The sequence below is a fragment of the Hyalella azteca genome, unplaced genomic scaffold (assembly GCF_000764305.2).
Source record: "Hyalella azteca isolate HAZT.00-mixed unplaced genomic scaffold, Hazt_2.0.2 contig14278, whole genome shotgun sequence".
NCBI lineage: Eukaryota > Metazoa > Arthropoda > Malacostraca > Amphipoda > Hyalellidae > Hyalella > Hyalella azteca.
In genome coordinates, this window is record NW_025944169.1 from 35,836 (window position 1) to 107,924 (window position 72,089).

At 36.9% G+C, this 72,089-nt stretch overlaps 3 protein-coding genes across 6 annotated transcripts; all 3 read right to left on the reverse strand.

Moving 5' to 3' along the window:
• Positions 1 to 6,538: 6,538 nt before the first annotated feature.
• Positions 6,539 to 28,187, reverse strand: LOC108680196 (protein SpAN). Of its 2 annotated transcripts, none has more exons than XM_018168968.2 (11): positions 28,097 to 28,187; positions 27,241 to 27,321; positions 12,483 to 12,648; positions 10,563 to 10,765; positions 9,692 to 9,886; positions 9,439 to 9,565; positions 8,760 to 8,894; positions 8,362 to 8,454; positions 7,943 to 8,099; positions 7,354 to 7,500; positions 6,539 to 7,004 (listed from the first exon to the last, which is right to left on the reverse strand). In XM_018168968.2, exons 1-11 carry the CDS (start codon positions 28,166 to 28,168, stop codon positions 6,635 to 6,637), a joined length of 1,746 nt encoding a protein of 581 aa, XP_018024457.1. In that variant the 5' UTR covers positions 28,169 to 28,187; the 3' UTR covers positions 6,539 to 6,634. The 2 variants fall into 2 exon arrangements, with proteins under 2 accessions (XP_018024457.1, XP_018024456.1); XM_018168967.2 differs by lacking the exons at positions 27,241 to 27,321; positions 28,097 to 28,187 and adding exons at positions 13,830 to 13,910; positions 14,556 to 14,643.
• Positions 28,188 to 36,799: 8,612 nt separating this feature from the next.
• LOC108680189 (protein SpAN-like) lies at positions 36,800 to 45,743 on the reverse strand. The gene is made up of 12 exons (XM_018168963.2): positions 45,738 to 45,743; positions 44,774 to 44,939; positions 42,819 to 43,021; positions 40,192 to 40,386; positions 39,949 to 40,075; positions 39,233 to 39,367; positions 38,906 to 38,998; positions 38,470 to 38,623; positions 38,031 to 38,177; positions 37,440 to 37,693; positions 37,161 to 37,267; positions 36,800 to 36,865 (listed from the first exon to the last, which is right to left on the reverse strand). The coding sequence occupies exons 1-12, from the start codon at positions 45,741 to 45,743 to the stop codon at positions 36,800 to 36,802; spliced, it is 1,653 nt and encodes a 550-aa protein (XP_018024452.2).
• Positions 45,744 to 56,460: 10,717 nt separating this feature from the next.
• LOC108680199 (prohormone-3-like) lies at positions 56,461 to 69,446 on the reverse strand. 3 transcript variants are annotated; one of them, XM_018168971.2, is made up of 8 exons: positions 69,100 to 69,446; positions 65,734 to 65,821; positions 63,269 to 63,335; positions 61,163 to 61,298; positions 60,198 to 60,323; positions 59,729 to 59,817; positions 59,315 to 59,371; positions 56,461 to 58,329 (listed from the first exon to the last, which is right to left on the reverse strand). In XM_018168971.2, the coding sequence occupies exons 2-8, from the start codon at positions 65,814 to 65,816 to the stop codon at positions 58,255 to 58,257; spliced, it is 633 nt and encodes a 210-aa protein (XP_018024460.1). In that variant the 5' UTR covers positions 65,817 to 65,821; positions 69,100 to 69,446; the 3' UTR covers positions 56,461 to 58,254. The 3 variants fall into 3 exon arrangements, with proteins under 3 accessions (XP_018024460.1, XP_018024461.1, XP_018024462.1); XM_018168972.2 differs by having other exon boundaries at positions 58,265 to 58,329; positions 59,249 to 59,371; XM_018168973.2 differs by having other exon boundaries at positions 58,271 to 58,329; positions 59,253 to 59,371.
• Between the last annotated feature and the right edge of the window lie 2,643 nt (positions 69,447 to 72,089).

A 72,089-nucleotide genomic window follows, 5' to 3' on the forward strand; every position in this document is an offset into this window, starting at 1 on the left:
ATGGCGAATTAGGAACGAGTAGTATGAAAGTGGGCTTCAGCACGGCAACAAGGGGCTAGTGAAACTAGATATTGCCGATTTACAGATATCTCGATAAGTCCACGAGAGTGAGTTGTTCCTTGTGCAATGTTTTACTGTAATTTGTGCAATAAAGTGTTTTTAATATAACGGTGCTTCATTAAGTACCAAACCTTTGGGCTTCCACTATACCCACGACAATGTCGTGGCAGCATTTTAATTTGTTGTTTGCTGCAAATTAGAATAGTCTCCACTTTTCCGTCCCATTATTGTTGTAAGTCGAGATGCATGTTTTATCGATCAATTACACTTTTTGAAAACTCTATCCGATAATCATTACGAAGTAAAGTTGGTTCTCAATTAAAAAAGGTAAACTCTTTCCTCGTTGAGGTTTTGTGAATGGAACTGAGGTCCACATAAGATGATTTAAAATTTTAAATGCTTCAAACTTAGATTAATCACGAGCACTATCCCACCTTGAACAATCCTGTTGATAATTTTGCCGTAGTGACTTCTGTGCGTTGAATGGACTTGGACGGCTCTTCGTTGGCGGGACAACTCCCATTGAGCCTTCGTCAGCGCGCCATCAAGTGGATCCCGCTTGCTTCCCACATCCTGATTGGCCTGTTGAAGAAATAACGAGCTTTGTTTTGCGTACGAAGTGAATGAGAATACGTATGGGAAATAAATTACTATTAAATCTATCTCTTCTTGACATTTTTGGTGCGACGAAGTTTAAGTTAGAATATACTTTCAAGTTCAAACGCGACAAATACGATGTGCCATAAATACTTTGAGGTATTTTCAGACCAGTCAACATTTATTTGTTGATAATTCTAGCAATTCAAAATTACCGTAATAAAGGTGACTGATATCACCAAAAGAGGTAAGATTTTCAGTCTGCTTACAACCAGCATCTTGCCCATAAACCTTGTCGCTCCCGACTGAACATATGTTCCGATAGGAGTCCCTATATGCATGATGTAAAAAGGTCTGACTATGTCAGGTGTGTGCCACTAACCTTCTTCGTAAAGAACTGAATAATGTTTCAATGAATCACCGTGCTCGTTGAATAAAATATTCTAGAATGTAACCCTAGAATACTCGTATGATTAGGTCTGTAGTAATTGGATGTCAATGAAAATCTGGTTCGATATATGAATATAATATATTCTGCTCGCACAATCGCTGCTGAGAAGGTGGCTGAGAAATGCGCATGTTCTCAACAGCAGCCAATAGTACAATCATTTTACATGAATTTACGACATCGTTCTCATGCATACAAAATAACGCGTATTTGCATGCTCTTTCATGCGCAGTGACAACAAGAAATATGATCGGAAGGTGCATAAGAATGTATTCTCGTCTTCGCATTAACAAGATATAGAAGGTATTATTTTATCAACCATTCCACAAACACATTAAAAACTGTATTGAAGTTCGTGATTACACCGTATCAAATGTTTTGTCGATTCGAACGTCTACTATCAGGCTCATCTTGCAGAATCGGTTTAAATTGTTTGAAAAATAGTAGAACAGATTTATTCATAGGAATATTTGATCTGAACGCCCAACATATATATAAACAAACATGAATAATATATATATCTCTGATGTTAGGGTTTTAATAAGTGACATTTAATTCTGAAATTTTTAGGTTTAGATACAACCTCATTGTCCACGTCCGCACTCTAGGAACGCTGGGTTAGTTATTGTCTGGTGCGGAGCCGTGGAGGAGTTGCGATGAATTAAGTGTGAATATCATGTGTAAATATTCTGAGAGGAATAGATTAAATTAGAATACTGCTTTATTATGATTTTCTGTATATATTTTATAATTGTTAGCAACCTGATGATTATCTTTAGCTTTCTATTGATTTTTTTTATAGATGGAGGTTTAAGAGAACTTTCGAGTTGATTTTCAAAAGTTATGAATACTAATTCTGTTTTATAAATGGCTGTACTGATGCTCATGAAAACGTTATAGACTTCTTGCCGCTTTTGAGTGAATAAATTTCAAGGCTTGGTATAACTTTCGAGGTGAATGAAAAAAGTTATAAATAGCAATTCTATTTTAAAAACGGCCGAACTGAAACTCGTGAAATTAAAACACGTACACTTTTTGCCGCTTTAAAGAGAATAAATTTCTAGGTTTGTGTATTTTTCGAGTTGAATATAAAAAGTTATGAAATATATTTCTAAGTTTGGGAGAACCTTCGAGTTGAACATAAGTAATTATGAATATTAATTTTATTTTTGTTTGACTCAACTTTTTGCGAAAATTCTGTTAAGCGTTTTTTTACAACGCTAGAAATAATGGCCACCAAATCGTAGGAATAACCTAGAATATTTTTCAGTGACGAATCCATGCTAACTCCATTAAACTCTTACGAAGCAGGCCTGACTGGTGAATAATCGTGCTCCTAAAAATATTTCTCACTTTCAATGTTTTCTTGATTATTAATTTTTATTATAACGATTAACTGAATCACTTCAAATTAGTTTGATTAACAGCTGTACTTTTAAAATTAATTACGACCATGACACGTAGTATCCTGCATTACATGGATGAATGGCGTTTCTTTCCAAATACTTTCCTTATATTACTTCTGAATCTCATCAAGAATATGACAATATACAAATTGAAATAGCCGCGCAGTCACTCTGATAAACTGGGCTCGTTTTGAGCTGCATTGAAGCAAGATCGTTTGAAAGTTTCTAAACCGTAAACACGAAACAATGAATACGATATAAAAATTTGCTTACTTACTATCTCCCAAAACATCTACTGATACAAGTTAGAGATCTCTCGGGAGCTTTAATATAATGAACTTGTATAAAATCTTTGCGTGAATAAGCATATCGCATTCGAGTAATCAGATTGCTCGAATTTTTATCGACTAGCCAAATCAATCTGCGAGGACATCGTGCTACTAGTCTTTCATGCCATCAAGTTTCAATTTCTCGCGATCAAGACAGCATCTAGAATACATGTCAAGATGACTCCATCAACCTCTCATCTGCAACCTTCGAACTTTAGACTTCTTCTAAATCGGTATAGGATCGAATGCACACTCGCGAAATTACATAAACTCCGAGATCTTTTTCCACACTAGACTTTTCAATCATTACTCTCTCGTTGCAACCATGTCTTCTCATAATGTAATCTTGCTGTTCATTATTCTTCCCGAGGTGAAGTTCTTTACACTTGTCAGCATTAAACCGCAGCTGCCACGTATCAGCCCAGTTTACTAAGCTGTCAAGATCATCTTCTAATTGCGCTTTATTTGACGCATCCTTCACTGTATTATAAACTTTTATCATATGACTAACATTCAAGGGCAGCCATCCCTTTAATATATTTGGGCTGGGAGTTAAGGAACGTAGACATAGATTATTAGATATGCTTCTATTTAAAGATATTTAATTGAATGCGATATGCAAGACAATCGGAGACATTCCCCAACCTGAGTCAAACTAGAGAGAGATTCTAAGTCGGCATCGTAAATTTTTAATGGAACCTGTTCCTAACTGGACCTAACCTGCGAGGTTTTTGTTGATTGGCTAGGTTTTTCCGGCTGCCGGACGGACTCTAAACATAGAAAAAAACCTATTGGCTAGGTTTTTCCGGCCGCCGGACGGACTCCAAACATAGAAAAAACCTATTGGCTAGGTTTTTCTGGCTGCCGGATGGACTCCAAAAATAGAAAAAACCTAGCCGATCAACGAAAACCTCGCAGGTTAGGTCCAGTTAGGAACAGGTTCCATTAAAAATTTCCGATGCCGACCGCCAAAAACGGATTTCCGATTCTTAATCTACACCCCAAAAAACATATAATTAAAAAAAAACACCCTTTTTTTGGATGCACTTAATCTAAAGTAATACCTTTCATTCTATTAGGCTATTCTATATTCAAGGTAATTCAACTTACTAACCTAAGTTAATGCCGCTGGCTGGTTGTAGAAGTGGCTTGACAGCCTTTCAGGGTGAAATTGTTAATAGGTGCAAGTACAAAGAAATGAAATACTGGCCGGCCCAACTTAAGGGTAGCAAAATAAGTTCAAAGTGTTAAAACGTAAAGATTGGCACAAAGGCCGGCAATGATGTCAAGAATAATAAATGTGTCAACGACACATAGTATGTCGGGCCAGACCAAAGAGGTGACACCGCATGCATATAAAGTAATAAATTAGGGCCCTTGGCATGCATTAATTCAAATGGATTAATTGGAAATGATATAGGTTGCACCAAGTTTACAGTAGAATATACTGCATTAAATTACAAATTTTAGAGTCACTTCCAGAGTAATTCCTCTTTTTCTGAACAAAACCTTCTCCTCTGAAGTCGACTCGCTACAAACTTAATCTTCCTTGTCTCCGTTACATTAAAACGGAACATAATTTCCAATAAACAAACCAAACTAAACAAAATTTCTAATATAATATGATTTTTTGTATATATTTTACCATTGTTAGCAACTCAACGATTATCTTTAGCTTTCTATTGATTTTTTTTTATAGATGGAGGTTTGGCAGAACTTTAAAGTTGAATTTAAAAAGTTGAATAAATAAATACTAATTCTATTTTAGAAACGGCTGAACTGGTGAGTTGAATAGATGAAGTCATGAATACTATTTCTTTTTAGAAATGGCTGAACTGATACTAGTAAAATTATAACAGACTTTTTACCGCTGTAAATGAATAATTTTCTAGGTTTGGGAGAACTTTTGAGTTGAATATAAAAGTTATGAATGCTAATTCTATTTTAGAAACGGCTGAACTGGTGAGATGAATACAAGAAGTCATGAATAATAATTCTATTTTAGAAATGGGGGAACTGATACTCGTGAAATTACAACATTCTTTTTGCCGCTTTAAAGTGAAGAAATTTCTAAGTTTAGGAGAACTTTCGAGTTGAATGAAAAAAGTTATCAATACTAATTCTATTCTAGAAACGGCTGAACTGATACTCGTGCTCTGGAAATTATAACGGACTTTTGAGCTCTTTAGAATGAATAAATTTCAAGGTTTTGGAGAACTTATAGGGGTTGAATTTTAAAAGTTATGAATACTAGTTCTATTTTGAAAACGGCCGAACTGATACTCGTAAAATTATAACAGACTTTTTGCCGCTTTAAAATTAATAAACTTTGAGGTTTGGTAGAACTTTGGAGTTGAATCTAAAAAGTTATTAATGCTAATTCTATTTTATAAATGGCTGAACTGATACTCGTGAAATTATAAGACTTTTTGTCTCCGTAGAGTAGATAAACTTATAGGTTTGGGAGAACTTTCGAGTTTAATTTAAAAATTTTTGAATACTAATTCTATTTTAGAAACTGCTGAACTGATATTCGTGAAACTATAACAGACTTTTTTCATCGCTAGAGTGAATAAATTTTTAGTTTTTAGAGAACTTTCGAATTGTATTTAAAATGTTATAAATAATCTTTCTATTTCAGAAACGGCTGAACTCATGGTTGAACTAGTAGATTTTATAGTTCAACCATGGGCTCGTATATTGCCCTGGACCATTATTGGGACAGCTTCAAATTAATATATATTTCAAATTGTTTCTGCTCGAGTGAACCAGTAACCATTGAAAATTTGAAATTAAGTTCCTTTAAATTGATTGCAGATTCAGTATAGGATTTATCATTAAGTTCGAATAGCTTTGAGTAGCAGGTGAGACATAAATTAGATAACATTCAGTGATGATTTGTTTTGTTGTATCAACTTATTATGTAAATTATGTTAAGCCGTTTTTATACAGCGCTGAAATTGCCATCAAATTGTAGAAATAACCAGAAACATCCTTCAATGACGAATCCATGCAACTCAATTAAACTCTTAAGAAGCTAGCCTAACCGGTAAATAAACGTGCCCCTAAAAAAGATCATCACCTTCAATGTTTTTTTTATTACTAAACTTTTTCTTATTATAACGATTTAACTGAATCACATCAAACTAGTAGGATTAATAGCAGCACATTTCAAATTAATTATGACCATGATGACTACTACACGCAGTATCCTACATTACTTAGATAAATAATGTTTCCTTCCGAATACTCTCCTTCTATTACTTCCCAAAACATTTCTTGATACAATTTAGAGATCTTCCAGGAGCATTAAAATAATGAACTTGTATAAAACCTTTGCGTGAATAAGCATGTCGCATCAAGTAATCAGATTCCTCGAATTTTTATCGACTAACCAGATTATTCTGCGAGGACATCGTGGTACTAGTCTTACACACCATCAAGTTTTGTTTCTTACGTTCAAGACAACATCTAATGTGCATTTCAATATGACTCCATCAACTTTTCACCAACACCCTTCGAACTTTAGACTTCTTCTCAATCGGTCGGATCGAATGCACGCTCGCGAAATCTTCGCTCACTACCTGTTGCCGTAAAATTTTTGGCGGTCAGCGGCAACTGCATCCTCATTGTGGTATAGTATAGCTGACGAGTAAAATAATCAGGAACTGTGATGTTAGTAAAACGAATACTTGCTTGAACAGTTTACTGCATTACAGAGCATACAGAGCCCCGTACGCGCCGAGGTGGCTTAGCATCAGCACGTCGAGAAGCGGAGTATTGACGGACGTTATTCACTTCCGACCGTTATTCACTTTGATAGGCTTGGTGGTTGTCGGCTTTATAGTGGTGGTTGTGGGTTTTGTGGTGGTGGTAGTGGTTCTAATGGTGATTGTGGTGGTGGGTTTGGTCGTTGTGGTGGTGGGTTTGGTCGTTGTGGTGGTGGGTTTGGTAGTTGTAGTGGTGGGTTTGGTAGTTGTTCTCTCGGTGGATTTGGTCGTTGTGGTGGTAGGTTTGCTTGTGGTAGTGGTGGTAGGAGTGGTGGTGGTAGGCTTGGTGGTCGTTGGAGTGGCGGTGGTTGGCTTGGTGGTGGTAGAAGTAGTAGTGGTACGAGTGGTGGTGGTAGAAGTGGTGGTGGATGTAGACGCGGAAGTAGTACTTGTGCTGAGAAAAATTGTATTGTTACGACATTTAATATTATTATGCTTTTAATTTCCTTACAAGATGAATCGTGATATTAATTCCTTTTTATTGAGTTGTATTTGATCCCTTGATGGGCTATCTTTTGATTATTCTAATCATGCTAAACGCGGACATCTTAATTTGTCAGTGCAGCTAATCATAATGAGTCTCAATTCTGGAGTCTACTACAAACCTCTACCAAGATGTTTATGAATTCATAAAACGTACCAACATTAATCAATATTTTCTTGATTACAATATCATAAGATATTATGGCTAAGCAGGCATGAAATAGCAATAATTATTCAGTATTTTGTCACAAAGCGGTTACCAGTTAGGCGAAGTCTGGTCCTGCACGAAGGTGATGGTGGCCGAGTAGCCCGGACGCACCCAATTGAGCCGAGAGATGAAGTGCAAAACCATCCTGTTGCCCACGCTCTCGAACACTTGGCCACTGAGGATTTCAGTGCCACAGTACCTGAAAAAAATATTACCATTCCTTAAAAAATTGTCTTCTGTTCAGGTGTGAACGTGAAAAACTCACTGATTCAATTTTCCGATAATCCATCATAAACAATGTTAAATCCGAAGACACTCAATTTGAGCAATGTTTTGCATCTTTAGGTATTTGTAAAAGCGTATTTGTTGCAAATTTCTTCTTTGTATTGTTCAATAGACTCTAGAATTGGCCTCACGAAGATGAATATTTACTTTCGCTAGGCCGCCATTCGAGTTGAATCTAACTATGAACCCAGCAAAATAATGGGGGAGCAGCCAATAAACTTTCAATCTTTTTCATCTCTTCATCTATTTGATTTTTTAATTTATATTGATATTGAATAACTTGACCGCCGTCCAAACAACAGAAGGACTGGCAGTGCCACTGATGAAAATAACTGTGTGGCGTGCTAATGTCTTACGGTTGTGAGGCGAGGATGTCACTCCTACGGACAATCAACTGCTGGAAGTAGCAGGAGTTATCGGAGGCGGAGGCTCGAGAGATCAATCCAAAAGCAGTAAACGTCAGGCGAACTTTCTTGCACGCCGGTGCGGTGATGATTTGAATGTACTCGTCCACTGATGGAGAAATATATTGAATCACAATCATTTATTTAGAAATTGCATGCGCTTATATCTTGAAATAATTTAATTGTGAATTAAATTAATAACTGCAATTGATAGATTAATTTGATTCACTAATTACTCAACATATATCGAATTGTTATCTATACTAGGTTCATAATTTATAGAAATTATTTTAAATATTTAAACATATTTTATTAAATAAGTTTTAAAAAGATAATTTTGAGCCGTTACGGTTCTGAAATTTTAAATTTACCGCTTGCGATGGGCGCCGGATAGCCAGGCGATGTGACCACTCCCTCAGTTGTGATTGTTCGACTGTTATTACTTTTGGTCGAGACCAGGGCATCTGTTTTAAGGCTTAGTATAATTAATGCTTTACGATCAAGTGTTCTTATTTAATGTAACGATCATAAATATTATATCACGTCAATGTTCACGATACGCAGATAAATGCCTGGCATAAGTAACAACCGCGCATGTGAAGGTTATATAGATTTCATTTAATGTTTTACTACATGCATCGATTGTTAACGAAATTTTGATATTGCTCTATATTTTTGACCTATAAATATTGCTCAATACAATATGCCTTATATATTGCTCTATATTTTTTTGACCTTGTAAGGCTTCTTCCTAAGGAAATAAACTCACCGAGGTATGGTTTAATCAATATTTCACAATTAGTCCCTGAGGTACCGGGCGGGCATTCACATTTGCAATTGGGTCCATAGTATCCGTAGTTTTGGCAGGGATCCGTTGTGGCGCCACAGTTTCTCAGGTACACGGCTAATTATAGACGTGAAAATTTCCAAAAAAATTGACAGCATCCTATTTGTGTTTACAATTTGAAACGTGGTTGCGAACACTGCTGGTAAAGGAATTTTTTGTGATTCATTATCAGAAAGTGTTATCTCTATGGAATTTCAGGGAAATTATAATTTTATTGCTCAGAGATGGAAAATTCAAATATATAATTAAATTTGTTTACAGTATTTCAATCAACTTTGAGGACAATAATGTTAGAGAAATGCGATTCAGTGTGATGCTTTCTAATCGTCTGCCAGGCGGCAAAAGTAACTTATAACGAAGAATTATATATATTTCAAACACCTGTCTGACTATGTGAATACAAAGGAACGAATTTTTATGTCATATTTTTGAAATTAAACTCATTCGCTCAAATCCACTCCTAATAAGATTAGTTACAAAAATTATATTATTAGTAGTAGTTAAATGAAAAATTTCCTAAATGATCAGCACTGATTATTTCGCTGGTCGTGTCAGTCTGGATATTTTCAAATTAAAATTGCCATTAATCCATTTTCCTAACCTGTGCAATTGTACTGAAGGTTGGCAATCCTCTTGTCCATGAATGAAAAGCCGTCGCGCTGACCCATAAAAAGTTGTCCGTACGGATTTTTGGCAATCAGGGTTTCATTTCCATTGCTAGTAAACGCCTGTTTGAACACCATACGTGAAGAAAAAATTTCGTTTAGAAACAAAACATGACAATAATGGTTCAGTTTGCCATTTTAGGTAAATTTAATTTTTGGACTATAAAGCATAGGCTGCCAAAAACTCACGTATGAATCATAATGCATGACGGAGGAGTAGTCATATGGGACGCCGAAGTTGATCGTTCCTCTCTTGTCGAAATTCGAAGCCATGCTAGTCAGGATGTTACCAAACATCACGATAACGTAGTCGTCTCGGTCGGAGCGGCTCTGTTCATGATTGAACCCCATGGCGTGGCCGATTTCATGGACAGGAATCCCTAGCTAGAAATAGGCTAAAAGTAAAAAAAGGCTTCGTTTCTTAATAAGAAACGAATAAAAAAGGCACTTAATAAAAGGCTTCGTTTCTGCAGTGAGGCCAGGAATATTTTCAGCCAGGCATTTCTTTCCTCTCGATCAGTTGGTAACCTAGCTAGAGTTAATTTTTCAATTGAATATTTCCAGTGATCTCGAGAGGTCATGCGAAAAGTGTTGGAGATTGGGTGCAGATGAAGGAAGGTTACAGGATGATAACGATGGAACACGTTATCGTGCGGAAAGGTAGGACACTCTACTCTTTAGGGATAAGCCTGTTAGGTTGGAAGCGCGAGCGCCCTCTGTAGCAGGAAAGGAAATAAGGATAGAGGGAAGGGAGGGAGCGAAATCACAAGAAAATAATGATTGTGCAGTTGTACATACAACTGAATCGTAGAAACAGGCACTAAAAAAATAACAGAAAATTGTCTTATGACATTCACCTGTGGTAAGGAGGCTGCTATTCCAAAATTTTTCGAGTATGCAAGACTCTAAACAAATGAAGCCCGAAAATAGCGAAGAAGGCCTTCAAACATCTTTAACGACGTAAGTTCTTTTCGACCATCGGATTCAAACGTCCTTACTGTAACGACGTAGACTCTCAAATATTACTACACTCGAGTGTAACATCGAGGCAAGGTCTCACCAAAGTCAAACATCCGGGTGCAAGGTTCACAGGCTGCCCGTTCCAAAAATAAATTCTGCCGATATTACTGTTGCAGCCCGAGTTGTTGTCTTGGAAGATGAGATGCGGTTTGCCATCCGCACTTGTAATTTCATGGAACCTGATGCACGTATTCGTCTCCCACGAGCTAATTGCTCGCCGCACCATCGTCTGGTTAATGGAGGCTGTCGAGGTAAAAAATGTTTAATTAATATAAGCTATTAATAATATGCATCTCTTGTTGTTCGAGGAGCAAGGTGCAGGGTAACGGATCAAAATTTATCCACATTTTAAATTGCACAAATCGTGTGAAATATTGAACAGCAAGCGTTTCAAGCGGACAATATTTCGATCTCACTAAATTAAACGCTTAAATTTTAGCTAAGTGGTTATGAGACTCAATGAACCAGCTTTAACTGTAGCATATAAAATTAAAATATGTATTTAGAAAATCTCCGTTTGTTGAAATTCATTTGAGGATATGAATGACAAGTACTTCTACAGTCGGTGCTAGTATTAATATTTCCTTTTTAAAGAGAGTTGTGTCTATTTAATTAACAGCTTTGACATTCTAGTAAATAAAAGTAATAAATGGAACATACATCTAATTATTGAAATTTTCATTAACTGATCATAAAAATTTTGCTTAAGTACTGTATTTTGATGATTTTTGGTATTTCAATAAAAAGGAACGATAGTTTAGTGATATGAAGTCGCTCGACAAAAATCAATTTAAAAATCACGCGGAAAAGTCACCAGGGTTAAATAAATACTACACATGTGTGCAGCAGATATAATAAAATTGATCGAATTATGTTCGATCAATACCGGGTTAATATATTCTAAAGTACCATCTTCGGGATGCTCCGAAGGTAACTAAAATTCAGCCAAACTAGAGCCATATTATATTATTAGATAATTATAGTATCGGTGTTTTTTCTTATAATGACACCAATTGATGTAGTCTTACGACAAGTCGATAAATACGGTTCAAAATCATATATTGTTCCGAGAATATTAATTAAGCGGGAAGTATATAGATTATTAGGTAGGTAAGGAGATGTCTCTCTTGAGCCATCATGTACGTATGCTCTGATTTGCCATTTGAACCGTAGATTTAGCAGGACGCCCGTGGACGCCCGAGTCGATTTGTGCAAAAGTGGCTTAATTAATTCTATTGAAGACAATCGACGAACTTTGATGATAATCAACGCTTGCACCTGTGTTGAGCTATAACTCAATAAAATGGGAAACCGCAACGAGAATTATGAAAGTTTTCAGAAGATGATTAGCAGAGTAAACTAAATAAATACCCGTGTACAATATCAGGTATATATAATCGATACTAGCACGTGAGATAATTCCTCAATTATTTAAGCGAAACTAATAAACCATTTTCCACGCTTCTTTATTCATTTACGTATGCTAAGTGGAAATTTATTTCATTTTTTTTAGCATAATGGAAGAGAATTTGATTCAAACGATGTAAAATTTATTTACCGAAAAACTTATTCATTTGTTATTAATGATCTGTCAGGTGGTATATAGGCCATTCATGGAATAGCTGCGAAAAAATTAAACGAAAAATAATAGCCGTTGAGCTGTGATCAGAGTATGCAACAAGCTTTTGGTGTGAATAAATTTGTGTGTATTTCAAATTATTTACTTCCATGTGCACCAAAATATTGTTGTGAACGACCCATGTTCAGCAGTGGAGTTTACTCTAGCTCGTATACAGAAACGAGTTTCTAACAACTTCATTGATTGTAAAATTCTATTTCGTGAGCTAGTTGCTAAGGGATGCTTGATCAATCATTTATTGAATCTGATTTATGAATAATAAAGTTTACAAATGCTTACTTAGGTCCCCCTTGCGTAGATCTCTAGAATTTCAAGTCTTACGCGCAGCGAAGCGATAATTGACGTTGACGTAGCCATCCGCAGCCTTCGGCCACCAGTAAGAGCTGTCATTCATGACTTTGCGCTCCTCGAGAGCTTTTCTCTGCTCGTCCGTGAGCATAATGTCGCCTTGGTAGAGATCTGGGTTCAGCTCCGGGTTGTTTCGAGCCTGGAAAAAACGGATCGGGATATTTTGTGAAGCAAAAAGTGCGTCTTCGACAATATTCTGGAATTTTGAGCTCTCCTATAAAACACTCGATTCACAGAAATAACTCGTTGAATAACGTTGTGTTTAATTTCAAATTCAAGTTGATAGCTCAGTATTGGGTAAACTACTGATCTCAGCACTCAATATACGAATGTTCGACACGTATGTTTAAATATTTATCTCATGGACACTGTCTGGGTAAAATTTAAGTGTGGAACTCAAACACTTTTTGAATCTAATCATAAAATTCATATACGAGTTTTGAACTTGAATTTGATGTTCAGTCAACAAATCACCTAAAAATTTGTCAACTGTTCTCCCAAACAAAGGGCATGCAATATCATGAATAAAACCGGGAACAATATTGACAACATTAAACTTGTTCAAATAAGTGGAAACCCCTTTCCTTTTATAAAGTTCATTTTCTTTCTCTTGGTTCTTTTTCTTTCCATAATATAGCTATTGGTCTATCCGTGACGGATTCTCCCATTAACGCTAAAAAATGTTTTTTGGGTATGATGGCATATAAAAGATGAATAAAAATAAGTGAGAACTACAATAATAAACATACTTCAAATACAATAATATGGGACATAAACCATGCCCCTTAGTTTGTGTCCAAACTTCGTATTCGAGATTCGGACTCAAGATTCGGTAACTTTCTGGAATAATAAATAACTAATATAAGTAGCATATGAAACAAAATAAGTGAGAACTACAATAATAAACATACTTCAAATACAATAATATGGGACATAAACCATGCCTCTTAGTTTGTGTCCAAACTTCGTATTCGAGATTCGGACTCAAGATTCGGTAACTTTCTGGAATAATAAATAACTAATATAAGTAGCATATGAAACTTAATAATAAACTAACGAAGAATATATAGAATAAATTTCGCAATTATATAGAAACCATTGAAGTTACATGCTCATGATTAATGCTACTCTGAACAGAACTAATAATGACTCAAAAACACATACCTTAAGGTGGTGGTTCACAAATCAATCAATAATTACGGATCATGACTCAACGATATCACGTCAGAGGTGACTCAAAACTAAAATTAGCAATGCCTAACTTTTATTTAAAATATCACACTAAATTCCTTAACAATTCAAACATCTAACCAAACTGACCCGCTTGAGTTGGAGGTCCAGGGCCTCCCTTTCGGCGTCGCTCAGCTGCAGCTCGTCAATTTGGCGCCCAGGCATCGACATCTGTCGGCATCGAATAAAAATTGAAATTCAGTTGCATGTCTGAACGAATTCTAAAATCTTGAAGAATACAATTTTGATATCAGGTATAGATACTTCTTTTGCGAACTGAATAAACAATGAGAGCAATGATACGGAGGGAAAGTGAGTAAGCGGTTAATATATACGTAGTTGTTCACACGATAGCTTTATGATATTTCATCGGCATTGTGATAGAATATCCGTTCATTTCTCTAAATTAAAGCAGATTTTTTCGGGGCCTCTTATCTTTTCCGGATTTCAAATATACTCAAGACAGCGTTAATTTTATTTTTTTCACTGGAAAAGATGCGGACGCAAGCTGTAGGATAATTCGAATTTCGCGTCCAGCGAACACTGCAAAACTCGTTCGCTTATGACGAAGATCCATTGTGCACACTGCAACTCAGACTCTGACGCTATTTGAAATATCGTGACATCCATGTGGGTAACCGAGAACAAATCGGCAGCAAAAGCTTGTTGGGCTCCTCGTTTCTCGAACAGCCTAACACAGTTTGCATGGTGATTGCAAAAATCCATTGACCAACTTTAGGCTGTACCAGCGCTCGATTTCTTATTCAAAACAGAAAAAGTCGCGTTCTAAACTTCTGAAAATAACTTTAAACTCACCTCTTCATCCTCTGCTGATACAACAGCACCTGCTAACACCAGGAAACACAATGCCAGTAAATGCCTCATCATGGAAACAGTGATGATGATCTGCACCATCCACCTGCCCATCTCCTACTTTTATGTGGTACCTTCGTCTATCACAGGTGTGGACGTAATCTTTAGTGGACAAGGCAAGTTTCAAAAGTTCCCATTCATACAAACGCCATTAACCTGTTCAAATGGACTAACGTTTGCAGCCCTAGTGATAACAAATTGTAAAAGCCCTTTGAATCCATCACAGAAATATACTGCTGGCGAACGTCGATTGAAGTGAGGTAGCCAGACAAAGAGAAATAATTTATTTTCAACGCTTTGAATTTTTCCTATACAACTGTTGCTGCAAGTTTAATGGTTTTTAGTACAGCAAAGTTTCTATAGAACGCTCGAAGAGTTATCGTCTTTCCATTCATATCGATTGAGCTTCAAATATGTATCGCTTCAAAAATCTTAATGTTTATCGTACACGCGAGGTTTTTCATCTGGTATGGAGTGATCATAGAAGCAAAGACTACACCCACCACCTCTTGGGTGCAGTACTTATTCTCAAAACATCTAGTTTTAAACAACATCTCGTATCGGGTGATCATATATAGACACAAAGGCTCACACCCCACTATTTCGAGCTTGAGTTCAGTAGTTTCCTTTATTTGTACAAGTTCAATGTTCTCGGCTTGAACTGAGCAGTGCAACAGCGTCTATCAGCGCAGCCAGTGTTTCATGTTACTCGGTTCTGGCAGTGATTTATTAATATTAATCACGTGATTTGTTAGCAAAATGTTCCAAGATATGTTCTGAGCCTTTCGAGTTTGATTTGAAATTTTTTACTTGAAATCTCAAGCATCCTTTGGTCATATTAAGAGCACAGACGTTCTCGTGGTTTGAAGAGTTATAGCTAACTCAACGAATGTAATCAAATCTAGTGTCATTAGTCAAGCTAGCTTCATTTATCCTTCGAGTGTTAATGGCGTTGCAGCGACATGAAAAATAACATTTCGTCTGCCTGAATGAAGTGATTTATGGAAATTGTTGTTGAGAAATTGTTTCTTTTGGGTCGGCTTTCCATGAATTGATTGCAAATGGAATGAAGTGTCAGTTGTTGAGGCCGAATACTTTTTGATGTTCTGAATTTCACGATCGGATCTTTTCGTGCTTTTTCAAGTATTCTCAGTTACTGATCGCCAATCATCATTTTGAAAGTAGTAACCTTCATTTATTGTCAAATTTTTTGTTAGTGGAATAATTTTTTTATTCAACAAACAATAAAAACTTTCAGTATATACAAGGAAAATTGTAAAATACCAGATCTGCTATGAAAATCGTTATCAGACATCATTAAAATCTCATATTACATATAAAAATATTTTATTTTAATTTCACACCTATCCTTAAATGGCTTTAATGATTGGCCGTTACTTTTGAATGCCTTCAAATCGAACGCGATTGGGTCGATCTTCAAATGACTGTTGTCGGATAGCGTCTGGTTCCCTGCTTATAGGTTCCTGAAGAATGTTTTGTCGCCCTAAGTATTTTTCTTACACGTCAGTTCAAGTGGAATGATTAAGGAACAATTTCATTACTTAATAAGATATATGTATTATCGTGACAAAGATGGATGTTTAGATATTATTTGGTTTTGTTCTCTGGTGCCTACCCTGAGAAAATGTTGGTCGTACTCAAACCTTGAAGTGCCTCCATATTATATGAGACTGCTGTTTCGACAGAAACTGCTTTCGAATTTAACCGGGAATAGAGCTGGCCTTCTCCGCCATAAAGCCTACGCAGATATGCGATGAAGGCGCGACACAGCAGAAACGTCCGCGTTGCACAGACAATATCGCCAGCCCAGTGCGTCGCCAGTCCGCAATTACGCACCTGCCCTGGCGGGCTCTGATCTGCGCCGATGCAGGCCTCATTTCCGGCTCAACGGCTGCTCTGGGACGGCTCTGGGGCAGTGAATGTCGCAGTTCAGCTTGATAGTATGTTTACAACGACTTAAATTTTTTTTCTTTTCCAGCGGCGATCACTGATACCGCCTTATCTACAACTTTTCGAGAAAAAAATCAGAGGATTTCGATCAAGCGAAATATCAGTCCTGTTCGTTTCATCGATCACTTTCTCTGGTTGATGAATCATGGAAAGGTATTTTCTTGATTCATTTGACTTCATCTGGTACCCTTAGTTTAATATAATTAAATATTCAAGTTCGTTTTATATCGCTATTTATTTCACATTACTTTCATTCATCGAAATAGCCTCATAGGGAAAATTTATGCGGATTAGTCTCTAAGAGAAGAAACTAAAGCAGCAGTAACATTTCCAATATCAGCTCTATGATGAAGTTTACTCGCAAATCATTTCAAATCAAAAAGGTTTCCGATGTTTGCAGCAGTTCCTGAGCTTTTCATCTTTTAGTCGATTTTTATTATGAGAGTTAGCAAGAGATTTGAATAGTTTGAATTGGTAGTGATGGAAGTTAACTACGTTTTCTAACAACTTTTCAGAACTTATGTCTTTGATTTATCCATTCAGTATAATCCGCAATTCAAATAATTAAAATAGTAACGTGGCGTTATTAAATTCTTAAGTGGCGCTAGAAATTAACTCGTATTATCGCATTTTGTTCAATAAACTTAAAAGTTATCCGGTTATTGTTTCGCGGACACATATCCTGTTATTGTTTCGCGCTAAAAGATAGATAACCGGTTATTGCTTCGCGGCTCTATCCGGCTAGTCGAGCACCGTAGAATTGGTCAAGATCGCTGCCATGCAGTCTTGGTTCAAAATTCTGACGAGGTTCTCCTAAAATTTTCCAATTCACAATATGTGATTAAGTACAAAACTCAGAGAATCTTTGTTTCTCTAGTAAAATAATTGAAGTTGCTCGGCAGTGATCAAACGTTCTGTCCGTTCCTAGCAATTTTCTCTCCACTTTTGTGTAAAGCTGCCATTAAAGCTCACTTTAAAAAATTGTTTAATAGTTTCGTTCATTTTTCATTTCAAGGATTTCATTCATATTTCGGTCAAAGGATTCTTCATAACTCGCTTAAATGTTCATCATCCAAACCTGGCAAGTTCGTTGGCCCTGTGTTGATCATCGTGAACATTGATCATTGTGAACATTGATCATTGTGAACATTGACTCTTGAAAAGGCCTCAAAATAATCCATCTCTCCGCAGCAAAAAAAAACCTGTGCACTTCTAGAACCTAATGCGACATGTAGTTTTAGGAGATGATATTCTTTTCTAAGAAACGCGGGATTGTCATTCAGAGCTACCCAATAAGGCTTATAATTGCAGATCCAGTATAGGATTTATCATAAAGCTCGTATAAATTTGAGTGGCAGTGACACATAGATTGGATAACATACACTCGGAATTCCCGACAGTTTAATTCCCGATAGTTTGATTCCCGACAGTTTAATTCCCGGCAGTTTGATCCCCGACACTTTAGTCCCCGACACTTTGATCCCAACACTTTGATCCCCGACAGTTTAATTCCCGACAGTTTAATTTGTTTGGTTTGTCTTAACTTATTATTTAAATTATGTTTAGCAGTTTTTGTACCACGCCAGAAATAATTGCCTTAAAATTGTAAAAATAATCTGAAAATTCTTCAATGATGAATCCATGCTAACTCAATTATACTCTTACGAAGCTGGCCTGACTGTTGAATGATCGTGCCTTCTTAAAAAAATTTCATCACTACCAAGGTTTTCTTTATTGTTAAATTTGTTTATTGCTACGATCAACTGAATCACATCTGTCATGTGTCAATCTGGCGTCTCATTATTATTATATTATATGATTAGATCATATGTAATTGAGGCGTAATAGTCACTTGCCCTAATAGAGATTGATGGAAAAGTACTAGACATGAGTCAAGATATGTTATCTAGATATGTGTGTCTTACTTATCCTTCACGACTTTGGTCACGTAACCCAATCTTTAGGTATAGCTTAATATATGAGCTCTGATCGACACATCAAACTAGTGAGATTAACAGCAGCCCTACTACACGTATTATCCTTAATTACTCAGGTGAATAATGCTTATTCCCAAATACCCTCCTTGCATCCTTGTATTACTTCCAAATCTCATGATTAATATGGCAATACCAATTAATAAAATAGCCGCGTAGTCACTCTGCTGAACTCGGCTCGTTTTTGAGCTGCATTGAAGAAAGATCGCACGCAAGATTCTGAACCTTAAACACTAAACAAATGAATACGATTTAAAAATTTGTTTACACACTATCTCCCAAAACATCTACTGATACAATTTAGAGATCTCTCGGGAGCATTAATATAATGATATTGTATAAAATCGTTGCGTGATTGAGTATGTCGCATTCAGGTAATCAGATTGTTGTACTAGTCTTACACACCATCAAGTTATCTTTCTTACTTTCAATACAACATCTACTTTATATTTCAAGATGACTCCGTCAATCTCTCACCAACACCCTTCGAACTTTAGACTTCTTCTCAATCGGTCGGATCGAATACACACTCGAGGAATCATCGCTCTACCCGTTGCCGTAAAGTTTTTGGCGGTCAGAGGCTACCGCATCCTCATTATGGTATAGCTAAAATAATCAGAAACGAGTAAAATAATCATGAACTGTGATGTTAGTAAAACAAGTACTTGCTTGAACAGTTTACTGCATTACAGGGCATACATAGCCACCTGCACACCGAAGTTGCTTAGCATCAGCACGTCGAGAAGCGGAATGTTGACGGACGTTATTCACTTCCGACCTATGGCAGTCGCTGTGGCAGGCTTGGTGGTTGTCGTTTTTTTGGTAGTGGTCGTTGTCGGTTTTTTGGTAGTGGTGGTTGTCGGTTTTTTGGTGGTGGTGGTTGTCGGTTTTTTGGTAGTGGAAATAATAATATGCTTCTAGTTTTTCCTTATAAGATGAATCGTGATATTAGTTACTTTTTATTAAAGTTTTAATTGAGTTTCCATACATGCGCAAGGACTATCTTTTAATTTTTCTAATATTGCTTAACGCGGACATCTTAATTTGTCAGTGCAGCTAATCATGAGTCTCAATTATGGAGTCTACTACAAACATTTCCCAAGGTGTGTGTGAATTCATAAAACATACTTCTAGTATTCAATATTTTCTTGATTAAAATTTCATAAGATATTATTGCTATAAGCAGGCATGACAAAACAGTAACTATTCAGGATTTCGTCACAAAGCGGTTACCAGTTAGGCGTAGTCTGGTCGACGAAGGTGATGGTGGCAGAGTAGCCCGGGCTCGCATAAGTGAGACGAGAGATGAAGTGCAAAATCATCGTGTTGCCCACGCTCTCGAACACTTGGCCAGGGAGGATCTCAGTGCCACAGTACCTGAAAAATAGTCATTCTTAGACAATTGTCTTATGTTCAGGTCTGAACGTAAAAAAATTCACTGATTCAATTTTCCGATAAACCATCATAAACAATGTTAAATCCATTGACACCCAATTTGAGCAATGTTTTGTATCATTAGGTGTTTGGAAAAGCGTATTTGTTGCAAAGTTCTTCTTTGTATCGTTTGACTGTAGAATCGGCCTCACGAAGATAAATATTTCCTTTCACTTGGCCGCCATTTGAGTTTAATCTAACTAGGAACCCAGCAAAGTAACGAGGGAGCAGCCAATAAACTTTCAATCTTTTTCATCTCTTCATGTACTTTATTTTTTTATTTTTGTTTTTTTGGTCGCTCACGTGCTAGTATTGACTATTGAAATTGAATAACTTGACCGCCGTCCAAACAACAGAAGGACTGGCAGTGCCATTGATGAAAATAACTGTGAGGCGTGCTAATGTCTTACGGTTGTGAGGCGAGGATGTCACTCCTACGGATGATCAACTGCTGGAAGTAGCAAGAGTTATCGGAGGCGATGGTGCGAGGAAGCAGTGAAAAGGCAGTGAACGTCAGTCGAACTTTCTTGCACGTCGGTGCGGTGATGATTTGAAGGTACTCGTCCACTGATGGAAAAATATATTGAATCACAATCATTTATTTAGAAATTGCATGCGCTTTTATCTTGAAATAATTTAATTATGAATTAAATTAATAATTGCAATTGATAGATTAATTTGATTCACTAAATACTCAACACATATCGAATCGGTATATATACTAGTATGACGGGATACTTATTTCGTGGTATATTTTTTTGTTTACATGAACGTTCTATCAATCCTGTGCTAGGTTAGTGACTAGTCAATTGTAGGTATTTTGTGACTGTAACAAGGAATCTCATTTAACTGTGATATTATTTTGTTAAATCAAGGGTTTAATTTTTTTATGACTAAGTAATGCGTAAATAAATATTATTTCATGACCGTAATATGGAATCTCGTCTAGCTGTGGTGTTTGTAGGATTTAGTGTCTTGGGACGAGACAAGGTGTAGCTCCAACGTGATTGGTTGAGCTGCTCCTAACCTCTTTATAACGCGCGCTAGGTAGTCGTGAACGATGGAGCGTTTAGTCTCTTTGGAATTAGTTTAAGATTGTTAGATTTTTAACTGTGATCAGTTTGCCAAATGATTAAAAATATGTTGACTTTATTGTATTATATTATATTATCTATTTTTGGCATTTAGGAAGTTTTTACAGTCTGTTTTGTACATTGTAAACGGGGTATTGAGGTAAGCTCATTTTGGCTGAGTTACCCTCTTGTTGTGTGCGCTCGGAAGTTGTGTGTGCTCAGTGTTGCTGGGTTGGGGTGACACGGTTTCGACTCGAATGAGGCAGAGCCAAATTTGGGCTTCCAAGAATAAACTCCACCGCANAGATGTGTATAAGAGACTGATCAGGAAGTGATCTCTCCATGGAATTTCAGCGAAAATATAATTTTATTGCTCAGAGATGGAAAATAGAAATTTCAACTTAAATACAATATTTCAATCAATTTAAATAATGTTAGGGAAATGTGATTCAGTGTGATGACTATCTAATCCTCTGCCATGTACCAGGGACCTAAAGCCACTAATAATTATGACGAAGAATTATTTATATTACAAAAGGCAGGCTGACTATGAAAATAAAAAGGAACTCATTTAAGCTCATATTTCCGCAATTTAAAACTCATTCACTCAATTTCTCTCACTTATAAGATAAGTTACAAAAACTGTATTTTTATTAGTATTTAAATGAAAAATTTCCTGAAAGGTCAGCATCGAATGTTTCGCTGGTCGTGTCAGTCTGGATATTTTCAAATTAAAATCGCCATTAATCCACTCTCCTAACCTGTGCAATTGTATTGAAGGTTGGCAATCCTCTTGTCCATGAATGAAAAGCCGTCGCGCTGACCCATAAAAAGTTGCCCGTACGGATTTATGGCAATCAAGGTTTCATTTCCATTGCTGGTAAACGCCTGTTTGAAAACCATCATTGGAGAAAAAATTTCGTTTCGGAACAAAAAATAATTATAGTTTAGTTTTCAATTTCATGTCAATTTAAATTTTATGCTATGAAGCATTGGCTATCAAAAACTCACATATGGATCATAGTGCATGACGGAGGAGTAGTCATATGGGACGCCGAAGTTGTTCGTTACTCTCTTGTCGAAATTAGAAACATAGCTACTTATGATGTTGCCCAACATCACGATAACGTAGTTGTCTCGGTCGGAGCGGCTCTGTTCATGATTGAAGCCCATGGCGTGGCCGATTTCATGGATGGGAATCCCAAGCTACAAATAGAGTAACAGTAAAAAAAACCCATCGTTTCTCAACAATTTTCAAAAGTGTAGTGCTACACAGGCATGCGTTGTTACTGCTAAGACAAATGCAATTGATGCCTCAAATTATCACTGACTAAGTTGAAAAATTTTCTGCTCTCAGACGTCGTAATTATTCTCAGATTATGTCGTAAACTCAGATCGACCGGACGTCGGATTCTAATATTGTGTGCGTGAGTGTCTGGCGCAACAAGATAAGAATAAAGAAAAACCACAGATGGCAAAGAGTGGCAAGGATAAGAAACAGAAATGGACAAGACAGGGAGACGAAAAAAGTATTATATGCAGGATTCTTTTTTTTTGTGGTTGTGTTGGGTTTGAAATGGTAGACTGGGCTTTATGGATGGTTTGCAAGGGGAAGTGTAATCAAATATCTTAATTAAAATGGGTGATATCAGTGATTGAATGGTCGTTGATGAATATTATGCCTGGGTCTGTGAGGTTGTAGATGTTTGCCAAGTGGATTTGTGGTTGTAACAGAGACGGATATGGTGGTGTAGCATCTTTAGTGTGGACTGGGGGGTTACTATCTGTAGAGTATTTACGAATAAAAATTGTTTCGTCTTTTTGTCAGTCATTGTCGAGTAGTAGTTCATTCGTACGAAACTGTCGCAGGCAATTATTTATTAGCGAGTAGAGTATCATCAGTTTGTGACGTCCTAGGTATTCGAAAGCTTTTGAATTATCGAAAAAATCTATATTTTATTACAACAATCTATATCGAATACTTCGAAGGCCCAGGTATTCGAAAGCTGTCTTTAACTGCGTGTGATGGGTCAGCGCCAAGCTCTGTTGTGCAATGTTAGTTTGTTGTATTCCTTGTTTGCTATATCAACTTATTTTTTGGTTGGTTTTGAACATTTTGGACCGTCTCTTGTATTTGTAGTTTGTTTTGTGTTTTATACTGTAGTGTCCGTGGTTAAAATTTTCATGGCGTGCATGCATGTATTGCCAGTGGTAGCACATGCCAGTTGAACGTCCAATATTTGTGTTAAGTGGTGATCTCCTGTTAAGAGTGCATTTCGTCTGCTATGCGGCTAGTAGCATTTTCAGTCTGTCATTTCTTTCGTCTCGAACAGTTGGTTACCTAGATTAATTTTTTTAGTTGAATGTTTCAGGGGTTTCGAGAGGTCATGCGAAAAGGGCGCTCAAAAAACCAATAGGATCATGCGAGATTGCGTGCAGATGAACGAAGGTAACAACGGGATGATAACGATGGGACACGACGTAGTGCGGAAAGGCTGGTCACCCTACTCGACAGGGAAAAGCCTGTTAGGTGTGGGGCGCGAGCGCCCTCTGTAGCAAGGAAGGAAATAAGGATAGAGTGACGGGAATAAGCGAAATCACAAGAAGATAGTTATTATGCAGTTGTATATACAACTGAATCGTTGAAACGGGCACTAAAGTAATGAGTAAAAATTCCTTATAATATGCACCTTCGGTTAGGAGGCTGCTATTTCAAAAGTTTTCGAGAACACAAGGCTCCTAAGAAATGAACCACCAAATTAGCCACGGAGGTCTTCAAACATCTTATATAACGATGTAAACTCATTCTGAATATCGTATTCGAACGTCTTTACTGTTTTATGACGTAAACTCTCAAATGTTACAACACTGGAATGTAAAATCTGAATATCGTATTCGAACGTCTTTACTGTTTTATGACGTAAACTCTCAAATGTTACAACACTGGAATGTAAAATCTGAATATCGTATTCGAACGTCTTTACTGTTTTATGACGTAAACTCTCAAATGTTACTACACTGGAATGTAAAATCCAGGCATCGTCTCACCACAGTAAGACATCCGGATGCAAGGTTCACAGGCTGCCCGTTCAAAGAAGAAATTCTGCCGACATAGCTGTTGCAGCCCGAGTTGTTGTCTTGGAAGATGAGATGCGGGTTGCCATCCGCACTTGCAATTTCATGGAACCTGATGCACGTATTCGTCTCCCACGAGCTAATTGCTTGCCTCACCATCGTCTGGGCAATGGAGGCTGTCGAAGTAAGAAATGTTCAATTAATATACGCTATTAAATTAATACTATGCAGTTCATGTTGTTCGAGGAGCAAGGGGCAGGAAATCGGAACAAAATTGATCCGCATAATAAATTGTACACATCGTGTGAAATATTAAACAGCAAGCGTTTCAAGTGTACAATATTTCATTCTCAATAAATTAAATATAAATTAAGGAGCGTATAAGGAGAGTTTTTTCTACCTAACAGTTTTGACATTCTTTTAAATAAAAAGAATAAATGGAATTATCATATTTCTAATGAATGAAAATTTGTTTATGCTTTTTTATTGACGGATCAATAATTATTTTACATAAGTATTTTGATATTTGTTGGCAATCTATAAAATAAAAAAGAACGATACTTTAATTATATGAAGGCGCTTGTAAAATCAATTTAAAAATCCCTCGCGGATGAATCGCCGGGGTTAATTAAATATTACGCGTGAATGCTGCACATATAATTACTACATTGAATTATATTCGATCTATACCGAGTTAATACATTCTAAAGTACCATATTTGGGATGTTCCGAAGGTAAATAAAATTAACCAGAACTATATAGAGCCTTATTATGTTATCAGATAATTATATTTTCGGTGTTTTCTTATAATGACACCAATGGATGCAGTCTTACAAGTCGATATATACGGTTCAAAGTCATATCTTGTTCCGAGGATATTATGCGGGAAGTACATAAATTATTAGGTAGGTAAGGAGATGTTTCTCTTGAACCATCATGTGTGATTTGATTTGTCATAAGAACCGTAGATTTATGAGGACGCCCGTACGTGGACGCCCGAGTCGATTTGTGCAAAAGTAGCTTAATTAATGATAGCAAAAATAGCTTAATTAATGATTGCGGTCATCAAGATCATCTTAAAAGAGCATACCATGCGTACGCCGATGAAGAGTAGGTACGAGGGAATATTATATAGTGTTAGGATATAATTAAATTGAAGACATTGGACGAACCTTGATGATAATCAGCGCCTTCACCTGTGTTGAGCGAGAGTTCGATTGAATGTGAAACCGCAACGAGAATGATGAAAGTTTTCAGAAGATGATTAGAAGAAAACTAAATACATAAACGTGTGCTATATCAGGTAAATATAATTGATTTTAGGACGTGAGGTAATTACTTCATAATTTATGCTAAACTATATAACAATTTTACACGCTTTTTTGTTCATTTCCTTATGGCTAAGTGGAAATTTTTTTCACTTCTTTTTTTTTAGCATAATTGGAAGAGAACTTAATTCAAACGATGTTAAATTTATTTGCAGAATAACTTATTTATTTGTTATTAATGTTCCGTTTTGGTGGCATGGTGGGTATTCTTGGAGTAGTTTTGAAAAAAAAACGAAAAATAGTAGCCGTTTAGCTGTGATCCAGGTGTGCATCCAGCATTTGGTGTAAAGAAATGAGTGTATTTCAAATGATTTACTTTTATGTGCACCAAAATTTTGTTGTGAACGACCCTTGTCTTGCAGTGGAATCTACTCTCCCGCGCACAGAAACGAGTTTCGAACAACTTCATTGATTATAAAATAATATTTCGTGTGCTAGTTGCCTTGGCTAGATGCCTAGGGATGCTTGATCAATCATTTATTGAATCTTATTTATGAATAATTAAGTTTAAAAGTGCTTATTTTGGTCCCCCTTGCGTAGATCTGCAGAAGTTCAATTCTTACGGGCAGCGAAGCGATAGTTGACGTTGACGTAGCCATCCGCAGCCTTCGGCCACCAGTTAGTGCTGTAGGCGGTGACTTTGCGCTCCTCGAGAGCTCTTTTCTGCTCGTCCGTGAGCAGAATGTCGCCTTGGTACAGATCTGGGTTTAGCTCCGGGTTGTTTCGAGCCTGGAAAAATCGGATCGGGATATTTTGTGATGCAAAAAGTGCGTCTTAATTGGCAATATTCTGGAATGTTGATCTCTCCTATCATGCCCTTAATTCACAGAATTAACTAAATGAAGAACGTCGTGTTGAGTTTTAAATTAAAATTAATAGCTCAGTATTTGGTAAACTATACTAATCTCAGCACTCAATATACGGATGTTCGACACATATGATTAAATATTTATCTCATGGACACGGTCTGAGTAAGATTTAAGTGTGGAACTCAAACACTTTTTGAATCCAATCATAGTATCCTTATACGAGTTCTGAACTTGAATTTGATGTTTAGTCAACAAATCACCTGAAAATTTGTAAACTGTTCTCCAAAACAAAGGGCATGCAATATCATGAATAAAACCGGGAAAATATTGACAAAATTAAACTTGTTCAAATAAGTGGAAACCCCTTTCCTTTTATCGAGTTCATTTTCTTTCTCTTGGTTCTTTTTCTTTCCATAATATAGCTACTGGTCTATCGTGACGGATTCTCCCATTAACGCTAAGAAAATATTTTTTTGGGTATGATGTCATATAAAAGAGGAATAAAAATAAGTGAGAACTACAATAATAAACATACTTCAATTACAAAAATATGGGACATAAACCATGCGTTCCTTAGTTTATGTCCAAACTTCGTATTCGAGATTCGGACTCAAGAATCGGTAACTCTCTGAAATAATAATTAACTAATATAAGTAGCATAGGAAACTTAATCAAATAAAAACGATGAATATATAGAATAAATTTCGCAATTATATAAAATCCATTGAAGTTACAAGCTCATGATTAACACTACTAGAAAGAGAACTAATAATGACACAATAACACATACCTTCGTGGTTTTTCACAAATCAATCAATAATTACGGATCATGACTCAACGATATCACGTCAGAGGTGACTCAAAACTAAAATTAGAAATGCCTAACTTTTATCAAAAATATTACACTAAATTCCTTAACAATTTAAATATCTAACCAAACTGACCCGCATGAGTTGGAGGTCCAGGGCCTCCCTTTCGGCGTCGCTCAGCTGCAGCTCGTCAATTTGGCGCCCAGGCATCGACATCTGTCGGCATCGGATGAAAATTTAAATTCAATTGAATCGCATAAATTAAAATTAAATAAATTAAATTAAAATTTAATTATAAATTTATTCATAAATTTATTTATTTATTTAAAAATTAATGAATTTATTTAAACATATCATTCTTTTTTATATGTTCGTGGACGCCGCCATGAATACATTTGGTAAGAATTTTTTTCGATAAGGCACCGATAAATTTTCGACCGAATGTGTTCGAAGTTCAATTTTAAATTTTAAGTACTTCTAAAGTATTTGAACGAATTCAACAATTTTGAAGCATATAATTTCTTATGTCAGATACAGATACTTCCTTTGTGAACTGAATAAACAATGAAAGCACTGATACGAATGAAAAATGAGCAATCTTTTAATATTCAGTTGTACATACGATGGTCATTTGATATTTCATCGGCCACGTGATAGAATATTCCTTCAATTCTCTAATTTAGAACAGTTTTTTCAGGGCATCTTTAGCCGGACTCGGAATGTACTCAAGCAAGTATTAATTTAGTTTTTTCACATGAAAATACTCGGACGCAAGCTGTAAAGAATTCGAATTTCCCTTCCAGCAAACACCGTAAACCGTGTACAAATCTGTAGCCAGATTTTGTTGGGCTTTCCGTTTCCAAAACAACCTAACACAGTTAGGTGATGGCAAAAATACATTGACTGACATATGTCTGTACCAACGTTTGATTTCTTATTTAGAACTGAAAAACTCGTGTTGTAAACTTACTTAAAATATATTTATACTCACCTCTTCATCCTCTGCTGATACAACAGCAACTGCTAACACCAAGAAACACAATGCCAGTAAAGACCTCATCATGAAAACAGTGAAGATGATCTGCACCTTCCACCTGCCCATCTCCTACTTTTATATGGTACCTCCGCCTAGAACAGGTGTGGACGTGTAACCTTTAGTGGACAATGCAAGTTTCAAAAGTTCCCATTCATGCAAATGCCATTAACCTGTTCAAATGGACTAACTTTTGCAGCCCTAGTGATTACAAATTGTAAAAGCCCTTTGCCTCCATTACAGAAATATACAGATGATGAACGTCGATTGAAGTGAGATTGCCGGACAAAGAGAAATCATTTATTTTCAACGCTCTGAATTTTTCATATGACACTGTTGCTGCAAGTTTAATGGTTTTTAGTTTAGCGAAGTTTCTATAGAACTCTTGAAGATATATCATTTTCCGCTCGTATCGATTAAGCTTCAAATATACATCGTTTCAAAATCTGAAGGTCTATCGTATACACGCGAGGTTTTTCATCTGATATCGAGTGATCATATAGAAACATAAACTACACCCACCATCTCTTGGGTGCAGTACTAACATCTTGCATCGGGCGATCATATATCGACACATAGGCTCAAAACGCACAATTTCGATTTTGAGTGCATTAGACACTGCTAAGAAAACCGCGATCATTCATCATTGAAAATCTCATATTATAAATAAAATAATTTATTTTAATTTCACACCTATCCTTGTATGGCTTTAATGATTGGTCGCTACTTTTGAATGCCTTCAAATCGAACGTGATTGGGTCGATCTTCAAATGACTGTTGTCGGATAGCGTCTGGTTTCCTGCTTAGGTTCCTGAAGAATGTTTTGTCGCCCTAAGTATTTTTCTTACACGTCAGTTCAAGTAGAATGATTAAGAAACAATTTCAGTACTTAATAAGATATATGTATTATCGTGACAAAGATTGATGTTTAGATATTATTATTTGGTTTTGTTCTCTGGTGCCTACCCTGAGAAAATGTTGGTCGTTCTCAAACCTTGAAGTCCCTCCATATTATATGATTTTATTTTTAAGGTTAAGGTTGTCAGTTTACAGAAACTGCTTTCAAATTTAACCGGGAATAGAGCTGGCCTTCTCCGCCATAAAGCCTACGCAGATACGCAATAAAGGCGCGACACAGCAGAAACGTCCGCGTTGCACAGACAATATCGCCAGCCCAGTGCATTGCCAGTCCGCAACTACGCACCTGCCCTGGCGGGCTCTGATCTGCGCCGATGCAGACCTCAACATCTGCTCTGGGGCGGCTCTGGGGCAGTGAATGTCGTAGTTGAGCTTGATAGTATGTTTACAACGACTTAAAATTTTTTATATATCCTTATATCTACAACTTTTCGAAATAAAATCAGAGGATTTCGGTCAAGCGAAATATCAGTCCTGTTCGTTTCATCGATCACTTTCCCTGGGTAATGAATCATGAAAAGGCATTTTCTTAATTCATTTGACTTCATCTGGTACCGTTAGTTTTATATAATTAAATAATTAAGTTCGTTTTATATCGCTATTTATTTCACATTACTTTCATTCATCGAAATAGCCTCATTGGAAAATTTATGCGGATTAGTCTCTAAGAGAAGAAACTAAAGCAGCAGTAACATTTCCAATATCAGCTCTATGATGAAGTTTACTCGCAAATCATTTCAAATCAAAAAGGTTTCCGATGTTTGCAGCAGTCCCTGAACTTTTTTATCTTTTATTCGATTTATATTATGAGAATAAGCAAGAGATTTGAATAATTTGAATAGGTAGTGATGGAAGTTAACTACGTTTTCTAACAACTTTTCAGAATTTATGTCTTTGATTTATCCTTTCAGTATAAGCATCCCCCCTTGAGCGTTTGTTCATTTTTGCAAAAGTTTTCAAACATGACAATGAGATGAAATTAATCCGCAATTCAAATAATTGAAATTGTAACGTGGCGTTATTGAACTCACAAGTGACGCTAGAAATAAACTCGTATTATCGCATTATGTTCAATAAACTTAAAAGTTTTTTAGATAGATATCCGGTTATTGTTTCGCGGCTCTATCCGGCTAGTCGAGCACCGTAGAATTGGTCAAGATCGCTGCCAGTCTTGGTTCAAAATTCTAACAAGGTTATCCTAAAGTTTTCCAATTCACCATATGTGATTAAGTACAATACTCGATCAGTTCTGAAAGCGCTATGGACAGTGGGAAAATTTTGTCCGATTTAAGGTATTCGAGCCATGCAGGAAAGTTAATATTGTTATACATGAAATATAGCGCTATGTAAGGAAACTGATGTCAAGCACTTAAAATCGCTTCGAATGAGGCGTAAAATCAGTTGGATCTTCGAGTTTGTAAGAACTTTAACTTCGTAGTCACAGAACCATATAATTTTATAAAAAAAATTTCTATAGTACTCAAACTCCTTAACATCATCCGAACTCTTTCCAATTTTTATTGTTAATTCAAAGCTTTCTTTTTTCCTCGCACTCCGATGGAATAAAGCAAGTGCTCTAAGCTGGCAGCTAAAGGATTTTTAGACCTGTCGGTATGGGCATTTTGCATTCTTCAGAGACATATTGAAGTCGGTGAATAGTATAAAGGAATTGCCTCTTCGTTGGAGTGATAAAGTTTTGAACTAATTCTTAGCAAACAATATACGTAACAAAGAGGTTGGCGCTAACCATCCTATTGATTCCGCGATAAATGCGTCATCTAATCAGCAAAATTTATGTAAATACTTTAAATAGGCATACAAAACCTTTCAGTAATTTTGCTCGTTATGACGGAATATTGCAGAAATTTAAAACTTGCTTTGCAGGTCCACGGTATTTGACGACGAGCTGAAAAATTTCAAACTCCGAGACGACAAGCAAAGATTGAGAGGGAGGACGATATGCAAGCATAATTAAAGGCCCCTGTGATTAGAGTAACACATATTTTATTATCATCGCGTCCTCGTATAATATGCAATGCAATATTAAAAACCTAATAGCAAAGAAAAGTCCACAAAAATGCATAGTATTTTAAAAGAAAACGTTTCGGAGTCCAGCTCCATCGTCAGTTCGAAAATTCTAGAACACAGATAAATCAGTGATTAGTACAGTCAAGAATACAACGAAAATCCTAAGCTGACAAACCTACCGATTTACAATTTCAAGCGGGTAAGAGCTAAAAGCGGGTTGGTACCTGTTTTAAACTGTCTCACGACTAATAAGTATACTGTAGACAATTCTTATACGTTTGTGGACCGCTTAAAGGATTTTACCAACGTTCAGGCCTCTAGCTACGCTATGGCCTCTTCAGATGTGGAAAATTTATTTACTAATGTGCCTCTTCATGAAACCATAGATATATGCCTGAATTCTTTAATTGTTTAAGGATGTAAATGACCTCGTTATAGGTTTGAAGCGTAATTTTTTTTAAATCTCTTTTGGAATTATCTGTTTTAAACTCTTTTTCATATTTGCTAACAAGAATTCCGAAAATCGACTTTCACAGGCCTCAGTACTAGCTTTTTTAGCTTTTGCTCGTTTCGATTTAAGATTAATGGGATTCAAACACTTTTACATCGAGGTTTTCGTATTTGTTCTACTTACAATATTCTGCACTCTGAATTCGCTTAATGGATTTCCGACTAATCTGGTGTTTACCCAAATAAAGAAATTCATGTCCAAGCGGTACCATGAGGCTGCTCCCGAGCGCGACAATAGGGATGTTGTTTATTGCTCTCTTTAATATTTCGGCCCTGCATCTGAAACTATGTCAAGAGAGCTAAAACTTTTGTTTTCTAAGTATTTCGCAAATGTTAATCTTCGTGTCATATTGGTCAACCATTTTAAAATCGGTTCTTTTTTTAGGTACAAAGATACTCACCCTGTGCATATGCGAGCGTCCCTAGTTTATGAATATAGTTGTGCACGATGTGCATCTGCGTACGTCGGGATAACGTCTCGCAATCTTTATTCTAGGGTCGCAGAACAGAGGGGCAGGAGTTGTAGAACTGGTAACTTACCGTCGCGCCCACCTCATTCGGCTGTGCGGGTTCACGCCGAGCAGTGCGATGTTCCAGTTTCTGACAGTGACTTCAAAGTTTTAGCTTCCAGTTCCGGTGTTTCTGATTTGCGCATTTTAGAATCATTATATATTTTTAAACAGAGGCCTAGTTTGAATTTAGCTTTTAGCTCTTACCCGCTTGTAATTGTAAATAGGTAGGTTTTGCAGCTTAGGATTTTCGTTGTATTCTTGACTGTACTAATCACTGATTTTATATGTGTTCTAGAATTTTCGATCTGACGATGGAGCTGGACTCCGAAACGTTTTCTTTAAAAATACTATGAATTTTTGTGGAGTTTTCTTTGCTATTAAGTTTTTAGTGAATTTGCGATTCAAGCAAACAAGTGATATTATTACAATGCAATATAGAGTTGTGATCATGCGTATCAAAATATCGTTGCATCATGGAATTTTTGACACAGCCACAGCTGAATGCAGCTTGATATGTATGTTGCAGCCCACAGCTTTGCAACATTAGATGTTTCGTCCTCTCTCGCACGTCCATCATTTGAGTTCCATTTGAATGTTGATGGTGGAACTGCATTCAGTGGAGCAGTCATAAATCACTTGGGAGGCCATAAGAGTCTTTGTTTCTCCAGTAAAATAATTGAAGTTGCACGGTTGTGATTAAACGTTTTGCCCGTTCCTAGCAATTTTCTTTCCACTTTTGTGTAAAGCTGCTATTCAAGCTCACTGGAAAAAAATAGTTGTTATAGTTTCGTTCATTTTTCATACCAAAGATATTATTCATATTTTGGTCAAAGAATTCTTCCTAACTCACTCAAATGTCCATCATCCAAACCTGGCAATTTCGTTAACCTGTGTTAACGATCATTGTGAACATTAATTCTTGAAAAAGCTGCAAAATAATCCATCTCTCTGCAGCGAAAAAAAACTATGCACTTCTAAAACCTATTGTGACATGTAGTTTTGAACAAAACTTTGTGACCGAGAAGTTACTAAACGGGAACCGAAGGCAAACAAAAACACGAGTCAAACCAAGGTTGGTGCATTTTTTCTTTAATGTAGGAATAACGATGAAAACAAATGCCATCAATTCTAAGTTTGCTCTGTACTGCCCCCTGAAATTTTGGTAGCGACTCGCTTCACATGCAATAAGTGAAGAGGCAACGGAGTCGCATACTCGCTCCCAAGTTCGTCCAACCCAGCTGTCGTGGAGTCGAGCAACGAACTGCCAAAATTTCTTGAAAGGGAGGTGACGTAAAGTAGCAGGGGCAAGATTAGTTCGCAATCAAATGTTCCAGGTTGTAGCTACTTCATACGTCACCCAGAATCAAGGAACAGAACAAAAGGTTACGGAAGCTATTACCCGTAATTAAATTCGAAACTAAATCGTAGTTTTTTTTGTTTGAGTTTTAGGATGTGATATTCTTTCCTAAGGAACGCAGGATTGTCACTGAGAGTTGCCCAATGAGGCAACGCCTGCATATCGGCAAATCCTGTAATTCACTTATCATCTTTTGCTGGAGTATTTATGTGATTTTTAGAAAACTTTGATGCGATGTTCAGACTTTTGTATGAAGTAGTTTAAAATTTAAATTAATTCACATTTTTTTATGTTATTATCAATTATTTTTGTACATGAAAGGAGTGTCGTAAGGTGAATAATTAAGCCCGAACATTGAAATAATAAGTGTTCAGGATATCTACGTTAATATTGATTTAAATTGATTTTTCAATACTGATGATCAAGCAGCTACTAGGCATAAATTTTTCATTTTTTCTAGTCAGTAATAATTCTGAATTTTCTAAGATTAATTGCTCAGAACTGCGGCAGCGATGACTCACCAAGGACGACAATCAAAACAGTATATTTTATTTGTAAGATACCGCGATCCCTTGCTTCGTATCAGAACCAAAACTTGTTTTGAATCCGGAGTTCAGCAATGACACCCTGGTATCCACAAGCCTGTAATCACCAGTAATCGCATCAACTATAGATTAAAAATTGAGTTGTTAAGCAGCCTGCACCGTCTGCCCGTGGACGGTGAATTCCTATCCTCTGATAATACAATTATGAGTTGCTGGATTTTTTAATCATTGCTACGTGAGGTGCGGTTTGATAGAAATTTAAAATTTGAGTAAAAATCGATGCTTCTTAAACGGCGTAAACCGATCCACTGACTGATTTTAAATTGAAATTCGAAGAGACTGTTAGATAAATTTTCAATTGAAGAAAATTTTTAGAAATTCATATTGATCTTCAAATCAAAGATTAGTTTACTTAAAAAATCAACTAAGATACACCCGTGTCCGTAAACTGACAACGCTTCCCGACTCAGAATTCCCGACAGTTTAATTCCCGACTGTTTGATTCCCGACAGTTTGATCACCGACACTTTGATTCCCGACAGTTTATGTAATTCCTGACAGTTTAATTCGGGGCAATGTAATTCCTGACAGTTTAATTCCCGACAGTTTAATTCCCGACAGTTTAATTCCCGACAGATTAATTCCCGACAGTTTATGTAATTCCCGACAGTTTAATTGGCTTGGTTTGTCTTAACTTATTATTTAAATTATCTTAAGCAGTTTTTGGACCACGCTAGAAATAATTGCATTAAAATTGTAAAAATAACCTGAAAAATTCTTGAATGATGAATCCATTCTTACCCTATTGTACTCTTACGAAGCTGGCCTGACTGGTGAATAATCGTGCCCCCTTAAAAAATTTTCATCTCTACCAATGTTTTCTTTATTGTTACATTTTTATTACAACGATCAACTGAATCACATCTGTCATGTGTTAATCTGGCGTCTCATTATAATTATCTTATATGATTAGATCATATGTAATTTAGGCGTAATAGTCACTTGACCTGATAGAGATTAATTGAAAAGTACTAGACATGAGTCAGCGTCTAGACGACATCACGTGTTATATCATGCGAACAAGACCTTAGTTGTGGGCGGAAGCGAAGGCTTTATAACGGCTAGTAACTTAGTATGAGCCACCCACAGTAGTTGATAAGCGCTCTGCGATGTAACGTGTCGGTTGAGTTCTTCGACTTTACGGTCGACGCCGTAGCTTATACCTCTGTATCGTAACTTTTGTACAGGGTCCGCCATATTTATGGCAACGCATGTTTTTTGTTATTTCTCAATGAAACAAACAGGTGCATTGTTTTTTTATTGGATGAGCTAGTACCCAAGTATTACCTAAACAATTCTCAGACATATTTATTCAATATGACCACCCTTATTTTTAATGACGGCCTCCAATCTACTCGGGAAAGCTTCACAGGAGACACGCAGCATTTCTTGAGGGTTCAAGTCCCATTCTCTTGTCAATTGGGACTTCAAACTATCCAAAGAATCATGAGTGTTCTGCAGACCCTACTCTCTAAAATAGCCCACACAGAAAAGTCGAGAGGATTCAAATCAGGGCTTGTTGAAGGCCATTCATTTTTGGTAATGAACCCTGGGATGTGACCCTGAATCCAGTTTTGGGTCATGTTTGAGCCATGTGATGGGGCAGAGTTTTGTTGAAAACTCAATGGTGAGCCGTTGAAGTGTTTACGGGCCCAAGGTAACAACACAGCTTCCAAAATGTCCGAAATCTATCGCTGTTCAATTTCACTCCTAAGGGGACAAAAACGAGTGGGGACGTCCCAGTGGCGGTTTACCGCGGCCCAAACCATCACGGACATGGGATTTTGACGTGGTGTTTTTGTTCTGGTTGCCACAGATCCATCCCGACTCCAAATTCTGTCCATTTGACGGTTAAGGCTTTGTTCAATGTCAATTTTTTTCTCGTCACTGAACACCAAGTTGGGCAGCGTGCCATCCTCAATGAGATCCAGAATGTGCTGGCATCTTTCGAGCCTCATTCGTTCATGACGGTCTGTTAGTTCATGCCTTGTTTGCATCTTGTAAGGGGAGGTTTTGAGGTCATCTTTGAGGACTCTACGCATTGATGTCTGACTGACTCCTGCGTTGCAGCCAATTTTGCAGCTGAACGACGAGGGTTTCTCCTCAACTTCTCCCTCGTGTTTTTGACCAATTGTTTTGTTCGGGCACTTCGTTTCCTTCCTTGACCAGGTCAATTGCATGTTTCACCAGTTTCCCTGAATTTTTTACCACCTTCCACACAGTTTCACGACGAATTTGGAGCTTTTTTGCAATGACTGAATTACTCTCGCCCTTTTCATGAAGGGTTACAATTGCATTTCTATCTACTGCCATAAGTAATAGTAAATTTAGACACCTTAGACTTCTGCAATATAAAATAGATAAATTATTAGATGATAATAAGCTTCATTATAAAATGAAAGTCTCCTAGAAACCAATTTATTTTTATATAGCAAACATCCGTTGCCATAAATATGGCGGACCCTGTATTACCACACCGTATATCAAAATATGTTATCTAGACCTGTTTGTCTTACTTATCCTTCACGACCTTGGTCACGTAACCCGATCTTCAGGTATAGCTTAATATATGAGCTCTGAAACATCAAACTGGTGAAATTAACAGCAGACCTACTACACGTATTATCCCAAATTACCTAGGTGAATAATGCTTATTCCCAAATACCTTCCTTGTATTACTTACAAATCTTCTGATGAATATGGCAATACCAATTAAAATAGCCTCGTATAGTCACTCTGACGAACTCTGCTCGTTTTTGAGCTTCATTGAAGAAAGATCGAACGCAAGATTCTGAACCTTAAACACAAAACAATAAATACGATTTAAAAATTTGTTCACCTACAATGTCACAGAACATCTAGTGATACAATTTAGAGATCTCTCGGGAGCATTAATATAATGAGATTGTATAAAATCTTTGCGTGAATAAGTATGTCGCATTCGAGTAATCAGATTCCTCGAATTTTTATCGACTAACCAGATTATTCTGCGAGGACATCGTGGTACTAGTCTTACACACCATCATGTTTGTTTTCTTACGTTCAAGACAACATCTACTTTATATTTCAAGATGACTCCATCAATCTCTCACCAACACCCTTCGAACTTTAGACTTCTTCTCAATCGGTCGGATCGAATACACACTCGAGGAATTTTCGCTGTACCTGTTGCCGTAGAATTTTTGGCGGTCAGCGGCAACTGCATCCTCATTATGGTATAGCTGAGGAGTAAAATAATCAGGGAACTGTGATGTTAATAAAACAAGTACTTGCTTGGACAGTTTACTGCATTACAGGGCATACATAGCCACGTAGATGACTTATCAGCAGGTGGAGAAGCGGAATGTTGACGGACATTATTTACTTCCGACCTAGGGCAGGCTTGGTGGTTGTCGGTTTTTTGGTAGTGGTGGTTGTTGGTTTTTTGGTAGTGGTGGTTGTCGGTTTTTTGGTAGTGGTGGTTGTCGGTTTTTTGGTAGTGGTGGTTGTCGGTTTTTTGGTGGTGGTGGTTGTCGGTTTTTTGGTGGTGGTGGTTGTCGGTTTTTTGGTGGTAGTGGTTTTGGTCGTTGTTTTGGTAGTGGTTTTGGCGGTGGTTGAGGATGTAGGCACAGAAGTAATACTTGTGCTGTAAAAAAATAAAAATAATTTGCTTTCAATTTCTAAACAAAATGAACCGTGATATAAATTACTTTTTAATTGAGTCAGAGCATGTACTCGATCACTTGTAGTTTCCAGGTGCATTTTTTATGTTTAAATTATACTTAACGCGACATCTAAATTTGTCCGTGCAGCTGAAGAGTCTCAATAATTATGGGGTCTAATACAAACCTATCAAGATATATATGAAATCATACAACATACCTACATCAATCAATTTTTTATTATTACAATATTTAAGATATTGTTGCTTAGCAGGCATGAAATAGCAATTATTATTCAGGATTTTGTCACAAAGCGGTTACCAGTTGGGCGAAGTCTGGTCCTGTACGAAGGTGATGGTGGCCGAGTAGCCCGGGCTCGAATAAGTGAGACGAGAGATGAAGTGCAAAACCATCGTGTTGCCCACGCTCTCGAACACTTGGCCAGGGATGATTTCAGTGCCACAGTACCTGAAAAGTTATCATTCTTTAAAAAACTCTAGAATTTGCCTAATAAATATTTCCTTTAACTAGGCTGCCATTTGAGTTGAATCTAACTAGGAACCCAGCAAAACAACGAGGGAGCAGCCAATAAACTTTCAATTTTTTCATCTCATTTATTTATTAATTTCTTCATTTATTTTATTATGTTTTTGTCGCTCTTACGCGAGTATTGCTATTGTGTAATTTGACCGCTGTCCAAACAACAAAAGGACTGGCAATGCCACTGATGAAAATAACTGTGTGACGTGTTATTTCTTACCGGTTTGAGAGGATGTCACTCCTACGGATGATCAACTGCTGGAAGTAGCAGGAGTTATCGGAGGCGATGGTGCGAGGAAGCAGTGAAAAGGCAGTGAACGTCAGTCGAACTTTCTTGCACGTCGGTGCGGTGATGATTTGTAGGTACTCGTCCACTGGTGGAGAAATATTTTTTGATATATAATAATATTTCACATTTATTTATTTCGAAGTTGAGTACGCTTTCATCTTGAAATAATTTAATTAAGTAATTGACTTAATAATTGCAATTGATAGAAAAATTTAATTTACTAATTACTTAACTCATCACGATCGGTATCTATATATACGCGGTTCATAACTTATATAAATTATTTTAAAATATTCAAACATATTTTCTTAAATAAGTTTAAATAAGACAATTTTGAGCCATTGTGGTTCTGAAATTTTTAACTTACCGCTTGCGATGGACGCAGGATAGCCTAGTGATGTGACCACTCCCTCAGTTGTGATAGTTTGACTGTGATTACGTGTGGTCGTGACCAGGGCATCTGTTTTAAGGCTTAGTATAATTAACGCGTAATGTTTATAAATATTTGTCATGTCGATGTTCAAGACTTGCATGAAAAGTCTGACAGAATTAACATAAACGCGCAAATGAAATTTAGATTTCACGTATTGTTTTACTTCATATTTATCGATTGTTAACGAAAATTTTACTGCATTATTTTTTTGACTTTTTGACCATTGCCTTGTAAGGCTACTTCTCAATGAAATAAACTCACCGAGGTATGGTTGATTGAGTGTCTCACAATTAGTCCCTGAGGTCCCAGGCGGGCATTCACACTTGCAATTGGGTCCATAGTATCCGTAGTTTTGGCAGGGATCCGTTGTGGCACCGCACTTTGTCAGGTACACAGCTGATGCGAACGTTAAAAAGTTTGATACCACAGGAATAAAAGACGTAGAAATCTCCAAAAAAAATGGACAGCATCCTACTTGTGTTTACGATTTGAAACGTGGCTGCTAACCCTGTTAGTATAGGAATTTTTTGTGATTCATGATTAGAAAGTGTTCTTTCAATGGAATTTTGTAAAAAATATAACTTTATCGCTCAGAAATGGAAAATCTAATTATATATTTAAATGTATATAAAATATTTCAATCAAGTTTGCAAACAATAATGTTAGGGGAATGTGATTCGGTGTGATGCTATCTAATCCTATGCTGTGTACCAGGCGCCTACAGTCACTTATAACGAAGAATTATTCACATTACAAACGGCAGGATAACTATGAGAATACAAAGGAACGCAATTTAAGCTCTAATTTCCGAAACTTAGAATTCATTCACTCAAATTCACTCACTTATAAGATTATTTACCAAAAACTGTATTCTTATTAAAAGTTAAATAAAAAATCTCCTCAGCACTGAATATTTCGCTGGTCGTGTCAGTCTGGATGTTTTCGACTTAAAATCGCCATTAATCCACTCTCCTAACCTGTGCAATTGTATTGAAGGTTGGCAATCCTCTTGTCCATGAATGATAAGCCGTTGCGCTGACCCATAAAAAGTTGCCCGTACAGATTTTTGGCAATTAGGGTCTCATTTCCATTACTTGTAAATGCCTGTTAAAGACCATCATTTTAGGAAACATTTAGAAAAAATAATGATAATAGTTCAGTTTTAAATTTCAGCTCAATTTAAATTTTGTTTCATAATGCATAGGCAGTCAAAAACTCACATATGGATCATAGTGCATGACGGAAGAGTAGTCATATGGGACGCCGAAGTTGTTCGTCAATTCCATGTCGAAATTATGAGCCATGCTAGTCAGGATGTTGCCTGACATCACGATAACGTAGTTGTCTCGGTCGGAGCGGCTTTGCTCATGTTGGAATCCCATGGCGTGGCCGATTTCATGGACGGGAATGCCAAGCTGAAAATAGAGTAACTGTAAAAAATCGCTTCGTTTCTCAATAACTTGAGAAACGCGTAGTGCTTCACAGGCATGCGTAGTTACGGGTAAGACAAATGCAATAGAAGCTTCAAATTATCACTGACATGGTAAAAATTTTCTGGGATTCCCAGACATGAGATTATGTTGTAAGCTCAGACCGGACGCCGGATTCAAATATTATGCGAGTGAGTGTCTGGAGCAATAAGAAGAGAATTATATAAAAACTAGAGGTGGCACCGAGTTACCAGGACGAGAAAGAGAAATGGAAAAGACACGGAGACGAAAGGTGCTATACGTATGATTGTTTTGCTGGTAGGAGTTTTGTGGTTGTGTTTGGTTGGAAAGGAGGGACTTGGCTTTATAAATGGTTTGCGCAGGAAACTGTAATCAAATAGCTGAAAAGAGCGATGATATGAGTGATTGAATGATTGTTGATGAGTATAACGCCTTGGTCTTTGTGGTTGTGGATGTAGACAAAGTGGATCTGTGGTTGTACCAGTGACGGACATGGTGTTGTAGCATCTTCAGTGAGGAGTGAGGGTTCATTTACTGCGGAGGATAGTTAAACATAGATTGTTTCGTCTTTTTGTTGGCCATTGTCGAGCATCAGTCCATTCGTACGGAAGTGTCGTAGGAAATTATCTATTAGCGAGTGTAGTATCTTAAATTTGTCACGTCCCAGGTGTTCGAAAGCTTTTGAATTATCGAAAAAAATTATACGTTATTAAAACAATCTCTATCAAATGCTACTATGGCTTATGTATTCGAAAGCTGAATCTTTAATTGCGTCTAATAGGTCAGTGCCAAGCTCTGTTGGGTTATGTTAGCTTGTTGTACTGCTTGTTTGCTATGCCATCTTATATTTGCTTGGTTTTGAGGATTTTGGACTTTCTCGTTCTGTATTTGCAGTTTGTTTTGTGTTTTTATTGTAGTGTCCGTGATTACAATTTTCATGGCGTGCATGTATTGACAGTTGCAGCACTTGCCAGTTGAACGTCCAATGTGTGAAGCCAGTTGTATTGATTGGTGATCTCATGTCACATGTCGTCTGCTGTGTTGCAAGTCGCATTTTCAGTCAGTAATGTCTTTCGTCTCAATTAGTTGGTGACCTAGAGTCAATTTTTTTAGTTGAATCTTTCAGGTGTCTCGAGGGGCCATGCGAAATGTACAAAAATCTGGTGGAATTCATTTTTAATTTGTTAGTCATAAATAATCCGCTTTTCTGGCCGGTGTCAAGCCGAACTCGAAGAAGAATAATTGCAGCACGAATATTCAGATTTCCTACACCAGCCTAACCTCACGGTGCTCCCGCTTCACCTGTGTTTACCTAGCAGTTCTGTGAAGGCACACCTGCAGCATCTTATCTCGGCCGCGGTCCTGCTCTCCTCTTGACCTGACGTTTGTGGTGGTTCGACGAGAGCGTGGTTCCCCTACCTGTAGCTCGGAACTTCTCCTGCTCGGCAGCTGTGGTCACGGTGGCGCTACACTCCTGGAAGCTACTACAGTACACTCCTTGAAGCTACGGAGACTTCAGAGGTGAGGCTTGATTCTTGGCCAGAACCTAGCTTACCTCGCTCCCAGCCAATTTCTCAAAAACTGGATGATCCTTTAGGACTGGACCGTTAATAATTTGTGAATTCCACCGATTTTTTTGTTGAACACTGATATTAATTAGCCAAGTACTGTATTCAACCAATTCTCAAGTTTGGGTTTGTTAACCGGCAGGTGTGAACCGTGTGATGGTCATGGCCAGCCATGGATGACCGAACCAGCCGTGGATCCATCCTTTGAACTTAAATAACGCCTGTTCAGTTTCTAGTAGCAAATCCTTTCTTATTTACCTGAAAAGTTGAATTAGTCGCGGTAAATTACTAGAGCGGAAATTCACAGTCATCTTCTATTAAAAATTAAATTCAATATTCAAAATTTTTTGGTTACGAAAAGGGTTGGTGAATGAGTGCAGATGAAAGAGGGTGACGGGATGATAACGATGGGACATGTCATCGTACGGAGTTGGTTGCCCTACTCCTAGCAGACGAGCCTGTTAGGTTGACGGCCCAGGCGCCCGCTGCAGCATTAAAGGAAATAAGAAAATAGTGAAGGAAGTGAGCGAAAGCACAAGAAGATAGTGATTGTGCAGTTGTATATATGACTGAATCATAGAAACAACCATCAAAGTAATAAGTCAAACATTTTTTATGACATGCACTTGCGGTTGGGAGACTGCTATTCCAACATTTTTCGAGGGAACAAGGCTCTAAACAAATGAACCACGAAAATAGCCACGGAGGAGTTGAAACATCATATAACGACGTAAGCACTTTCCGACAATCGTATTCGAACGTCCTTGCTGTTATGACGTTAACTCTCAGATATTACTACTGAAGTGTAAAATCGAGGCAATGTCTCACCAAAGTCAAACATCCGGATGCAAGGTTCACAGGCTGCCCGTTCCAAAAATACATTCTGCCGACATAGCTGTTGCAGCCCGAGTTGTCGTTTTGGAAGATGAGATGCGGGTTGCCATCCGCACTTGCAATTTCATGGAACCTGATGCACGTATTTGTCTCCCACTCGCTGATTGCTTGCCGCACCATAGTCTGGGCAATGGAGGCTGTCGAAGTCTCACCAAAGTCAAACATCCGGATGCAAGGTTCACAGGCTGCCCGTTCCAAAAATACATTCTGCCGACATAGCTGTTGCAGCCCGAGTTGTCGACGAAGTAAGAAATGTTCATTTAGTATAGGCTATAAATAATATGCAGCTCATGTTGCTCGAAGAGCAAGGGGCAGGAAGACGGACCAAAATTGATCCGCATCTTAAATTGAACACATCGTAGGAAATATTGAACAACAAGCGTTTCAAGCGTACGATATTTCGTTCTCACTAAATTAAACGCTTAAATTTCATTTAAATGGTTATGAAACTTAAAATACTAGCTTTAATTGTAAACTATAAAAATTAAAGTTTAATACATGTAGTATTAATTTTTCCTTCTTACGTAATCTTGTCTACCTAACAGTTTTGACATTCTTATTGACAAAAAAATAAATTAAATTATTATGTATCTAATTAATGAATTTTTGTTTATGCGATTTTTATTATCGGATCAATAATAATTTTACTCAAGAATTTTGATGATTTTGGTAATTTAGGTATATGATATATGATATGAGGGTTAGGTATAATACTATACATGTATGTTGCTCATCAAATTATTACATCGAAGTATATTTGATCTATACCGGGTTAATATATTCGAAAGTACCATCTTCGGGATGTTCCGAATTTGACTAAAGTTCAGCCGAACTAGAGCCATATTATGTTATTAGATAATTATAGTATCGATGCTGTTCTAATAATGACACTAATAGATGCAGTCTTACAACAATTAAGTAGATAAATACGGTTCGAAATTATAGCGTGTTCCGAAAACGTTTTTAAGCGGGAAGTACAGAGATTATTAGGTAGGTAAGGAGATGTCTCTCTTGAGCCATCATGTATGATTTGACTTGTCATTGGAACCGTTGATTTGAGAGGACGCCCGTGGTCTTTGGTCACCGTGGAAGGAACATCGAGTCAATTTGTGCAAAAAAATTAAGTAGCTTTATAATGATTGCGATCACCGAGATCATTTTAGGAGCATACTCTGCGTACGCCTATGAAGAGTAGGTACGAGGAAATATTATAAATATTATTGGGATATAATTCTACTGAAGACAATGGACGAACCTTGATGATAATCAACGCGTGCACCTAATGCTCAATTAAAATTAATGTGGAACCGCAACGAGATTGATACAAATTTTCAGAAGATATGCAATATCAGGTACATATAATTGCTTGAGATAATTCCTTCATAATTTAAGCGAAACTATTTAACCATTTATCACGCTTCTTTGTTCAATTCTTTAATAGGAACGGGAATTCAATTCAAACGATATACAATTTATTTGCCGAATAACTTATTTATTTCCTATTAATGTTCTGTTCGGGTGGCATAAAGGTCATTCATGAAGTAATTTGGAAATAATTATACGAAAAATAGTAGCCTTTGAGCTGTGATCACAGTATGCATCAAGCTTTTGATGTGATTTACTTCCATGTGCACTTCCAAATGATTTACTTCCATGTGCACCAAAATATTATTGTGAACAACCCATGTTCAGCAGTGGAACCTCATCTCGCGTGTACAGAAACGAGTTTCGAACAACTTGTTTGGTTCTACAATTATAATTCGTGAGCAAGTTGCTTAGGGATGCTTGATCAATCATTTATTGAATCTTATTTATGAATAATAAAGTTTACAAATGCGTAGTTAGATCCCCCGTGTGTAGATAACAGTCTCCAGAAATTCAATTCTTACGCGCAGCGAAGCGATAGTTGACATTGACGTAGCCATCCGCAGCCTTCGGCCACCAGTAGGTGCTGTCGGCCATGACTTTGCGCTCCTCGAGAGCTCTTTTCTGCTCGTCCGTGAGCAGAATGTCGCCTTGGTACAGATCTGGGTTCAGCTCCGGGTTGTATCGAGCCTGGAATAAAAAGGATATTTTGTGACAAAAAAGAAGTACCTCTTTGGCAATATTTTGGAATGTTGATCTCACCTATAATGCCCTCAATTCACAGAATTAACTCAATGGAGAACGCTGTATTTAATTTTAAATTCAAATAAGTAGCTTAGCAATGTATAAACCACTAATCTCAGCACTCAACAATCAACAGTCAGCACTAATCACGAATGTTCGACACGTATGTTTAAGTAGTAATCTCAGACACACTGTCTGGGTAAAATTTAAATGTGAAACTTATATACAATTTGAATCCAATCACAGAATCGCTTATGAGTTATGAGCTTAAATTTGAATCGCTTATGAGCTTAAATTTACATTCCTCCCAAACAATGGGCATGCAATATCATAAATAAAACCGGGGACAGCATTAAACTTTCATTAAATAATATTGACAGCTTTAAACTTTCTATTTATTTTTCAAACTTTCCATTTTTAACGCAAAAAAATTTTGGTTATGGTGGCATATAAAAGATGAATAAAAATCAGTGAAAACTACAATAGTAAACACACTTCAAATACAAAAATATCAGATATTAACCGTGCGCTCCATAGTTTATGTCCAAACTTAAGATTCGAGGTTCGGACTCAAGAACTTTCTGAAATAATAATTAACTAATATAAGCAGCATATGAAACTTAATAACATACAAACGAAGAATATATAGAATGAATTTCGCAATTATATAAAAACCATTGAAGTTACATGCTCATGATTAATGCTACTCTAAACAGAACTAATAATGACACAAAAAACACATACCTTCATGGTGGTTCACAAATCAATCAATAATTACGGATCATGACTCAACGATATCACGTCAGAACCTCTTCATCCTCTGCTGATACAACAGCAGCTGCTAACACCAAGAAACACAATGCCAGTAAAGACCTCATCATGAAAACAGTGAAGATGATCTGTACCTTCCACCTGTCCATCTCCCACTTTTATATGGTACCTCCGTCTGTCACAGGTGTGGACGTAACCTTTAGTGGACAATGCAAGTTTCAAAAGTTTCCATTCATGCAAATGCCATTAACCGGTTCAAATGGACTAGCGTTTGCAGCTCTAGTGATTACAAATTGTAAAAGCCCTTTGCCTCCATTACAGAAATATACAGATGGCGAACGTCTATTGAAGTGAGATTGCCGGACAAAGAGAAATCATATATTTTCAACGCTTTGAATTTGTCCTATACAACTGTTGCTGCAAGTTTAATGGTTTTTAGTACAGCAAAGTCTCTATAGAACTCTCGAATAGATATCGTCTTTCCATTCATATCGATTACGCTTCAAACATATATCGCTTCAAAAATCTGAAGGTTTATCGTACACGCGAGTTTTTCATCTGGTATCGAGTGATCATATAGAACAGTGGTTCCCAAACTGGGCGATATCGCCCCCCTAGGGGCGGTGGAAAGTTTTTCGGGGGCGATAAGGAAGAAGAGGGCGATAGGGGGGCGATTGGGGGGCGATAAACCGAAGTCAAAGTCAGGAGTTCGAACTTTTGTTTGACGATTTGTACACAGCACGTGCAGCACATGACTCCCAACGATGGTTCTTTCACCCGATCTTTTTTTTTTTAACCTCTCCTGGGTTTATGTCTCGGACAAGTTAACGGCCGGACTCGTGGCCGGTTTCACGGCAAATTTCCAAATTCAATGATCAAGGAATTTATCTCTTAAACTAATGAACTTAACTCGATGAAACTTGGTACACGTATTCATTAGGACCTAACGATAATGTTTTGCTCGTGAAAATTGTTTGAATTTTACCATCGTTTGTTTTTGCCATAGTTATATGGCAATACGGGCTGAAATTCACAGTGATCAAGTAATTTCTTCCAAACTACTGAACAGATTCGAACGAAATTTTGAATTTACAGTCCTAACTACCGAACGGTAATGTTTAGCTCGTGAAAATTTTTTCGATTGTGCCTTCGTTTGCGATTTTTTTTTCATTTCACCTTCATTCGTGATTTAAACAGCCATACGTATAAGGCTCGTGGTTAAACCGTCCGTTAGAAAAGCCGGTCGTTCCTTCTATATCTGTATAACTCGCGAACGAAAGCAAAAAAGAAAAATTGTCACGAGCTTAACATCACCGTTGAGAGGTTAGGTATTTATATACAAAGTTTCGTTGAAATCTGTTCTGTCGTTTAGAAGAAATTCCTTGATCGCCGCGAATTTAAGTGACAAATTACCCGGCGATACGGGCCGAATATAAGGAAGTGTGAAATCAAGAATGACGGCGAAATGAAAAAAAACTAGCAAACGAAGGTAAAACCGAAAAAAAATTATAAGCTTAAAAATCACCGTTTGGTAGTTAGGAATGCATGTAAATTCAAAATTTCGTTCAAATCTGTTCAATAGTTTGGAAGAAATTCTTTGATCACTGCGAATTTCGGCCCGTTTCGCAATATACGCGTAACTCACGAAAGAAGGTAAAATTTAAAAAATGTACGAGCTAAACATCACTGTTAGATTCTGATGAATACGTGTTCCAAGTTTCATAGAGCTGCGTTTATTAGTTTGGGAGATATTGCTTGATAATTGAATTTGGAGATTGGTCGAGAGACCGGCCACGAGTCTGGCCGTAAATTCGCACGCGACGTCTTAGGTTTCCAGTGCTGAAACAGTTAAAAGAGCTGAAGAACATATTGGTTCACTAAATGGGGTTCTATTTGTGAAATATACATTTGTGTTTAACCTTTATCTTTTAAAATTGCTGTGTAGTAAATTTCAAGAAAGAGGCGCATGTCTGTGGGGGCGCTAGAAATTCACTAGGTAGACAAAGGGGGCGCTAGCCTGAAAAAGTTTGGGAACCACTGATATAGAAGCAAAGACTACACGCACCATCTCTTGGGTGCAGTACTTATTCTTAAACATCAAGTTTTAAACAACATTTCGTATCGGGCGATCATATTTAGACACAAAGGCTCACACCGCACAATCTCGAGCTTGAGTGCAGTAGTTTCCTTTATTTGTATACAAGTTCAATGTTCTCGGCTTGAACTGAGCAGTGCAACAACGTCTATCAGCGCAGCCAGTGTTTCATGTTACTCGGTTCTGGCCGTAATTTATTAATATCAATCACTTGATTTGTTAGCAAAATGTGCAAGAAATGCTCGTAGCCTTTCGAGTTTGATTTGAAAATTTTTACTTGAAATCTCAAGCATCCTTTGGTCATATTAAGAGCACAGACGTTCTCGTGGTTTGAAGAGTTATATAGCTAGCTCCGTGAATATAACCATTAACCAAATCCAGTGTCATTAGCCAAGCTAGATGCATTTATCATTCAAGTGTTAATGGCGTTGCAGCGACATGAAAAATAACATTTCGTCTGCCTGAATGGAGTGATTTATGGAAATTGTTGTTGAGAAATTGTTTCCTTTGGGTCGGCTTTCCATGAATTGATTGCAAATGGAATGAAATGTGACAGATTTTGAGGCCAAATACTTTTTGATGCTGTGATTCAAACTTCACGATCGGATCTCTTCGTGCCTTTTTCAAGTATTTTCAATTACTGATCACCTCTTATCATTTTGAAAATTGGTAAAATTAATTTATTATCAACTTTTTTGTTTGTGGCATATTTTTTCTTCAACAAACAATAAAAACTTTCAATACAAGAAAAATTCTAAAATACCGCTGCTATGAAAATCGTGATCAGGCATCATTGAAAATATCATATTAAATATAAAATATTGTATTTTAATTTCACACCTTGTGTGGCTTAATGATTGGCCGTTACTTTTGAATGCCTTCAAATCGAACGTGATTGGGTCGGTCTTCAAATGACTGTTGTCGGATAGCGTCTGGTTTCCTGCATAGGTTCCTGAATAATGTTTTGTCGCCCTAAGTATTTTTCTTGCACGTCAGTTTAAGTAGCATGATTAATGAACAATTATTTCAGTACTTAATAAGTTAAGATCTATCCATTATCGTGACACAGATGGATGTTTAGATATTATTATTTGATTCTGTTTTCTGGTGCCTACCCTGAGAAAATGTTGGTCGTTCTCGAACATTTGAATTAAGTGCCTCCATGCTAGATGATTTTATTTTTAAGGTTGTCACTTTACAGAAACTGCTTTCGAATTTTACCGGGGATAGAGCTGGCTTTCTCCGTCATAAAGCCTACGCAGATACGCGATGAAGGCGCGACACAGCAGAAACGTCCGCGTTGCACAGACAATATCGCCAGCACGGTGTGAAGGTGCATTGCCTGTTAGCAACTACGCACCTGCCATGGCAGGCTCTGATCTTCGCCAATGCAGACCTCATCTCCGGCTCAAACCGGCTCAACATCTGCTCTGGGGCGGCTCTGGCAGGGAATGGCCGCAGTTCAGCTTGATATTATGTTTACCACAAGAATTGTTTCCTTCTTTAGCCTCGATCACCGATTCCGCCTTACCTATACAACTTTTCGAAGTAGAATTCGAGGATTTCGGTCGAGCGAAATATCAGTCCTGTTCGTTTCATCGATAACTTTCTCTGGTTATTGAATCATGATTCTTTAACCAGATTCATCAACCATTTTCATGATTCATCAACCATTTTCTTGATTCATTTAACTTCGTCTGGTACCATTAGTTTTATATAATTAAATGATTGAGTTCGTTTTATATCGCTTCTCATTTCACATTACTTTCATTCATCGAAATAGCCTCATTGGAAAATTAATGCAGATTAGTCTTTGAAAGAAGAATTTAAAGCAGCAGTAACGCTTCGAATATCAGCTATATGATAGAGTTTACTAACTAATCATTTTAAATCAAAAAGGTTTCCGATATTTGCAGTAATTCCTGAGCTTTTCATCTTTTAGTCGATTTTTAATATAGAAATAAGCAAGAGATTTGAACAATTTAAAAAGATAGAAATTAAAGTTAACTACGTTTCCTAACCACTATTCAGAATTTCTGTGGTTAACTATATTCCCTAACCACTATCCAGAATTTATCCTTTCAGTATGAGCACCCACGAGCGTTGGGTTCCTTTTTGCGAAAGTGTCAAAACAGGACAATGAGATGAAATTCATCAGCAATTCAAATAATTAAAACAATAACGTGGCGTGAAAATCACAAGTGGCGATAGAAATAAACTCGTATTACCGCATTTTGTTAAATAAACTTTTCCCCATCTGCCTATCTCATAAGCTCTTAATTTTAACTTGGGGTCTGCATGGCTACTTGGCTGCTCTCTCTTCAGGAATAACTTTTATGGCAGCGCTATAGCAGCGCGAGCTTTCCAGACATGCTTGGCTGTTGGAATTCTTGCACTCTATCAGCAATGTCTTGTATAATAATAATAATAGCGGTTTCAGCGTTTATTAGGCCGAAGGCCTATCGCCGATTCTTAACATCGCAGAACATTCACAGCATTTTGAGGTCTCGAACTCGCAACGCACTGCTACAATTCTGCTATGCTTTACCGTCCGGCCTCCTTGCCGATTCTGACCAGAAACTGGCGCACAGAGCTGGGATCGAACCCGCGCCTCTCTAGTGCGTCAATCTTGGTACTATGAACTGTAACCACTGTGCCACCCTGCCCAGTGGTTCTTGAGAACGTTTTTGAGATAGATGGCAGGTTATTAATTGTTTCGCGGCTCTGTACGGTTGGAGCACAATATCGGTCAAGATCGATGCCAGTTTCAGTTCAAAATTCTTACAAGTTTCTCCTAAAATTTTCCAATTCACCCTATGTGATTAAGTACAAAACTAAGTTCTGAAAGCGCTGTGGATATTGGAAAGATTTTGTCCGATTAAAGTTATTCGAGTCTCACTGAAGTTAATCTTACTTGCTATGAATGAAATATGGCGTTAAATGTGGAAACTGATCTCAATCACTTAAAATCGCTTCGAATGAGGCATAAAATCAGTTGGAATCTACAAGTTTGTAAGGACCTTAACTTTATAGTCACAGAACCGTATGATTTTATAATTTTTTCCTAACTTATTTAAACTCTTTAAATCATCCGAACTACTTCTAACTTTTTTATTAATTTAAGCTTTCTTTTTTCCTTCACACTCCGATGGAATAAAGCAAGTAATCTAAGCCTGGCAGCTGTAGGGTTTATGACCTGTTGATATAGGTACGAGGATCATCCGGAAAGTAGTACCCGTTTGGGAATTGAACAAAATGAATAAATATTAACATATGTAAAAATGTTTATTGGAAAGAACATGTATTACACTACTTCTCTACATAATCTCCGGACAAATTTAAGCATTTGTCGTATCGTGTCACGAGTTTTTGTATACCAGTGTCATATTCTTCCACCGCCAGTGTTTCTGGGATCGGCAAGGTGTGCTGCTCATCAATTTCATGACTTGTGGAGACACAATCAATGCCAATGCATATTGTGCAGCATTAAAAAAATTACGGCGGCAATTTAAAATCGACGGCGAGGTCTGTTGTCTACTGGCGTCATTCTCCTGCACGATGATGCCGGCCGCATACGGCTCGGATAACACAACTTATCCAAAGATTCAAGTGGGAAATTTTCGACCATCCACCCTACAGTCTGGACTTGGCTCCTTCAGATTTTCATCTGTTTACAAAACTCAAGGACTTCGTGGCAGGGACAAAGTTTCAAAATGACGAAGAACTGAAAGAACACGTGACTGCGTATCTCAATGCACTGGCGGCGGAAGCATATGACACTGGTATACAAAAACTCGTGACACGATACGACAAATGCTTAAATTTGTTCGGAGATTATGTAGAGAAGTAGTGTAATACATGTTCTTTCCAATAAACATTTTTACATTTGTTAATATTTACTTCCTTTGTTCAATTCCCAAACGGGTACTACTTTCCGGATGACCCTCGTATTATGCATTCTTCATAGAGATAATTAAGTCGGTGAAAAGTATAAGGGAATTGCCTCTTCGTTAGAGTGGTTAAGTTTTCAACTGATTTTTAGCAAACAATATCTGGAAGAAAGAGGTTGGCGCTAACCATCCCATTGACTCGACAAATTTGTCATCGAATCGGTAAAATTCATGTAAATGTTTGAAATTGGCATACAAAACATTTCTAGGATTTCGCTCATTATGGTGGAATAATGTGGAATGGTGGAATTATGATGGCAGAAATTTAAAGATTGCTTTGTAGTTCCGTTCGGTACCTGACGACGAGCTGAAGAATTTCAAACCCCAAGACAAGCAACGATTGAGAGGAAGGACGATACACAAGCAGAACTAAAGTTCTTTGTGCTTAGAGTAACACATACATTATAATTATTACGTACATGTATAATATACCATGCAATAAGAAGTTCTTATATTGCGTATCAAAATATCTTTGCATCATTGTATGATTTAAACTGCCACAGCTGCATGCAGCTGAATATGTATGCAGCAGCCCACAGCTTTGCAACACTAGATGATTCGTTTTATTTCGCACATCCATCATTGGTATTCCCTTTGAATGTTGATGATGGAGCAGCATTCAGTGGAGCAGCCATAACTCACTTGAGAGGCCATAAGAGTCTTCGTTTCTTCAGAAAAATAGTTGAAATTGCACGGTTGTGATTGTGCGTTCAGCCCGTTCCTAGCAATTTTCTTTCCACTTTTGTGTAAAGCTGCCATTGAAGCTCACGTTAAAAAATTGTTTCAATGGTTTCGTTCATTTATCATACCAAAGATATCATTCATATTTCGGTCAAAGGATTCTTCAAACTCACCCAAATGTCCATCATCCAAACCTGGCAAGTTCGTTGCCTCTGTGTTAACAATTATTGTGAACATTGACTCTTGAAAAGCGTCATAACAATCCATCTCTCTGCAGCAAAAAACTTGTACGCTTCGAAAACCTTCTGTTGCATGTAGTTTTAGGAGATGATATTCTGATATTCTTTCCCAAGTAACGCAGGATTGTCCTTAGCGTTCAGAGGTACTCAACAAGGTAAAGCCTATACACATTGGGAACGCCGATATTTCTCTTATCATCTTTTGCTGGCGTATTTATGTGATTTTTGAAAAACTTTGATGCGACGTTCAAACTTACGTGTGAAGTAGGTTAAAATTCAAAATAATTCATATATCTTTTATGTTATTATCAGTAATTTTTTTATATGAGAGGAGTTTCGTAAGGTGAATAATTGAGCTCGAACATTGAAATAAAAAGTGTTTAAAATATCTACGTTAATATTGTTTTAAATTCATTTATCAATACAGATAATCAAGCAGCTACTAGACACAGAATTTTTAATTTTCTCTAGTCAAGAATAATACCAAATTTTCTAAAATTACATGCCTATGACTGCGGAAGTCATGACGAACCAAGAATGACAATCAAAACAGTATATTTTATTTGTAAGATGCCACTATCCCTTACTTCGCACCAGAACCAGATCCAAAACGTGTTTGAAACCGAAATTCAGCAATGACCCCCTGGTATCCACTAGCCTGCAATCACCAGTAATCTGGTATCCACTAGCCTGCAATCACCAGTAATCTGGTATCCACTAGCCTGCAATCACCAGTAATCGTATCAATTATAGATTAAAAATTGATGTGTAATGCAACCTGCACCGCCCGCCCCGTGTACGGTGAATGCCCACCCTCAAATAATATCACATCGAGTTGCTGGATATTTTTTTAATCACTGCTACGTGAGTAGGGTTGGGTAGAAATTTTGAGTCGAGATCGATGTTTCTTGCACATCGTAATCCGCTCCATTGACTTATATTAAATCAAATCGAAGACGAAGTACTTCATTGCGAGTATTTACATCTGTTGTCCGACATCCGAAATGACTTTTAAATGGATTTTAAGTTAAGAAAATTATTAAAAATTCAAATTTATCTTCAAATCTTACATAAGTTTAATTTTAAATCAACTAAGACACGTCTGTGACTGTAAACTGACGACGCTTTTTCATTTGATGTAAAATTAATTGCATTGGAATTTTTTGTTATAATTTTCACATCCAGCTTGGTGCGACTTTGACGACGTCCACCACATCAATGCATGTAGCCTCAAAAAAGAATCCTTAACTAATATTTTAACAAATTTACGCTGTTCAGAGAGTTGATTTGTCTCCAATAATTCTCCTAGACGTTTCATCGCATATATCCATCCTCCCGACGCACACATGGCCATATGTAATCAATTTGTTTTGAAATGTTTCTAATTTTTACGTTCCTCCATAAATAATAATTGGTAGATTTCAGAGCGAATATTATAACTGGTTTTCGTGAAAAATCCTAGTCAAATAAATGAGCTCAAAAAAGCTACAATAAATCTATATTGAACTCGAATTTTTTATATAGTGGATAGGCATAAATAGCGCTCTGCCAAACTCTCACTCCCAGCACGAGAAAGCGATACTAGATTTGCAGTGCTTATAAAATGCGATTGTTTGATTTTTATTTAAACGCCTTTTTGTATTCTTGTTACGCCATTCCGGTTCTCATTAAATTTTATTATATATGTTACGATCTTAAAAAATTAAAAGAAGCATCAGAAATTTATTTAATTCCTATGGCACAAGCCAGTGGGATTAGAATCTTTCCCGGTCACATCATTACTATAATTAACACTTCTAGTCGCATCACCATTATAGTGGAAAGATTTGCTTAACTCATATAACACGCATATAGTAAATCCTCACCTTGTAATTGGCATAGCTATCGGTTTGATCGTGGAAATACCCAGTACAATCACGACGTAGTAAAAGATTCGTTTACAATTCTATTGACATTATAAGTCTATTTTCAATATCGACCACACGTCGCTTATCAGTTCATCAAGCATCTGATAAAACCATTTTTTAGTCCCTACCATCTTCCCTCATGGTTCTGTAGATATGATCACAATTTTTCAATAATATTTCAGAACAGAGTTATCGATTGTCTTCATTTTTCATTTGTTCATTAAAATTGGGTTTTGCCACGCAATTCGAGACCTTCTGGTTTACGTCGACTTTCGATGTGTTTGTTGTCGATAAAAAACAGGAAGTGACTGATTAACAGAAGGAAGTTACTGACTCCTAACAAATGCACATATAGCACGCCTATATTTGATTTAGCAGCTTCTCACAAGTCTACTATGAACGCCATGTTATACATCTTAAATACGTAACGATTTCATTAACGAGCTATATAATGTTACAGTTTAATTTAGCTCGACAGATTCCTTAATTCAGTTTACTGAATCGTGTATACGGACTGACGAAACTCACGACTGACTGACGTCAGTCCGAGTACTTACTGACGAAACTCACCGAGTGATATACGGCGAAAAAGAGACTGGCGATACAGCGGCAACTAAATGCCCGAATCTATCACCAGAGTCTATGGTGACTCACGCACCTCCTTTACTGTCAACATTATCACCCCATTATTTTTGAAATACCTAAAAGTAATTATAAAGAGGTAAAAATAAAAATAGGTGAAACGCATGTTAATAAAGAGGGTGCGCACCATTTTTTCCAACAGTGCCTACATATATAAATAATTTATACAGGAAACACCACACCCTCATCACCTTTTCCCCCGTGTAGATCATCCAAAGGCCTGCCAGATTACGCCTCCCTCCCAACCACTACCAAACTCCACACACATGAAAAGTCTACTGATGCGTTATGCGCCTTTTCATCTCCTACTGTGTTTCCATTTCTCCTTCCTCATTCTAGCCTTTCTGTTCCATTTCCATGCATTCATAGTGACACCACAACAACAACAATAACAAACAACAACAAACAACAACAACAAACAATAACAGCAATTAACAAGCGGTAGTTCCATCTCTACTGATGCGCTCTACAAAGACTTAAATATTTGTTCAATTGCCAGTAACGCATGAAGATGGAATAGATCGCGAAATGACTAGCCTCATCCGAATTTTCCTCAAGGTTTGATGTTTTAACTAGTTAGAAAACAGCAATTATTCAGGCAATGATGGTTCAAACGTCGAATTTAACGAGAATTTGCATGCTGTCGCTTTTATTTCTTTTATTTGGCCATTACACTGACTGCCTCTTATGAAATTTTATTTAAAAAAAAGGACGACGACTAGACTCGCATAGTAATGTAGACTCCAATTATTTTACCTCGTGTAATGTGAGGTACGAGCAGACAGGCTACGATGTTTTTACAGCCGACATTGCTAATAAAATTACGAAGTCTCACGTACATCTCGGTCAATACGTGCTCACTGCCCTAACAAAAGCTTCTGCTGGGTATCTGTACGAAGGTGCTCAGAAACTGTGGACAAGTGTTGGACAATCTAAGCACATCTTCCGTCGTCGTATAGTGTCAATAAAAAGCGGAAAAAGAAACCTCGACATTATTTTCGACATTTACTTCAGGCGTCAAGTTCCTGGTAAAATTGCAACATTTCCACATAATAGTTTCTGCTTAAACGTATTAACAGTGCATATGAATTATAGTAACGCTGTCAATATGCAATATATGAATGTGGCAAAAGTTATGTTTTAAGCAGGAAAACTTGTAGCTCGTTCTCATCATGTTCAAGTACATTTACTTCAGGCGTCAAGTTCCTGGTAAAATTGCAACATTTCCACATAATAGTTTCTGCTTAAACGTATCAACAGTGCATATGAATTATAGTAACGCTGTCAATATTCAATATATGAATGTGGCGAAAATTATGTTTTAAGCAGGAAAACTTGTAGCTCGTTCTCATCATGTTCAAGTACAATGGAAGTGAATTAATGAATGCCTCACAATACAATGCAAGGTTGCAAGCCGAAATTTTTTTCAATAAAATAGAAGGTTATTTTCGTTAATCCTTGATTAAGATAAGTTTTTTGTTATCTGTACTCATTTCATCATTTATTGTGCAGCTTATTTCACTACGCTCAAAGTGCGCACATTTGCCAATTGTTTCACAGATCATCAATGTTTTATCGTCAAGTCGCTTGCTCAACAAAACAACTATAACGACGTACAATCGAGAAAGTTTTTCAGCGGAATTACAACGAAGATATTGAGATGAACATCGAGTGCAGGCCACTGCCGACTTTTCTTTATTCATGAGTTGGTGGATATGCGGAGTAAACTTTTCATCTCATGCGATACATTTAATTAGAGTGCATAAAACATCTATTTAAATATGAATTAGCTGTAGAATGTTACGTTACGATAGACAAGTGAAGTACATTTCGATAATAATTCAGTACGAATTGTAAAAATTGGGGCCCAAGATAACGTTTTGTGTTGATGTTTGTTTATAAAGATAATTTATAAACTGTTGTTAGTGATATTGTTCAAACTGAATTTGATATACCTACGCCTTTACAGAGTATTATCACATGTAACAATGTGTCATAGAACAACGTGTCATATTTCCTGAACAAAAACTTCAATGCATCAAAAATGTATTTGTATCTGAGGAGGGTTTACTACAAGGCAGATCGACAATACTCAGGTAGCATTAAAGTAAACCAATAATAGCCTAATGTTCCTCTCAAGCCATAAACTCTGATAAATATCAACATTTGTCAACAATTGGATGCTAAAATTAGGCAAAATTACATTGAATGTGTCACATTTTTATAATTTGATTCTAACAAGTTATTCTTAACTTCTGGGAATGCTTTAGGAGAGCAAGAATTTCTAACACTCATGAAACAATGATTTTCAAGTGCTTGAAAACTTGGAAAATTACAACTAATTTAGTACCGACAACTGTCATCATAGAATTTATATTAAGTCTTGTTCTGTTGAAATGACATGATAGATCCAGGCTACACTAATTGTGAGTCTAACAATGATCTGTTAGAAAAAGTCAAGTAAAACGAATTATCTTGATTTTCCTATGGCTGAAAACACCGTGCCAATGTTAATCATCTGCCATTTATGGGTAACACATTAAGACTTATGATGATCAAATGTCCTTCCAAGAGAACTTTGGATAAATTCTGCCAGCATTTCATAAATTATGTCTATAATATTACCATATGTTATGCCTTGTCCTGCTTTTTTTCCTATTGTATTTATCGAGGGGAAATTTTCAAAATCAAAACAGATCACCATTTCAATTTCAATTGCAATTCTCTTTGTTGTCGTTTCAAAGTAACAAAAATTAATTTGCATCGTTTTTTGTCTCCTAATCCCTCATATTTAAGAAAATTTCAAATGCTCATTTGAAGAATCTTTCAATCCCATGAATCCCAAGCAGTAAACAGTGGTTTGAAATGACAGTGGTCTAGTTGTTACAGTTATATGTAAGCATTCACTTCACTATTCTGGTGATACTTCAAACTGCAACGAGACTTTCTACCGAAGTGGAGACGTGAAGAACGTTTTTATTTCCTGATGTATCCACGATATCGAGACGTCAGCCGCTTCTCTCCGCGCGTCAGTTCAGTCATCGGATGTACCTGGTGTATGACAATTTTTTGATAGTAATTTTCCTTATTTAGCTTATGCAAATATTTTTCCTACCGAAGTACTTTATGTGCGAGTTCAAACATACTTTTATTGTGGTCTTAATGCTTTCACTGAACAGAAGGTTGAATATGTGTACACTGTACAGTCAAAACATAATTGAATATGGAACCAAAAAGGTCTAAAATGCAATAAATGTCCTTAAAAATTATTTAATTTCTGGGATATGTGAGAATATATTCCAATTCTTTTACATTTTCGTTTGAAAAGCGTTTAATTTTCTGCTATAGATGTGAGTAAATGAGTCAATGAACTGCGATATGCTTTTGTTGCAGTTTATATTCGGCGCCAGCTCTTCAGAGTCGAAAAACAAAATGCAGGGTGAGAACCATTACCTTAAAAAGGTATGTAGAAATTTATAAAAAATTTAGTTCAGCTAAAGCTGCTGAGTAGGAAGTCAACAATTTAAAAAAGGAAAGTAGAAGCATTTCCTTTCAAGTTAACGTAGGCCAGAAAAAAAAATAACTGAGTTGAAGTTTGGGTAAAAATTAAAAGATTTACTTTACAACAGGTCGTTCGAAAAGATTAAAGCTAACAATAATACAAAAACTCATCATATCAACAAAGCGGTGAAATAGTCACGCAAGAATGTCTAACTTAGATTCATCAGATTTAAAATCACATGCTAAATTAACAAAAAATAAGGAAAAATGTAAATCATTTGACACACAACTTTGATGAAGTAGTAAAATAAAAATATTCACTGAATTCGACTAGAAATTACTAATAAATCTGAAATAATTCGAAATATCGTACGTAAAAATTTTAAATGGAAATGTAGAAGAACATGCCAGGACCACAAAATTCGTCTATTAAGAGCTGCTAAGAAAGGGAAACGTAAGCCTAACTCACACACAAGGAGAGCAGAAGAGCGTTAAGCAGAGCGCTGGTTTAGCGCGTGGGTGCGGCAGACTTTACCTGGTCTGACGAGACCCGACCCAGGCAAATGAGCGCGTCTTTATAATACGAGCACACCTGTAATGACACGTTAATTGTAAATAAGCTTTTCAATGATTTGGAATATGAAAAATAAATGTTACAGTTTGATTTTACGACGCAGAAATTTCGATTGGGAATTTATCAAGTAGGAATGAAATTCTTAAGAGTCAAAATTTATATGCAAAGGAATAATAAACAACAGACTTTAACCGAAAGGAGTTGAAACGATTCCCTAATTCGAATAGACTGAATTTAATACGGAAGATCGCCATAACACACATTTATTTAATCTAAAATTCGACTCGACAAACAATGCGTAATGTTTTTCTTAACATGATTCTTCTTTAAACATCAAACGTAAATTTGAATGTAAATTATATTCAGTAAATTGACCTGGCGAGGCGCCTTCCGGTGACGCCGGATGAGCTGGCAGCACAGGCCGCGTGCTCCGTCGCACTCGGCGCTGGTGTTACAGTCTTCGCCTGCGCGTGTGAGTTTCTTGTGAATTAATATCATATATATTGTTTTCTCACATCATTGAAGATACAAAAAGATAATCATTCAGCCAGTGTACAGTGTCCATCGGTATATAAATTTTTAAGCAAAAAATCGAATTTTGGCCTTGAATCAAAACTCCACTAAATTGATTACGTTGGTAGTTAGGTGGTTGTAGGAAGCAACGAGATGGTAGATTGAGTGCGTTTCATAAGATTTCATATATGTATATTGAAAATGATTAAAACTGAGTCGAACCACTCTACTTGCATGTGCAATAAGTTTTAAAACCAATTTGATAATTACGAGCTATGGAAGATAATATATTGCAAATAATATCCGGGTAGTATAGAAAGCTCGAGCAAACCATAGTTTTTCTTGGTGCCGAGGTCGGTGCAGACGCCGAGGTCGCACGAGAGACCTTCAGCGCACTCGACGTCAGAGACGCACTCGTCGTCAAGACGTTGAGATGACGTAGCCATGCAGGTGCCCGCTAATAGGTAGGATACAAAATAACAAATTAGCCGCCATTTCAAATAATAGTCTCTGTATTTTATGCCGTTTCTATTTATGTATTAGCCATAACTCTGATATTAGACGCTGGATAGCTGTGCATGTTTTAATTTAGAATGGTCTAATATCGATGGTGATCGAAGATCATCAGTACACGCAACGGAAAAATGCATTACCGAAAATTTTTTCTTCAGAATACCTATGCTAATGATCTCTAGATGAGATGTATTTACACGTACTTTAATTTTGCAGCAACATATAAAGCGTGACAGGAATTTTCGATCAAATCCTCCCATAATGGGAAATTAGGCTTGTATTCGTGCAATTGAGAACATTTTTTCATTGGTCGTGTGCTTTTTGTAACTAATAGGTGAAAACGAGCTCGATTATCCGTAATCATTTTTCGTACATCTTTCTGAGGTCAGTCCTCATTGCCTGCACCTCGTAGCCCCAGAACTCATAATTCGTAAATCCCTTCTTCAATTTAGACCATAATGTTATTCCCCGTTAATACTTGCGCTAAATTATTTTGTAAAGTACTTCCCGTGAATACTATCGTACCCCGTGATAGCATACCCACCTACACTAAGTTACTAGCTGTATTCCTTGACAGTTTGCAGGCGTTAATAATTGGCCAACTTTGTATGTTGGCCAACATTAATACAAAGTTAAATTAATAATTGGCCAACATTAGCAAGCGTATGTGCACTCACTGCGTCCGGTTATGGCCATGCAGATATGGTCATTGCAGCAGTGCAGTTTGCAGACATTAATACTTGCCCAACTTGTGCATACATTAGAAAACGTATGTGCACTCACTGCGTCCAGTTATGGCCATGCAGATGTGGTCATTGCAGCAGTGCTCGTTGGCCGAGCACCGTCGCCCCTCACAGGACGCGGCCTCTGCCTCCCCCAGCAACGCCTCCAGCAGCTCCTCGCGCGGAGACGACACGCGCTGCAGGGAGTGGTGAGTTAGATGCCAGCTGGGCCATGCTTTCAAAACTCGATAAGTGAACGTAAGTACTTATGCTCTATTTTCTTGTCAATGATTGGTGGATTTTGCACGACAGGCCGTCACTGATTGGCTGATGAACTTGCTATCTCTTAACTTTTTTTGAAAGTATAGGGCCAGGCCCTATACTTTCAAAAAAAGTTAAGCGATGGTAAGTTCATCAGCTAATCAGTGACGACCTTTCATGCAAAATCCACCAATCATTGACAAGAAAATGGAGCGTAAGTACTTACGTTGACTTGAGTCAGGACCCGTACGTATTTTTAAACTTCGCTCTTGTGCACTTAGCGGCCGATTTACACGTATAGTGGCCAAGTTGGTTTAGCTTGATAAGCCGTCAGTGATTGGAAGATGGAGTAACCAACTCTTTAACTATGTATGATAATTAGGTCCCAGAGTTGGTATACGAGATAACGTTAGACATCGCTTGTCCGTTATTATACGACTGACAACGACTGCGTGAGACCGCTTATCCGAAGGATAAAGAGTGTGATTTTAAAGCAGGTCAACAATCGATTGCTCAAAAAATATTAAGTTGTCCATCATCTGGAATAACGCCGATAAAGTATGACAAAAGTTGATGTATCGCTGCTTTAAGATGGGAATATTTTGACGGATGTTTAAATGTAACATCTAAATTTCCATCACAACTTCTCTCGTTGGTAACAGCCAACTTTCTTATTTTGTGTATAATTTGAATAAATACCGTGTATTTTCTACGTTAGGAAAACTAATTTACTTTCAAAGAGCTGAAATTATGCACATATCTGCTTAATGGGCACACTTGAAACGTTCTAGTTTACTTTCATGTCCTTATTGCAAACGTTTTCAAAGTAGCCCAGAAAAAAAAAACTCATACGAAATGATTTTTCGCCGATCCTAATTATGCACTATTCAAAATACGTGAAACTTGTTTTTAGTAATGCCAATCAAATAATATTACGTATTAATATTACGGCGTTAACGCATCAATATTCGTTAATCCATGAATTTATAGCTGACGTTTTCACACTGAACTGCATCAGAGCCGGGCCATAGGCTGCCGGCTGTCATCTATCTTGTGATCAAAGCTGATCCGCAACTGCTGTTTGTTATTTCTCTCTATCATTTCGACCCGGTATAAATTTATGACGCATCATCTACAATCAAATCGCTAGCAATTTCAACTATTTTTACTTGCGTGAATGTTTTCTTGTTTCTTTAGCATTTCCTTTAGTTCTAATTTCTGTATAGATGTAACATTTTGGGCAACACTTCCCTGTTGTTGTGATTTCTGAGCACGCCCTTATTGCGTGCCGAGAATTGGTATTTTATTGTCGTGAGCTCGCATGAAGAGGTAAAGTTTCTCAAATTATTTGAGAAGCTCACGCTCAAACCTCACTTATTTGGTCGCACAATCTTCAGTTGTGCTCGGTGCATAATACTTAAAATGATAAGGTGGAACCTATTTGGCAGACTATCTGGCTAATCACCACATCGTTTAAAATTTTATCACCTCATTTTTACAATGGAAGCGTAAGTGCACCAATATAATTTATGAAATAAGCCGTTATCTGTTGCAATGGACACTTTACTTTTGAATAAGTCGATATTATTTTATGACCTCCAATTAGTTTTACACAACGCTTTGTAAATTAAGTGTGCTTATATTTTCATAGGAGAGAGCTTAAATGTTGGCTCGTGGGTCTTGAAATAAGCCTATGTTATTTATACATAGTTTCTTCCCGCTTTATCTCTAAAACAGAAGGCGTTGATTATTTATTTGTCATTCCTTTCCTATATTTTTGCTCTGCCACAACAATTACATTCCACAAAATTGGCGGCTTAGTGTAACAATAGGAAACTAATTTCCTCAGTTCCGATGGTGAAAGGTTATGATCAGAAGTCAGAATTATTTTTGACCCTCGGCCGACCTGAGGGAAGGCGTTGCGGTAGGCGTTCGTGTTGCCCCAGACGCCGTATCCAGGCTCGGGACGGAACCTGAAAATTTGTTCCAATACATAAAAATCTCATGTTATATATAAATTAGAGATAATTTATTGTAGGTAGCTCATACGCACAAACTAAATTGCTAGCAAACTAACAAACGTACTAAAAATAAATATTTGGGATATATTGAATTAATTTCTCTCAAACAACAGTGTTCGGGAGGCAAGATTATTAAGTTTTTTGTTATTTTAGCGGACCTATCAATTTTGTATTTTTACTTTACTGTTCAACCACCAAAGAAATCTCGTGATCTTTAAAGAAGACGAATCTCCACAAATATCCAGCAGCTTCTGACATTTCTGATTGATCAAAAACCGCTGAAGCCTTTCAAGCTCGACGCTCACAGAATTTGGCAAGAAAAATCTACGACAATCCCTTCTTTCAATAGCTCTCGTTGAGATCAATGGGAGCTATTTCGTTAGTCGAGAATACTAGAGACTTGAACTTTTTGCGTCACTTGCAAGTATTCATAAATAACTACATATTTTTAGCCCAAAATACTTGAATAGTTCATGTGCTGCTCTAAACTAAAAACTTTACTATTTGGTCAAGCTGTCAAAGAAATAAAAATAAAACTCAGTACTCACTGCCGTGAGTGACAGAGAGCGCATTTTCTCGTTGACGAAAACGCGAAGTCACGGACGGACAGACGGACGGACGGACATGGCCAGCACAATAGTGCATTTTTTCCATAAATGAGAAAATGCGCTAAAAATTAACGTGAGTGAATTCCAGTAAAATTATAACTTCAATAACGGTCAACTAATTAATGCTTGTGTCCAATGGACGGAGCAATTCGACGAAAAAAATTCCCTCCTTACCTCGACATGAGAAATACTCCTATAATATATTTTTCTAATGAATTCCAGTAAAATTATAACTTCAATAACGGTCAATTAATTAATGCTTGTGTCCAATGGACGGAGCAATTCGACGAAAAAAATTCCCTCCTTACCTCGACATGAGAAATACTCCTATAATATATTTTTCTATAACAATAACATTGAATTAGCAGCTAGATTTTCACGAAGATAAGTTTTTCGGTCACTTGATATTTGAAACATGCAGTACAGCGGTGAATGCTTTAAATCCTATCAAATATTAATAGCCGGTAATTTCGCTTCAAAATACGTTATAAATTTCCAAACAATAGCCAGTAAACCTTTCTCCAGTATTTTCTATACAAATGACTTATTTGCATTCTTAGATGACTTATTTGCTATCACTATTATTCAGGGATATTTGTTATCACTATTATTCATGATTCACTAACATCCTGAATCATGTTACCACATGAAATGAAAAATGAAAATAGATTAAAATCATGTTACCACATGATTCAGTTCCGAAAATATTTTCCCGGAACCTAGAAGGCAATTATTGCCACTTTACAGGAAAGTAATTTCTCCATCGTCTTATTAACAGAAAATGTTCTCCATCAGAAAGCAGAAGTGCACAAAAAGAATTCATGCAATGACGTACCGTGAAGATCTTGTCATGCCGGCACCACGGATGAGTTACGCGAAAAAAAAAATCAAGGAAAAATTCGTCGAAAATATAGAAGATCAACTGCCGTTGTAAATTCCTTGTTTTCGGAGAGCTCGTGTGGAGATTACAATGAAACTATAAACATGGTCATTAGACAGTGGCTGGCTGAATGACTGCTCGTTCCAGTTTACCTTTCTCTATTATAATGAGCCTGAAAATTAGGAATTCTAAAGCGAAGTCAGGTTTATTAAGATGTAATACAAGGTCGATCACTCCCACATTTATCATTAATACAATTCGGATTCGAGTAAAAATTGACATGCTAACCGTCCGAGTTTTGCGATTCATGACTTCTGCTCAATTTTAGTCTTTCTACATCCGACACATGCCCCTGATCGTTTACCGACATCAAAGGTTGCCTTCTGTCAATATAGTGACCTGTGATCACTGGCTGTATGACTGCTAATAGTACGTGTGAAAAAGCTCTGAAGTAGAAGAGGAAGTTTAAACATGGCTTTAGTTTTATGAAATGGAAAAGAATACTCAAAAACTTCGTAAATAACATCAATCAATTTCTGATGATTGTCTACTTCAGAAAGATTTGCTCGCAATGCATCTTTGTGGAACTTCAACCTAGCTTTTTTGAACTATATTGCACAATGATAAAATAATGATATCAAGAATTCTTTGTAAACATAACTAGTTTCGAGCCAAAATGAAATAGCGACAATTAAACCAAACGTAAGCCGGCTCTTTACGAGTAACTAACACGATAATTCCGAGAAAAAATCAATCACCCAAAATAGATTCATATTTAATACTGCTATCTTTCATTGCCGGCTATAATTTATCACTAAACATCATGTTTGAGATGTTACTAATCACTTGATAGTTTGTATACCTGCTGGTGATGTAACCGAATCCCCAGACGCTTGGCAGGGCAAGCCCCAGCACGGCCAGGAGGAGAAGGCCTGATCGCATCATCTCCTCTGTGAAAATGAAAATAAATTTTGTTTGAATTAATCTACCAATAATTTTTGAAATTTAATTAATAATTAGGCGGAAAAATCTCTATCAGTAAAGCCTGTAGTTTACACGGTAAAAATGCCAGTCGCCGAGTCTTGCCGGAAGAATTCAACATATTCAGAATAAAAAAAAAATATTTACATGTAAATATGAGTTTTCTCATTGCTATGTACTATGAAATGATATTTATGCGTTATGGTTATTTTTCTAAAAAGCGCACGTTTCAAGCGCCACATTTTTTCGGTTAAGTAAAAAACTCTTTTCTTATTGGAAGTAAATCTTAAGAAATCTACCAAATGTTTCTGCAATCATTTTTGAATGGAAATTATGTTATTAGGAAATCTTGAGAAACATTTTCTTTGGAACTCGAAGCAGAATTTAAGAAATTGGACTAGGGAATGTTTGCTCAGGGTGCAATTTTATGTCAAGCTGCAAAAACTCTTTCGTCGAAATTCACACTCTTAAATTATTCCGCACATTTACATTAATTTAAAAGATTGCCCTCTGAATATATTCCAGAATTTGGCGTAGTGTTGTTGCTACATGCTTGTAGATCTTTACTTAACGGTTAGTTGCCATGGAGCGTTGTTCACGTGCTATTTGTAGGTGTGTAGATGAGTTTTTAATTGGGATACAGCTGCGTTAAGACAATGTATATTCAACTGTTTTGCATATTAGAAGAAACTGATAATTTTCGACTTGTCAAAGAATTTTATATTGTGTACTAACAATCGGATTCACAGCTTCAGCATGACCAAAATACGATCTTGACACATCACAAAAATTCGCTTAAAAGAATTCACACTCCAGGACCGGTTTACTCTATATAAAGTTTACGATCTTCTGCAACAAGCCATTCTATGATACTTTTAGGGACTGCTTTTAAATATAATAATTTCATCGATAGTTCGGTTACGTGTTTTGTCATTTTGTTTTTGAGTGAACTCTTACGTCACCTCGTGTAGACCCGCCCTGTACCTTGTCATTGCTAAGTGATCCACCACAGAGGTTAGTACTTGCATTGTTTATCATGTGTTAATCTTCAGTCTTGATATAGTCGTGGCCTTTCTGGTGATATTGAATATTATTCTGGTTAATTTATTTATTTGTGTGCTTTATTCATTCGTTAGTGTTGTGATGATTCAAGTCCTTAATGTGTATTTATTCGTGCTGTTCAGCGGGGCTCCGAACCTAGGAAATGACTAGGAATTAATAGGCAAGGGCTCGAAAGACACACGGTTTATAGTTTTCGTAATTTGTTTTCTTGTATTTATCGTTCATTTATTATTATAGTTCTTTATTTTGTCATTTTTTATTCATCCTTTATTTGCGATCACTGGCCAAATGTTGGGGTCAAAGACCTATTTATTGATTAATTCCCAACAATACTAAACGAATTAAGTCAAAGTACTACACTGATATATTACATACGGATTTGCATTTCCATTCATTTATGATGTAGATTATTTCACAATTACTGCCTCAAGATTTTCAGCAAGCTTAAAAATATTGCTCGAGATCAAAGCAAGGGGCCTAAGAGATTTGAAATAAATCACGGGTGTAATTTAACGGATTCCATTACGGATGCTGACGAATGCATGTGATTTTTTTTCGAGCTTCGCGAGGAGTTATGCGTTTGTTGCGGATAACATTTGAATGATGTGATTTAAAAAAAAGCACTTACATAAAATGCTTCCGAATGAACTTCCCCGATACAAATCTAATTAGGTTGCCAAAAAAGATACAATTTGAATAACATAAATAAATAATTATATTACACCGCGGAAATTTATTTTGAAAAATAATGACCTCCATCAATATATATTTCATCCACAGTTGTATTACAACTTTTTCGGGAGCCGCCACAGTAGATTGCAACGCGAATAATAGTTCTGGTAAGTCGCAGCAAAAGCGTGGCCAGCACTTTACCGGCAATTATTTTCCAGCAGGCCATGAATGGGGCATATTTTGGGCAAAAAGCAATTGCCGTAAAACTCGTCCCATTCCGAACCAGCAACGGTTCCATGGAATGACCTCTCAAAATAAGGGTCTGATGAGACTACTTTTTTCCCATTCATGACTTCTTCAGCCATTCACGACTTGAGTCATTCATATATGCTATCTGAGAGCAATCTATGCTATATACTGAGAAATGGTCTGAATTAAATAGCGAATATTGGACACCTAAGTACATTTTTATTATGCTTGCATTATGTAGATCAATAACATTCGCTTTCAAATGTATTATTGTTCTAATATTTCGTAAAGACGATCAATTTGTTAGTTCGATGAAGTGGTTTCATATAATTTTTTTAATATTTGAAAAAAATTCAATTCAATTTAGCGTCCTCGCTAAATAATTCACGAAAGTAATGAATGTTTTTCTTGAGTTAGCCCCATCGTTTCACTTCATCGCGGGAGGTTAATGAAGCAATTCCAGGGAAAATTGCAACCTTGATCGACTTCGAAATTACAAAACTTCAATCCAGAGTTTGCATTTATCTTGCAGCACAATGTAGCTTGCCTCTATAACAGTAGGAGACATATTATTTCGTGTATTTAACATAATATGTATTATATATTTATGTTATAATATATTTTCCTTATTAAAAGCATTGTTTTATTCTATCTCGTATTTTTTTCTTACTACCCTATGTAAAGGGATTTTATTATATCGTATGTACGCACAATCTTACTTCATTTAAAGATTTTTACGCACTTTAAATATGTCATGTGTGTGATTGAAAAATTCTGATTGTATGTGTACAGATATATTCATACTAAATGAATATATGTCATCACGTGAATGCAAAATTAATTACAACTTCTTTTTCCTACTTTAAACATTAACGGTCAATGATGTACAAAGTGAAAGCAAGAAGCAAAATGTACAAATTTAAATGTACGCTAATCACTAAAATAGAGTCGGGACTTTGGGAAAATTAAAAATGCTTACATGTTTGTCTTCGGAAAACCAACGATGATTTGTTACATAAAAATTAAATATTTTAGATCATCACAATGACATATATTATATTTCTATTTTACATGCTTTCATTACCACAAACAGAAGTTGAAATTTGTCACGTAATACACTTTCGAGTTTAGTTTTGAAGATTACTCCGAAGAATTGTGCTAAAATACATTCCTGAAACAATTTAAATGAACAAACGATTTATTGCAAGAATTATTCAATATTTTGTTGCAGTATTATTCAATATTTAATTCATTATTTACTCACCTGGAATATTGCGCCTTGGCAGTTGACTCCCAGGAAATTTTTTGAATCGGTAAGAATGTAACTACTTGTTTATTTCCGTAATAGAATAATCTCTTGAAATAGATTTATCTTCAGTGACTGCTTTGAGACAGTGATTGTTTTCAGGAAATACTATACGTGCAACGCTTGAGATACAATAATATTTAAATATCCAACGTTCGTAAATTTGTGCAAATCTTTCTTCAGTTTGACTTTGATGGAATCCTCTAAAATATCCTAACTTTGTAACCTTTTAAACCGCTGAAGACTGAGGTAATCTTCGCAATGAAATCCGTAGGCGCGGCAGCGGCACAGGTAGTCGCGGCGGTGGCTGGAGGCCAAGTGACGCGGCGGCAGGAGGGCGGCCGGGGCACGGCAGGCGAGCCGGCCACGCCCAGACCAGCGCCTACGCATACCCGTCGCCCTGCTTTGTCTTGCGCCTATGTGCCCTGACGCTGGGCTGGGTGTGCAATTCCAAGCTTTTATTAAAATTAAAGAGATTAATGTTGCGCTGGAAGCATTATGTGTCGTGTTAAAAGAATTTATGTTGAAGTTTAAGCTGGGGAAACATTTTCAGTCGCAAATTAGTCAAATTACGAAGATAATCCGTGCTGAAAAAACAAGAGGCGTTAAACTACAACGATTGACGTCATGGCTGCAGCATTAACGGCGTTTTTGCGTTAATAATTTAACAGCACGAGTCACACGTCTAAAATGATTTTGTTATTTGCGGAGAATAAAATGCTTGTCGCTCAATTTTTATTCTTAATTTCCTTAGAGATTCTCAAATTGAAATAAAAAACGTTATCCTTTGAATAAAGTAAAATGCCACTTTAAAACGAAAATTGTCAGTTCTTTAATTACGAATCTTACAGAAATTTTTGTAAAAAATAATGGCAATCAAAGAAACATTTTTGAATCGTCGCGTTAACTCGAGTAACAAAGCAATTAGCGAGACGATTATAACGAATTATTTTCTAACTTTCATATCGATATCTAATTTTATTGTGAGCGACATTTTAAACTCGCGGGACAAGAAGCACGGAGCTCATCGTGAGCTCGGGTCACGCTCGCACTCTCGCGAGTAATTTCATCAAAAACGGTAATTCTTGCCGAGGATTTTGGTATATTTCCAGCTTTGGCTTCGGGAGTTCTGGAAGATTTCATATCGCCAGAAGCGGTGAGTGGAGAATTGTGAAATCTTCATTGGAAATTTATTGACCTTGTAAAGCAAAAAGTTATTTTTTAGCGACCGTTTGAATTCTGATGCTTTATATAAATCCTCAAATATCATGAACATGACAAAGAGAATTTCTGGCATGAAGTTAACTCATCCAAATATCCAGCAAAAAAACACGTCGTGTGACGATACATAAGCTTAGCGACTGGTAAGAAGACTGCATGTGTTTTGATGCTACATTATTTTTACGGCTGGTATGAAAACTTTATTTCTTTATTAGTTACATTATCTTCATATGAAGACTGAATGTCTTCAGATGGTACATCATCTTTAAGACTGGTATGATGACTGCATTTCTTTAGATGGTACGTCGTCTTTACTACCTGAAGACCACTCGCCAAGAGACGTCAACAATACGCTGGAAGTACGTGGCTTTCTAAATGAATCAAATTACTTGCCGAAATTCCTGGGGCCGTATTTTCAGAATTCACTAAGTGAACGTAAGTACTTACGCTCTATCTTCTGGTCTATGATTGGTGGATTTTGCTTGAAAGGCCGTCAATGATTGGCTGATGAACTTACTATCTCTTAACTTTTTTCGAAAGAATGGGCCCTGGAACAGAAGCTGAGAAGTAGGTAAGATATGCGGATTCCAACTTAACGACTGAAAAATTAATGTATTCATTGTAATTAACGAATCTTCTGTCAAGATGCACTGAGGAGACCAAAACTACTCTCAGTCACTCATACTGCTTAAATTGTATGCTGAGTAGCTTGTCTACATCACACTTCATTTCCCCAAAAACTTTCATCGACTTTATGGTCGTATTCCTGCCATAAAATAGGCGCTGATATATGAATCAGGTCTCCCACATCATAATACGTGAGGCATATAATCTATTTGAATTCCAGTCCCACAAATTTTACTCAAAGTATATTTACAAATTTTCCAAAGTATATTTACAAGTACGTCATCTCCAAAATTCAGTCTGTTCTTGACTCCAACTATACTTTTTTAAACTCTGCTATAATCTTATCCTGTATGCATTGTTCTGGAAATCACCAATGATTCCATTCGGATAAAATTTATTCCAAACGTGCATCATCATCAACAAAGCGTAATTTTTCAGCTGAAAGAGTAGCTCCTACTTTGCTATTAACATCAGCAATGCCATGAGACATTAAAGCAAGAATGTAACAGAGTTCTCTGTATCTTTCCCTTAACAAATCATGAATATTTCTGCCATCGAAAATATTCATCGAAACCCGCCGACTACTAAGTAATTGATGCTCTTTCGGTGGAGTATCTATTGCATTTGAGTAGCAACATGAGCATCACATCCTAAGCAAGTCACGTTCTCACGCCCGAGTTCGCATTACCCTCGCTTGAGGCCAAAAAATGGCAAGTAATTCTTGTCGAAGCGTCGCGCCTTGTATCGTTGAGCAGGGTAGTGCAAAAACCGAAAGTGCGTGGTGCAGAATATTGGGTGCCTGTAAAGAAAAAAGTGTGAAATTCTTTTTTATGATCTGCATTTTTGAAAATAATAAATTTTCCTGATTCATTAGCAGTTTTATTTATCGCACTTAATGTAGACGTAATTTTTATTCTAAGAAATGTATGAACGCGGAGTCCGCTGATTGCAAGCAGCTCTGTTACATTGCAATAGTGCGTACTCCATTTGCTCATCCGAACAATTTGTAGTTGCCTATTTTCAAAATATTTATTGACTTACAAGAATTAAATTTCATTATGGAATGGAACTTCCGTATTTCAAGTAACGGTAGAGCTTAC

Excerpts from the sequence above, each read along its gene's own strand:
- LOC108680196 (XM_018168968.2), bottom strand. The coding sequence starts at position 28,168 with ATGATGAGGTCTTTACTGGCATTGTGTTTCTTGGTGTTAGCAGTTGCT. Across the intron at positions 10,766-12,482 it reads CAATTATCGCTTCGCTGCGC|CCTCCATTAACCAGACGATG; the intron begins GTAAGACTTGAA and ends TTACCTCGACAG. Across the intron at positions 7,501-7,942 it reads GACATCCTCGCCTCACAACC|GTACTGTGGCACTGAAATCC; the intron begins GTAAGACATTAG and ends TATTTTTTTCAG.
- LOC108680199 (XM_018168971.2), bottom strand. The coding sequence starts at position 65,816 with ATGATGCGATCAGGCCTTCTCCTCCTGGCCGTGCTGGGGCTTGCCCTG. Across the intron at positions 60,324-61,162 it reads CATGGCCATAACTGGACGCA|CGGGCACCTGCATGGCTACG; the intron begins GTGAGTGCACAT and ends CCTACCTATTAG. Across the intron at positions 58,330-59,314 it reads GTCGGGTCTCGTCAGACCAG|GTACATCCGATGACTGAACT; the intron begins GTAAAGTCTGCC and ends GTCATACACCAG.
- LOC108680189 (XM_018168963.2), bottom strand. Across the intron at positions 37,694-38,030 it reads GACCAGACTTCGCCCAACTG|CACAAGTATTACTTCTGTGC; the intron begins GTAACCGCTTTG and ends ATTTTTTTACAG. Across the intron at positions 36,866-37,160 it reads CTAAAGTTCGAAGGGTGTTG|GTTCAGAATCTTGCGTTCGA; the intron begins GTGAGAGATTGA and ends TTTGTGTTTAAG.